Below are 51,457 nucleotides of genomic sequence, written 5' to 3' on the forward strand. Positions count from 1 at the left end.
TGACATTTTATTTTTGAAGTACAAAGGTTTTTTTTCAATTTTTACTTCCCCTCCCCAATTCAGCGGTTTCTAGTATCTTCACAAGGCTGTGAAACCATCACATCACCTCTTCTATGTTTAACCTTTTGAGGAGCCACCAAACTGTTTTCCAAAGTGGCTGCACCATTTGACATTCCTACCAGCGGTGTGTGAGGGTTCTAATTTCTCCACAGTCTCGCCAACACTTGTTATTTTCCAATTTTGATTATAACCATCCTGGTGTATTGAAATGGTATCTCATTGTGGTTTTGATTTTGATTCTCCTGATGACTGATGAGGTTCAGCAGCTTTTCATGTGCTTATTGGCCACTTGTATATCTTTTGTGGAGAAATGTCTCTTCAAATTCTTTGCCCATTTTTAATTATCTGTCATTTTATTGTTGACTTATATAGCACCAAACTTTTGACACCATGAGTTCTGATTTCACTCATAACTCTGTACTGAATTCTAAACCTTCCCAGGGTTAGAGACATTTATCCCCTATGTAAGTTAATTATATCTTCCCAAGTAATTTGGTAACTTCCCCCTGGAGGTTGGCCCACACAGCATCCACCTTATTCCCCTTCTGGTATGCCTTGTCGAACTGGAAAACTAAAAACTACATTTTCCAGACTCCTTTGTAGCTAGATTCACGTATGGCTGCGTTCTGCTAAATTGATTTTGCACCCCTGCGAAACTTAGAAGGTGGAACTGAGATGGTAGTTGTGGGGACAGAGATGAGCCCCGATGGCAAGTTTGGTGGTGGGGATGTTTGTGTTTCTAAAGCAGTGAGAGAAGCACTGGCAGCAGAGGTTTCTCTAGATCAATCTTCTGGCTTTGTAGCATTGAGGCTCGTTCCCTAGTCCTACTTAAAATTCTGTAGGTGGGTTCTGTTGCCTCCAATCAGGATCCCTGAAAGCCGCAATTTATGGTAGCAGAGGTGGTGTGATGCAAGCAGCAGAACTTAACATGTGAAATTAGTCAAATGGAAATAGAGGAGAGGCAGATATGAAGGACTCAGATATTGCAGAGTGGGAAACTGGCGACCCTTGTTATGTGGTGACAAAAATATTTAATCAAACTGTCACCTGCTGTAGGAGGAAAGGCAGATCATGAGCTGGTCCAGGCTGCAGCGTAAGGAAAAATGGTAGAGACACTTGACAATGATGAGATGTCGTCGCTCCTTCCACTCTTGGAAAAGTCCTCGGCAGAGGACTAGAGCCTGTGAAAAGAAACAGAAGGAATTAATAGATCTTTCCTAAGCAGGGGGTTCTCTCGCTGCACACTGCAAACTGGAATGGCCTGAGGGTCCTGTAACTTGCAGCCTTGAAGTGTTGAGAAAGTAAACTACTTCTACTCTCCAAACTGGAGCAGGTACTGCGATTCTTCTCTCGAGTCTTTTGGTTCCCAGAATGAGATGAAGGAGAATGTAGACAGTAAGGGATTCCTGTTCACGTATTTCCCTGGATAACTGGGGAGTGGGCAGGAGATAAGATGGTGGCAGTGAGCCTGTTTCAAATCCCTTAGCAGATAAGGACTGGGAGACCACAGCAAAAGCCAGATGAAGAGGGTTGCCTTCCACTGGAACCGATTATCTCAAATGGTCTCAAGGTAAGCACCAATAATTTCATGATCAGGAAGGATCAGCAGGTCATGGAGACCAGTAAAGAAAAAAACAAGACCATTCAGATCTATAAACTATTTCTAAGCAAGCTCATTGTGGAATCGTCTGGAAGCCTACTACGCTTTTGCAAGATGTGAACTACCAAAAATACCTCAAGTCTGGATGTCAATCCTTAAAAGCAAATTGTATTACCCTTTTGCAATCCCAGTCCAAGAATGGATTCAGGCAGCTCAAATCACTGGGTGAAAGATGATAAAAGACATAGTTTCAAAGTGGCATCCACAGATTCCTCACCAACTGCAAATGGGAAAAGGTACCTTTAAATGGAGAAATCTGGTGGTCGAGACCTTAACCCAACAATGAAAATTATCACAAAGAGTGACACAACCTGACATCATGTGCATCCTGATGTGAACGTAACCACGAGGACACAACCAGAAATTGGGACATTCTACATAACTACTGCTCTGGAGTTGTTTTTAAAAAATCAGTTTCATATAAACCAAAAAGGGTAAAGGACTGTTCCAGACGCAAAGACAATGACAAGACAACCAACCAAAACTTATTAACCTTTATTGGCTCCTGAATAAGTGATGACGGCCATGATATCGGTTCCCTTATGTTAAACCCAGCATATACGGGGTTAAAACCAAAAGCACTCATCTCCTTTCCCTGCTTCTCTAAGTTACACTCATATGTAAATATAGATTTTTTTAACCTTTGTATCCCTGAATTTCACAAGGCAAATGGAAGTAACAAATTGTTAAAGCGCATGTGGCCTCACACTGGGGCTCACACTGAAGTTCCGCTAGTTATGGGTCCTTTGAAGTTTTGTTACAGGGAAACTGATATCCAGAGAATATCAAGCTTCCCCAACTCCTTGGCTTCCTGATGCCGACATCCACCATTCATCACGGAGGCAGACAACTAAGGACACCCCCCCTACAATTCCCTTATCTCAGCCAAACGCAGGCTGGTGGGCGGGCACCGACCTACAAAGCCACAGCTCTCCCTTCCCTATTTAAAACCTTGTAAACTTTGTAATTATTAATTGGCAGCGGTTTCCTTCCTCTCCCCAGGGCCCACTTTCAGGTGGTGAGGGAAGATTGATCAATGGAGCCCTGGACCTCTTGCTGTAAATATTGATAACAGCTGGCCCCGTGCCAGAATGTCTGGGGCCCTTACAATATTACCGCCACCAAATGGTTACAGTCACATAGACAACACATTCTTTCCCATAGATTTTCCTTTAAAAACCCCAACTTCTAATGCTTCAGGAGGACAGTGGGCTTTGAGAGGCTGGTCTCTCACGTCCTCATTTGGCTAGCAAAATTAAAAATTACTCTTTCTTTTCCTCAACTCCTTGTCATTGTGTTCCCTGATACAGCTACAGTAACAAGGTCCTGGTTTTTTCGCAACATAAGGAGGTAAAAAAACATGGCTATATAAAATATTTTGGGCACCCAGCAATTCTACTTCTAGGTTTACAATAAAGAAAAATGAAAATGTGTTCATACAAAAAAATTGTACAGAGAATATACAGAGCAGTATTATTCATAATCGCCATGGGGTGGAAACAACCCAAATATCCATCAACTGATGAATGAATAAACAAAATGTATATTTGTACAATAGAATATTAATCAGCCATAAAAAGGAATGAAGTGCTGATCCATGCTACAACATGGAGAACCTTGAAAACATTATGCAAACATTATGCTAAGTGAAAGAAAAGGTCACATATTGTATGATTCCATTTATATGCAATGGCTAGAACAGGCAAATCCATGGAGACAGAAGTGGATTAAAGGTTTCCAGGGACTGGGGAGAGAATGAGGAGTGATTATTTATGGGTACAGGCTTTCTTTTCAGGGTGGTAAAAATGTTAAAATTACATAGTGGTGATGGTTGCAAAACATGATGAACATACCAAAACGTGCTGAATTGTACACTTTAAAAGAGTGTATTAATGGTATAAGAATAATATCTCAATGAGCTGTTATTAAAATGATGTTAATTTTGATGCATTAAGTATATGTAATGTTTTAAAGCACTCTGGCATATTAAAATAGCTAAATGAATAGCCTGGTGATTCCAACTTAAAGTATATAGTAATTGAGTAATGATTTAGACTTATGAATTTAATTTAAAAATATGATTCCTATTACATTAAAAACACTAGTGGAACATTTAAAAGTACTTAAGACTCACTATATTTTTATGTCACTTAAACATTTTGAAACAATTGCAAATTTACAGATTAGTAGCAAATATGGCACTTTGTAAGTTGTCAATAGGAAGCCCCATCACCCCTGACCACTCTGATAAGCATTTTCTGTAAATGGGGACACTGTCCGTATCAGGAATTCCACACTCAGCCCTCACTGCCATCTGATCTTCAGACGCCATCCGAGTTCCACCTGTTGTCCCATATTGTCCCCTGGGACAAAGGATCCAGTTCAGAGCCAGGTGATGGTTTGGTTGTCATGTCATCTTGGTTTCTGTCTCCTTCAGTCTGGAATGGCCCCTGAGTCTTCCTTTGTCTTTCAAAACCTTGACACCTTGGAAGGTCACGGGTTGATGTCTCCTTGTACTAGATTCAGGTTGTGCACTTCGGGGAGGAGATCTGCAGAAGTGACCCTGTGTGCACCCTACCCAGCTGCCCACGCCCTCCACGTGTCCCGATGCTGGAGATGCTGACTTGCATCACGTGATCAGTGGTTCCCTGCCAGGCTTCTCCACCACAAAGTTACCCTTTTGTCCCTTGTCATTCATAAGCATTTTGTGGGGAAGTGCTTGGAAATTATGCAAATATCCTGTTCTTCATCAAACCTTTATCATTTCATTATTCACAGCTGCTATAGACTGAATATTTGTGCCCCGCCCCAATGCCCATGTTGAAACCTAATCCCCAGTGGATTAGGAGGTGGGGCCTTTGGGAGGAGATGAGGTCATGAAGGTGGAGCCCTCATGAGTGGGGTGAGTGCTCTTATAAAGGGACCCCAAAGAGCTCCAGTGCCCCTTCAGCCACGTGGGGACATGATGAGAAGAGGGCCGTCTATGAACCAGGAATCGGGTTCTCACCAGACTCCTAATGTTCCAGCCCCTTGATCTTGGACTTCCCGGCCTCCAGAAGCATGAGAAATAAATTTCTATGGTTTATGAGCCAGCCAGTTGATGGCATCTTTGTTACAGCAGCCCTAACAGAGTAAGACTCATACCTTCCTATTTCATTCCTGGCGCTGTCATGGGGGACCCCACTTCCCAGATTCCCTGTGGGAGTCCTTCAGGCGAGCTCACCTAGCAGCCGTCCACCACGCCCAGCACCTTGTGAACACTCCCTTCTTCTCTGACACAGTAAGTTCTGCCCCGTCTTCTACTTTCCCAGTCCGAGCCTTGGAAACAGCCATTTCCACAAGAGTTCTTTAGCCCAGAGAGGTACAGTCCTAGGAACCAAGATCTGGGCACAGGGGTGCCCATTGCTATTCAGGTGTCTTTGCTCCCTGGCCCTCTCAGGGATGGAGGTAGGGGACACATGAGTACAGACGTGTCTATACATTGTAGGGCAGGCAAAATGCTACCACCACCCTCCCAGGATTTTTCAGCTGAGCCTGAGAGTGAAACTGATGTATCAAACAGACAGATTAATGGGAGAAATGCACACACATTTATATCAGTTTTACGTGGCACTGGAACCACCATAAGGAAATGAAGACTCAAAGCAATGGCTGACCCTACATGCTTTTATTCAGTTGAACGATAGAAGCAATTGTGGAAAAGTAACTAAACTAATATGTAGGAAGGCTAAAGGAAAATAAGAATTATTTTAACAAGGCCTCTTGGTACAGAATTCTCTAGGTCTCCACCCGATGATAAGAATGTTACTTTCCCTCTGGTACCGGGAAGGCATCGTTCACATGGAGATTTTATCTCCTGTTTTCAGGAAGAAAAGGGAGACGAGAACGTCCTTCACGCATCTGCTGTTTTGCAAGTGCCTTTAGCGCAAAATAATCCTTATGCCAAGGATTTTGGGGTGGCATGTTTGTCATCTACCAACATACAGACACACGGATTTACATCTATATTTATTTCTTTTATATGTATATAAAACTCATGTCTCATAGAAGGGCAAATACTGTATGATTCCATTCTTACAGGACCTGGAGTAGACAAACTGATAGGGACAGAAAGTGGAATGGTGGTGGCCAGGGGCTGGGGATGGGGGAATGAGGAGCTAGCGTTTAATAGGGACAGAGTTTCAGTTGGGGAAGGTGGAAAGTTCTGGAGAGGGATGGCGGCCATGGATGCACAACAATGAATGCACTTAGTGTCTGAACTGTACACTTAAAAAATGGTTAAAATGGTAAATACTATGTTATTTACCATTTTAACACAAAAACTTTTTTTTTAAAAAGAGACATCTGCTCCCCTGCAAATAAAACAACAAGAAACCCAGCTCAGGAAACCATTAGTTCACGCGGATGCCTCCAATTCCAACCCAACCTCACAGGGTCCACGGTCCTTTTCCCCTTTTCCGTATCTACACCTTCCTCCTATGAGAGTGAGAGGGGCTTCGTCCTCCATCGCTGACACCCACGCCCACTTCCGCCCCTGGACGTCCTCCCCGCCCCGCGGGCTCAGCACCTCTCAGGGGGCCCCACCCCTGCACAGACACCTCCTCCTGCTGGGGGCGGGGCTCCCCCGTGTCCTGCACCCTCCTGACCCCGGGGCCCTGAGGACCAGCCTCTGCTGAGCGCCCTCCTCACCTGCTCACTCTGTCCCCTGCTGGACTCAGCCACCCCCACCCCCGGGCAGAGCGGCGCCCCTCCACCCACTCAGACCCCCGTGGCCCCACCACCCCCAAAAGGGGCGCTTGCTCATCCGCCTGATGGCTGGAGGACCCCCTGGCTCAGCAAAGGAGGGGAAGGAGGGGAGAGGGGGAGGAGGAGAAAGAGCCAGGCCGTGTCTTTACAATTCAAGCACGGAAACGCACAAGGATGACTTACGGCTCAGAGTTTACTGGAAAATGGGAATACTTACAACTTAATACACGCTGACATCTCACATGCAGCTTAAAATATTGGGAAGAGGGTTTAATGCTCCCAGTTCATCAATGGAACCAAATATGACAGAAAATGCTGCCCCTTTGCAATGACTGGATTGGCACCATCTCCTATATTTATACATACAGCTGTAAGGTTCCAATGGACTTCACAGCCTACAAAAAAAGTCAGATTTTTAAACATGTCATTTTCCTCCTTGGAATGCTCGTTTACAAAACCAAGGGGCCTCCGAATTATCTTCACTCTGCACAGAATACAACCCAAAGTCACCAAGAAGCTGGCATTGACCAAGCCTGAGATTTCAGTTCCTACAACCACGGTGGGCGCAATTAGTTGCTTTTCAGTTGAATTATTTCCTGAAGGAAGACAAAAATCAGCCAACTCAGCCTGCCGGCCATCCCTCTTCTTGATTTTCATGGCAAATGAACTTTGTGGCTCTGAAATGCTGGGGGATGACTGGTTTCCTGGGGCAGGTGGAGGAGGGCTGGCTGTGTCCGGGGCTCGAGGAGACTTGATGGGGGTGGTGAGTGCACAGCTGTGTGTGTTTGTCAAAACTCATCCAAGTAGCCTGTTAAAATCTGCACAATTTATGAATGTGAAATGTGGCTCGAAAACAAGAAGAATAATGGGAAATAAATACGTTCACTAATTAGTAGGAAATGTAAGAAAAATGCTCCTGAAAAAATTATTCCAGGACTGATAAAAGGATAATCACCACAAATGAATAAGGATCCATCAAGGGTGAGCATGTGTGGGTGAAATGAACCTATAATTAAACTGGTAATAGACTGAATGCGAACATTTGGCCAAACACCAAAGTCGAGTGTGGACTTGCAGGTTGGCAGCACGTGAAGAAATATCCAGCCACAGTGAAGAAATCAGGGAAAGATGAGTCATGGGGATGCAGCAGTGATCCACAGAATGAGGCCTGAAGCAGTGACAGCCTTCTCTGTGAGAGGAACGGAGGCCATCATCCTAGGAAACTCCCCACCCCCCGGGGCTCTCGGTGTTATAACCTCAGACTCACTGTCCTCTCTATTTCAAGTCCCAACGACGACGAGCCCTTGGCACTCAGACCCGACCTCCAGCCCAGGCCCTGGCCCCTTCCTTGCTGTGTGGCTTTGGCTGAGAAGCTGCCCCTCCCTGAGCCTCAGTTTTCTCCTCTGCAATATGGGCATGTTTGCATCCCCCACCTCAATGCAGCTGCCCGGCCTCCCTCTCCGAGGCCCTTGCTCCCTGAACTGCGTCACCGCCAGGGGAGCCTCATGTGTGGGGGATGTGGAGAGAGTCTGGGAGGCCCCGGGGGTGGTGGGGCGGTAGATCAGGTTCTGAGTCTGGTGTTTCCGTCCAAACTTTCCATTCCCAACCAGCCCCTGCCCCAGGCCTCTGCCCTCTGTGGGGTGGGCAGAAATAGGGGTGTGGGAGGCAGGAGGGGGAAGTGGGGAGCAGGGCGGTGAGGCTGCTAGGAGGGGATTCTGTTCAGACCCCCCACCCTCCCACCTCCCTGCCTTCCAGAACCATCTTTCAGCATGCTCCCTCTGACCCCACCCTTCCTGGCCTGGACTTGTCTTCTGGAGTCTTGGGCTCTGGGCGCTGGAAATGGGCCTGGGAGGAGGATTCCCCTTTGTTCTCTTCCTCAGTCTGGGTGGGGGGTGGTCCTAGGACACCCTCTACTCCACCCCCGTGTCCTGAACACCAGGTGGGAGAGGAGCAGTTCTAGGAGGTGGGACGAGAGAGAAACAGGAACACGTGATGGACAGAGTCAGAGACAGGGGGAGATGGAGACAGAGGGAGAGACTAGGGCATTCACAGAGAGGGGATAAACAGAGAGAAACTTCCAGAGATGAAGAGAGAGAGAGTCACAGTCTCCAGGCTATTGCACAGCTGTGCGCTTTGGGAAAGTTGCTTCCCCTTTCTGAGCCTTGGTTTCCCCGTCTGTAAAATGGGGGTGCTAGATGCCCCTCCCTCACGGCCCGTATGGAGCATATGTGATCTCTGGCATATCCTAGGCAGACCCAGAGGCTCCATAACCGGCGGCTGTTGCTATTTCCTATCCTTCTCTCGCCCGTATTTCCTGAGCGCTAACCATGTGCAGGCGCTGCTCTCAGCGCCAGGAGACGGCGGGGACAGCAGGCACAAATCCTGCCCCTTGGAGGCCCCTTCTCTGTTATGACTGCTGTTGCCGTGGTTATTCTATGACAGAAGCATAAACCGGAATTTCTGGGGAGACACCTCCTCAGCTCCAGGCAGCAGGGCCACACCTGGGAGGGGGTCCGGAGCTGCAGCCCCCAGCGTGGCCTCTCAGACCCACGTTTTCCAGGATCAAATGGGCACAAGAGTCTATTCTCTCTGCCGGGCAGCGGGAAGGAGGGCTGGTGCAGGGGGCTCAGCGAGCCTCCTCTGCTGCTGCTGTTGTTGTTGTTATTATTATTATTATTATTATTATTTTTGCTGGGAAAGATTCGCTCTGAGCTAACATCTGTTGCCAATCTTCCTCTCTCTCTCTTTTTTTTTTTTATCTCCCCAAAGCCCCAGGACATAGTTGTATATTTTAGTTGTAAGTTCTTCTAGTTTTTCTGTGTGAGCCACTGCCACAGCATGGCTACTGACGGACGGGTGGTGTGGTTCCGCGCCTGGGACTCAAACCCGGGCTGCTGAAGCATAGCACGCCAAACTTTAACCACTAGGCCATCAGGGCTGGCTCTGTCATTATTAGCATTAACTGTCCCCATCATTTTTAGGTCAAAGGATCAGGCAGTCTGCCTGGGAGCCCTCAGTGAGGGGCAGGGGTCAGAGGCCCCAGAAAGAGGCTGCGGGGCCAGCCTGGCCCCCGGGGTGGGGTCTGTGCCAGGTGTGGGCGGTGGGTGTGGACGGGGGGAGGTGAGTCAGCAGGGCCAGCCACACCCTGCTTTTACTTAAGGCCCCAGCAGCCATACTGCCACCACGTTGCCTGTGCCACTGTCCCAGCCATGGCAGGGAGCTCTGTGAGTGCCTCGGGGACTGGTGCCTAGGGGGTCTTGGGCCCCAGGCTGCACCCGAATGGGGGAGGGGCTGGGGCCTGCTGAGGTCTCCTGTCTCAAGGGAGAAAGGGGTGCTGGGTGTGCTGTGAAGTGCGGGTGGTGGCTTCTGGGTTGTGCAGACCCGTCCCCAGGCTCCCATCTCCTCTTGGTGCCTTCCTCTGGGTTCCCCTCTGGAGAATTTTCTGTGGATTCTTTGTGTCTCTCTCTGCAGCTCTCTCCCTGTCTCGAGCTCTCTCTCCTCGCTGTGCCCTTCTCCCTGATTCTGCTGCTCTGGGTCCTGTTCGTGGCCCCCTGGGGCTGACCCATCAGTCTCCCTCCTCTGTCTCCCTGTTCGATGCACCCCCGGCCCCTTCCCCGCAGGACGTGCACCACAAGACCCCGCTGCCCGAGGGCATCCGAGTCGGCACCGTGATGAGGATTCGTGGTGTTGTCCCCAACAACGCCAACCGGTGAGACGCCGGGTCCCAGTAGGAAGGGGTGGGTGGTCTCCAGGCTCAGGTGACCCCAAGTCCAGAGGTCAGGGCCCTGGAGCGACCTTTGCCCACCAGGGTCTTAGAATCCCCAGGCCATTTCTGGCCTTCTGGAATCTGATGTCTTCCCTTTTTGCTCCCCGACTGTGGAGCTGGGGTCCCGACGTCTCCTGACGAGTCTGGGGCTCCAGGGCCATCTCAGGGCCCCTAGTCCTACGGCTTCCAGTCTGCGTCCCAGGAACTCTGGAGGCACGCCCTGCGACCTGGAGGGGCCCTGGCATCTGGGAGGCCTGGGCCATCAACCCTGTGACTTCCTGGGTCCGGGAACTCCAGGCTTCCTGGGAATCTGGGGGTCTGGAAATATTGGGTCCCTGGTATTGTTCCTAGCCCCCTGGGAACTGGGGGTGCCCTGGGAATCGGGGCACCCTGGCCATCGGCACCACGAGTCCATGGCAACTCCCAGACTCCAGAAATGAGGGGACCCAGGCCATAGCATCGTGGTCCCCTTGCAGGCCCCCAACAAGATTTTGGACGCCCTGGTATCAGGGCTCCCTGGCCACCAGTCCCCAAGCCCTCTGGTGGTGTGTGACATTCTCAGGCCCCTGTAAATCTGGGTGTGCTCTGGCAATGGCGAGTCCTGTCCACTGGCCGCTGATGTCCATCCAACACCCCCTCTACCCCCACCACCTACCAGGTTCTTTGTGAACCTGCTGTGCAGCGAGGGGCAGGATGCTGAGTACGCCCTGCATTTCAACCCCCGGCTGAACGAGTCCACAGTGGTCTTCAACACCCTGGAGCGGGGTGCCTGGGGCCCAGAGGAGCGGGGCAGTGGCATTCCCTTCCAGCGTGGGCAGCCCTTCGAGGTGCTCCTCATCGCCACGGAAGACGGATTCAAGGTGTGTCTCTCCCTCAGGGGTGGGCGCCAAGACCCAGGTTCCTCTGCAGTTGGAGGAAGGTCCTTGATGGAGGTGGCCAAGGCTGGGCAGGTGTCCCCAGGCCCTCTCCCTCCCCTGGCACAAACCCACTAGTGTCAGAGGGCAGGTGTGTGGCAGGAGCGGGACCAGCGAGCAAGAGCCAAGTGCCCAGAGGGTGGGTGTCCCGGCAGGGAGGCGTGGCCCACACTTCTATCCCGACCCCACTCCCTGTGGTTGGTGCTGAGCTCAGGGCTCTGCGGCGGGGGCGAGGCTGGGCTGGGAGACGGGCCCAGACACAAGTCCCTGCGAGGGCTGGTCGCCGCAGACCCTCCACCACCAGGCCGTTCCCTACTTGCAATCTGCGCGTCAGGGGTGGGGCCGTGGACGCCGTAATCGGGGACTCACAGCCCCGCCGACCCTTCAAATGCCCCCTGTGCAACAGTAAGCTCACTTATCCTCCGACACGGTTAGACTGGACACCAGCCCCCTCTTCCCATGGGGCCTGGGCCCCGGCGGGCTCCGAGTGGCCCAGGTGACACAGCGTGGCGCGGGGTCGGGACTGAGCCGCAGTGCCTCCGATCCTGAAGCCCCGATCCCCCCGCAGGCGGTGGTCGGGGACTCGGAATACCACCACTTCCGCTACCGCATCCCGCCGGCGCGCGCGCGCCTGCTGGAGGTGGGCGGGGACCTGCAGCTGGAGTCGGTGAAGATCTTCTGAGCGCCCGGGGCGGGGGCGGGGGGGGATGCGGTCCCGGGGCCTCGGGTGGCAAATAAAGTCTGAGCCCCTTCCTCTGTCTGCGTCTCCTTCACTTGACGAGGAAAGCAGGTTCAGAGAGGTGAAGACACTGACTAAGGGGCACACAGCGACCCCGTGGCCGAGGCGGGATCCGGAACTGGATCTCCGAGGGCCATTTCTGTCCGCGAGGCCTTAGGAGGGTCGCGAAATGGTAGGGGTGGGACTTTGGCTCGTCTTCACGCCGCAGTTTGCACAGCAGGCTGGGGCCATGCCGCAGGGGTGATGTGATGGGGTCTGCAGGCGGCTCACGCCCTCCCTTGGTGGCCCCTCCGCGGATCTGTGGACCTCGGTTCCCCTGCAAACAGGGGAACGAGTGCGCCCCCGCCCGGTCCCGTGGAGACCCCCTCCCCGCGGCGATGGTGCCGGAACCGTCTCGGGCTCCTGCGCCCCTGCCCCCTTCTCCCCTCTCCCCCTCCCCCGGCCTCTCGGCGGGAGGCGGCCGCGCGGGGAGGCGCTGGGAAGCGGGTGGGGCGTCGCCGGCCTCCCCGCCCGCCCCCGAGTCGGGACAGGTCCCCGCTGGTTCGCGCCCCGGGGCAGACGCGCACCGGAGCCGCAGCTGGCCCGCGGAGGGGACGGGGACGCGAGGGGCCGGGCTCCCGGGTCCCACACTCTGCCACCTCCGCTCCCCCGACGGCCGAGCCCCCGCCCACCGGAGATTCTGGAGCGGGCGCGCACACCCAGAGGCCCAGTTCACACCTCACTGCCAGGCAGTGATTTTCTGGTCGGGGGGCAGTAGGGTCGCAGGGTCGCCACTTCATTGCGGTCGGCTGGGCGGAGCCGGGACCACGCGCGCCTCCCCAAGCCCCGCACCCTCCGCGAGGGGCCTGCAGAGGCCTCATTTCTCCGCTGTGGGATGGAGCCACGGCAGGGGTCAGCGATCCAACCCCGCACGGTGTGTTCGGGTCCCGGTCTCGGGAAAGTTCGGGGCCTCGCCCCTGGCGGGACATGCCCATGCCCCTCCTCTGGGCCGCTGCAGACTTTGCATCTGCACAAAGGGAGGCGCAGTGAGCTCGGGCCGGGTCCCCACTTAACCTAAGCAGAATCCAGGGCGGTGGGAAGACCGGGCCCTGTCGGGAGACTGAGCCTTTTCAGGACCCATTTTTCTGTCCCTTGAGACTCTTGGGCTGAAGCCACCCCACCTCGTGCCCTACCCTTGAGAGTGTATCTCTGGGTGGGCCGTGGAATGAGGGGTCCCCTCTCCCAGTAGAGGACCCCGGAAAGTCTGAATTCCCCTGGTCCCCAGCACTCATTTTTGCATTACTTAGTTTTCATCTTTATTTGCCTGTGTCAAGTACCATAAATATTTTTTTAAACTTTTTTACAAGATAGCATATACATAGGGTACAAATTTCAAAAGTATACAGTGCAAAGTACAGTCACGGGCACAGCTGGTGTAGGTGGTTGGGGTCGTCGGGTTAGGCGGTAATGATCCCTCCATCTTCATTTCCTGATTTTCACTGTGGCCGTACAGCGGACATGCAAGAGACTGTTCTCATTCGAGAAAATACGCAATAAAGTATTTGAAGGTCGTGGGGAACCATGTTGACAACTTTTTCTCAGGTGGGTGTAGGAAAAACTGTTTGTACTGTACTTGTAACTTTTTGTATGTCTGCCATTTCAAAATAAAAAAATGTACATACTTATATATGCAAAAGAAAGTCCTCCCTTATGAGAGTAAACTGCTGTTACCCGTGTCTTCATTTCTTGTCTATCTTTCCAAAAATCTCTATGCAGTTCTAAACACAGGCATATGCGGGGTTTTCCCCCTCCTTGCATAAACGGTAACATCCTCCACCCACCAACCTCGTTTTGTCACCTACCAGTATATATGTGTCCAGGTTCATTCACTTCACTGGCTGCCCAGTGCCCCACGGTAAGAAGTAACACAACGAACGTCACTTGAGCCCTCCTTGGTGTCTGTTGGTGTCACATCATCCACTACATCCAAACAATGCTGCCCGAGTGTCCTTGGACCCACGTCAGCCAAGAGCTTTTCATAATCTCCGTTCTGATTATAAAATGTAAGCATGCTTATTCCAGAATTTTTTTTTTTTCTTTGCTGAGGAAGATTCGCCCCTAGCTAACATCTGTGCCAATCTTCCTCTATTTTGTATGTGGGTCGCTGCCACAGCATGGCTGACGGGTGATGTAGGTCCACACCCAGGGCCCAAACTCAGGTCTGAAGCAGAGCACTCCGAATTTAGCAACTAGGTCATGGGGCCGGCCCCCCCAGAATTTTGAATAACAAATTTAAAATCACCCACAATTTCATGATCCAGATAATAATCACTGTTAGTATTTTCCTTTCTAACCTCTTTTCTATAATAGTTTGCACACACTACACATTTGGGGCAAAACTAGAGTATATATATACGTATATTTGGATATATATATATTTTTTGAAATATAAATATTTCCAAATATTGTAAAATTGGAATATATATGTATACCCATATATATATCTCAATAGCTAATATTTCCTGAGTCCCCACTAGGTGTTGGTCACTGTGCTAACCATTCTTTCAATCCTTAACAAGACCCTCTGGGGTAGATCCTCTTATTATTCCTACTTTGCAAATGAGGCATCTGATGCTCAAGAAGGTTCAGTGACCTGTTCAAGGTCACACATCATATAGATGGTAGAGCAGGGACCAGAGCCAGGTGAATGTGATCTAAAGCATTGGGAAATCATGTTTTGTTTTGTTTTTTAATATCAACTTTATTGAGGTTGTTTTTAATATCAACTTTATTTATATACATAGAATAAAATCCACCCTTTCTAGGTGCACAGTTCCATGGATTGTGACAAATCCACACAGTTGTGTGACCAGCACCACAGTCCAGGTCCAGGACGTTTCCATCGCACCTTTCCAAGCACACTCCTCGCACCTGGCAGCCACTGATCTGCTCTCTGTCATCATATTGTAGTTTTTCCTGCTCTAAAACTTGGTATAACAGTACAGGAATGCTCTTTTGTGTCTGGCTACCTTCATTCAGCATAATGGTTTTCAGGTTCATTCATGCATTTGCATGTCGTAGTAATTCCTTCCTTTTTGTCTGAGTAGTATTGCATTGTATGAGCAAACCACAGTTTGTTTATCCACTCACCTGTTGAGAGACACTTGAGTTGTTTCCGTTGTTGGTGATTATGGATTAGAGGGGTATGAACAAGTCTTTATGAAATGAGTCTTTAAGAAATGAGTGTGGACTAATTTCTTATTACATGATTTTATTTTCTGATATTAAACCAACCTTGCATTCCTGGGATAAATCCCACTTGGTTATGACGTATAATCATTTTTGTATGTAGCGTAGATTCAGTTTCCAAATATTTTGTTCAGAATTTTTGCATCTATGTTCATGAAAGATGTTGGTCTGTAGTTTTCTTTTCTTGTGATATCGTTGCCTGACTTTTGTATCAGGGTAATAATCATCTCATAAAATAATTATGGAATTGTTCCCTCTGCCTCGATTTTTCTGGAAGAGTTTGTATAGGATTGGTATTACTTTAATATTTAATAGTATAGACTGGTTAAACTGTCTGGGCACGGGTTTTTCTGTAGGAATATTTTTAAATTACTCAATTTCTATACCAGCTATAGGTCTATTAACATTTTCTAATTCTTCTCTAGTCAGTTTAGATGATTTCTGACTTTCTAGGAATTTGTTCTTTTCATCTAAGTTGCCTAACTGGTTGGCCTAAACTTGTTTATAATATTCTTTTGTATTCTATTCTATTTTCTGTAGAGTCATGAGTGGTGTTCCCTCCTTCATTCTTGATTTTGTGTCTTTTCTCTTTTATTTCTTGGTGAGTCTAGCTAAAGCTTATTAATTTTGTTGATCTTTTCAAAAAGCCATCTTTTCGTCTCATTGATTTTCCCTATTGTGTTTTTTTTATAATTTTATTTTATTTATTTTTTCCCCCAAAGCCCCAGTAGATAGTTGTATGTCATAGTTGCACATCCTTCTAGTTGCTGTATGTGGGACGCAGCCTCAGCATGGCCAGAGAAGTGGTGCATCGGTGCGCGCCCGGGATCCAAACCCAGGCCGCCAGCAGTGGAGCGCGCGCACTTAACCGCTAAGCCATGGGGCTGGCCCGTCCCTATTGTTTTTATATTTTCTATTTCATTGATTTCGACTCTGCTCTTTATTATTTTCTTCTTTCTATTCACTTTGAGTTTAATTTACTCTTCTTTTTCTAGTTCTTGAGGTAGAAACTTAGATTATTGATTTTAGGTCTTTTTTCCTATCTAGTACACACATAAAGCTACAAATTTCTCTCTAAACACTGCTGGAGCTGCATCCTGTACCTTTTGTTATGTTGTATTTTTTGTTTTTATTCAACTCAAGGTACTTTCTAAATTCTCTTTTGATTTCTTCTTTGACACATGGGTTATCTAGAAGTGTGTTGTTTAATTTCCACATATTTAGAGATCTCCTAAATTTCTTTTTGTGGTTAGTTTCTAATTTAATTCCATTATTATTGGAGAACATACTTTGCATGATTTCAATTTGTGTAAAGTTATTAAGACCTATTTATTGCCTAGCAATGGTCTACTCTGGAGAATTTTCCAAGTGTGTTTGAAAATAGTGTATATTCTGCTTTTATTAGGTGGAGTGTTAGTTACTAGGTCAAACTGGTTGATAGTGTCTATGTTTTCTATATCCTTACTCATTTCTGTCTGGTTGTTCTATCAATTACTGAAAGAGGTGTATTGAAATTTATAATTATAATTGTTAAATGGTCTATTTGTCCTTTCAATTCTGACATATATTTTGGGATCTGTTGTTAGTATACACTTTTACTTGATATATATATTTAATAGACATATATATATCTGACATATTGACCCTTTTATCACTAAGAAATGTCCATCTTTGTCTCTAGTATAATTTCTTTTAACATCTATTGTGTCTGATATTAATTTTGTCCTGCTTACATTCTTCTGGTTACTGTTTGCATGTATATCTTTTCTCATCCCTTTACTTTCAACTTATTTGTGTCTTAGATCTCAAGTGTGTCTTCTGTAGAGACAGCTTGGATCTTGCTTTCTTATCTAGTCTGACAATGTATTAGTTATCTATTGTTTCATAACAAATTACCCCATAACTTAGCACTGTAAAATAATGAATATTTATTATATTACACAGTTACTGGAGTTAGGAATCCAGGAGTGCTTACCTAGACGGTTGTGGCTCTGATTTTTCATGAAGTTACAGTTAAACTGTCAGTGGAGTTGCAGTCATCTAAAAGAAAGTTTGGCAAACTATGGCTATGGGCCAAATCCATCCATTGTCTATTTTAGTATGGCTCACAAGCGAAGAATGGTTTTTACATTTTCTAAATAGCTAAAAAAATAAAAAGAGGAAGACTATTTCATAACACTTAAAACTGCATGGAATTCAAATTTCAGTGTCCATAAAGTTCTGTTGGAACACAGCTGCACGCTTTCATTTACGTATTGCCTATTGGCTGCCTTTCTGCTTCATCAGTGGAGTTCAGCAGTTGTGGCAGAGACTGGATCACCCACGGTGCCTAACACATTTACCATGTGGCCACTATAGAAAAAGTCTACAACCCCTGTTCTAAAGGCTTGACTGAGCCTGGAGGAGCATCTTCCAAGAAGGCTCACACACACGGCCCTTGGCAGGAGTTTCCAGTTTCTCATCACATGGATCCTTATGTAGACTGTTCCAGAAGTTACTGACTCCTCCCAGAGTGATCCAGGAGTGAGAAAGCAAGAGAGCAAGCCCAAGACAGAAGCTGCAGAGTCTCCCATAACCTAGTCTGGGAAGTGGCACACCATCACTTCTGCCACAGTCTCTCAGCCATGCATTACCAGCCCTGGGACAGTTTGGGAAGGAACTACACAAAGGTGTGAATATCATTGGAGGCCACTTTGGAGGCTGACTACCACCAACAATCTCTGACTTTTGATTGGAATGTTTATTTCATTCACATTTGATGTAATTATTGATATAGTTGGTTTTATGGCTTCCATTTTGCTATTTGCTTTTACTATCTGTTACTCCTTCACCTACCTTCTTTTGTGTTAAACAAACAATTTTTAGTGTACCATTTAAATTCCAACTTTATTTTTTCAATTGTGTCTTTTGCAAGCTGGTTTTTAAGTGGCCACTTATGGATTACAATATGCAGCTTGTCATAGCCAACTTTAGGTTAATACAGATTTAATTCCAGTAAAATATAGCAGCTTTGCTCCAATATATCTCCATTTCCTACCGTTTTTTGTGCTATCGTTGTATATATATATCACATCCATGTATGTTATACACTCTGCAATATAGTGTTATAATTTTCACTTTGTACAATCATATTTCTAAATAAATTAAAAGAAGAAAAATATATTTATACAATTTAAAAAATATGTATCCACATTTTATAATTTCTGGGGCTCTTCATTTCTTCTTGTGGATTTGAGTTTCTGTTTGATGTCATTTTCTTTCAGTGTGAAGGACTTCCTTTAGTACTCCCTATAGAGCAGGTCTGCTAGCAATGAATTCAGCTTTTATCTGGGAATGTCTTTCTTTTGCCTTCAGTTTTGAAATATAGTTTTACTGAATATAGAAATATTGGTTGACAGTTTTATTTTTCTTTTAGCACTTTGAATAAATCATTCAAATGCCTTCTGGCCTCCATTGTTTCTACGAAAAGTTAGCTGTTAATTGTGCTGCTGTTTGCCTGTACATGCAGACTTGTTTTTCACTTGCTGCTTTCAATGTTTTCTCTTTGTCTTTTTCTCTTCCAGCAGTTTGACTATAATGGGTCTAGACATAGATCTCTGTATTTATCCTAACTAGTTCATTGGGCTTCTTGGATCTATAAATTAATGTCTTTCATGAAATTTGGTAAGTTTTCAGCCATTATTTCTTCAAACATTTTGCATCAGCACTAGAAAACTAAACATGATCTCTCCAGCTCTTCCAGGGCCTCGACCTCTGAGAGGAGCTCTAGTCTCAGCCCCTCTCTCTGAACGCTTTCAGGCTCTGTGATTGATGTGTCTCCCCTCTGCTGTTCCTGGGATGCACCACCCTGGTCTTCAAGTGTCTGGTGAGGGAGGGGGTGAAGAGGAGAAGGAGTCTCCCCTCCCATGTGTCCCAGAAGGAGGAAAAGAACACCTCAGACTGGAGGCTGCCCAGGTCAGCCCTCCGCCCTTCCTGACCTCCTAAGGATCCATCCTGGGTCTCAGGGCCCTCAGAACATCTTTGATTGGTGTTTGCCAAACCTGTAGAATCATCTGGAGAGTTTAATAAAAATATTGATGCCCAGGACCCACTACCAACTTACTCAGCTAGAACATATGAAATTGTTGATATTTTATCACTTTTAACCTACAAAAATGGCATTTTTATATGGTTCAACTTGATAATGGTCTGAGTTGGGGTCAGGTATCGATATTTTTTAAAAGATCCCAGGTAATTGCAATGTACAGCCAAGTTTGAGAACTAAACTAGATGAATGAATGCAATAATAAACAGAATGAATGAATGAACAAATGAACAGACATTGACAAATGACTGAATAATGGATATGTGAACAAGTGAGTGAGTGATGAAGTGTAAATAAGTGAACAAATGGTTAAATCAACCCAAGAGTAACTTGATAAAAGGATGGTTGGCTGGATGGCAGATGATTAGTGGACAGACAGAAAGATGGAGAGATAAATGAATGGATGAATAGTTGGAAACGGATGGAGGAGTGGAACATGAAGAGATAAATGGATGACTGGATAGAAACAGAATGGAGAAATGGATAGATGGCTGAATAGAGGGATAAATTATCATACGGAGGACAAATGGACGGATGGATGTGATGGAAGGCAGAGAATTGCATGGACAAATGGAGAGATGAAGAGATGAATGGATGAATGGAAGTTGGATGTAAGGATGGCTGAATGGATAGACAGATGGACTAGTAAATAAATAAATGGTTAGATGTTTGAATGGATGGATGGTCAGATGGATGGGTGAAGGGTTGGATGATAAAAGGATGGACAAAACAGCTGGATAAATGGAGAGCTAGATAGACTGGTGAGTGGATGAATGGTTGGATGTTTAGATGGATAGATGAACACAAGCTTGGATGGGCGCTTGGAGAGACTGATGGATGATGAGATGGATGGGCCGAGAGATAAATGGATGGGTGGCTGGATAAAGGGTTGGATGAAAGGATGGCTGGATAAACAGATGGATAGATGAATTGATGAGTGGCTAGATGGCTGGATGTTTGCTGAATAGATGGATGGACTTTTGGTTGGATGGATGCATGGAAAGATTGATGGATGGTGAGATGGATGAGTGGAGAGGTAGATGCATGAATGGATGGAAGAACAGGCTGTACAGTGGTTAAGTGTGTGGCCATGGGAGCCAGACCACTTCAGGATTTGAATCCTGGTTCTTCTGTTTATGGGCTGTGTGACCTTGGGCAATTTGCTTTATTTTTCTTTGCCTGTTTCCTCATCTTTTACAGAGGGATGATAATAATAGTTCCTACCTCTTGGTGTTTTTGTGAGGAATGAATGAGTTGATACACATAAAGCCCTAAGATCAGAGTCTGGAGCATACCTAGATTTATTATGATGGGAGGATGGATGGACTGATGATTGAATGGCTGAATGGGCATTGCATGGTTGAACCAAAGAAGGAAGGAACAGTGAGGGAGGTGAATGGAGTTACGAACACTCATGAGACACCCTCAGGCATTTTATTAGGGGCTTAGAAGGAATCTTACAGGATCTTTCTTTCTGCTTTCCCAAGGAGTATAGCCCCAGGAATAGATCAGACCTGGACGTAGGACAACGTGACATCACCCTGGATCTCCAGCACATCCACCCTCTGGAAGTCGGGAAAGCGATGGGAGAAGTCAAAGAGGTGCTGGCCGTTGACATAAACCTTGAAGCGATCCGTGCCACAGCGAATGGACAGCTGCAAGGAGAAGGGCGGGCATGAGGCCAGGCCCAGGACAGAGGCTTTAGAGGGAAGTGGCGAAAGAGACCTCAGACTCACATCAAAAAACTGTCCAGCACCAAACGGGTTGTGGGAGAGCTTCCTCTCCTCGGATCCCCAGGAGCCGTTCAGAAAGCTGTTCCGAACCACAACGCCCTCGGCCAGGCGGGGGTTAATGTGCAGAGCCACATCCCCTGAAGATCCCGCCTTGAAATTGATGACAAATCTGGGGGCAGAGAGGGAGAGAGGTCAGAGGTGGCTGGGAGCCAGCACCTGGTTCTCCAAGGAAGGAGGAGATGGGGGCCTAGATTCCTGGGTCCCTAATGGAGGAAGAGGCTGAGGGCCCAGACTCCAGGGTGTGAGGGAGAAGGGGAGCTGAGGATTCCCACCCCCACCTAGATTGTGTACCTCCTGCTTGTGGGGGGTACAAAGCCCTTGATTATGATGGTTCTTCGGGGTGTAAGCCCCCCTTGCAGTCTCCTCATAAATGGCACAGGCTGTGGGAAGAGAGCATGGGGTCCCACCATCTCTCAGATCACCAGAAGCCAAATGCAGGGACAAATTCTCAGAGAGGGGAACCCACTCATCCTAGGAAATGTCCCCAACCCCCATCCCCTTCCCACTCTGACCACTCCTCCACCCTCTCCCCACCTCCCACCCCAAACACCTTCTGCCCACTCCATTTCCTACCCTCTCAGGGCTCCCCATGGATCAGGGCCCCCTACCCACCACTGGCTCCTGCTTCCCCACAAATCGCCCACCACAGGGCCCTGAACTCTCGCAGGAGGCCTTACCGGGTTGAAGGCCGGGGGGCCCTCCATGGTCTGTGAAGTGAGGAAGAAGAGAGATTATTCTACAATACTGGACAAACATTTCCAGCACACCTACTACATGCAGGTGTATCTCTGGGTGCTGGATTAGCGCAACCTCTCTGACCACCCCCACCCCCCCCCCGCTGCAATTCTCGCCACCCCCCCCCAATGGCCACAAAACCCTTGCACTTACAGGCAGGACGTTCTGATGGTGGTGGCCATGTCCGGGGGGACCCTACATGGACAGAAGGAAGGCAGGAATGGTGAGAGGAGCCAAGGATCCTTCTGCTGTCCAGAGACCTCCTCCCCAGCCCCCAAACCCCCACCCTAAGGGGAAAGCCGTCGCCCATGAGCAGGTACTTACTGGGTGTGGCGGAAAACCCCTAGGTTGCTGTGGGCACAGAGGGAGAAGGAGGTGATGAGGGGGACATCAAACTAGGGCCTGGAGGGTGTCAAGGATGCCTGCCCCGGGGCAGCCCACCACCACCACCTGAGAGAACTCTGCGGTCAAAGATGGCTCATTGATGAAGACGGACTTCCTGTGTTTAGGGATCTCCAGGGCACAGTGAATCTCACTCCTTCCCTTTAGGACAAGCCTGGTACATTCTATTCTCGGACCCTCCCCTATCATGGTTTCTTGCTGTCTCAGGATCCTCATGTGCCCCCTCCTCCCCCCTCAACCCAGAAACTGCGTGATAAAGTGTACACTCCTCAGAACATCCTTCCAGGCCCCCACGATACCCCTGCTCACCTTATCTCTAACTACGATTTGCCCCTCACTCCACGTGCCCACCACTGGGGCAACTAGGAGTCCTTGGACCCAGCCGAGATCCTATCCCTCCCTGTCTGTCTCAGGCTCTCTTAGTCTGTGTGTGAGTCTCTCTCTCTGTTTCTCAGTCTCTGTCTCTCCCTGTCTCTGTCTCTGACTCTGTTTCTCTCTCATCCACACCTTCTCACAGGTACTTCCCTCTGCCAGGAACACCCTTCCCTTCCTTAGATAACTTATATTCACTCTCCTTCTCTCTGTCTCCTCCTCTTCCTAATGAACTCCTTTCTGCCTCAACTTCCATGTTAAGTCAGCTATTCTGAAGGCCCTTTGAAAATAGCTTTATTGGGGCTGGCCCGGTGGCATAATGGTTAAGTTCACGCACTCTGCTTCAGCGGCCCTGGGTTTTGCGAGTTGGGATCCCGGGTGTGGACCTACACACTGCTCATCAAGCCACGCTGTGGCAGCGTCCCACATACAAAATAGAGGAAGATGGGCACAGATGTTAGCTCAGGGCCAATCTTCCTCAGAAAAAAAAAAAAGTATTGATGAAGCACGATAGGAAAACGAACACCCGTAGGCTCGTGGCCGCCTCACGGATGAAGACATTCCCGATGTTTCCCATGCCTGCGTTTGATCAGCTCTGTGACCTTGGGCAGGTTACATAAGCTCTCTGTGTCTCAGTTTCCACATCTGTAAAAGGAGGCTGCTGATTGTCAGGGACTTTCCCTGTGGAGGCATGGGGGGCTTACAAGTTGGGCGTGTGGAGCCCTCTGCTAAAGGACGTGTCAGGAGTCTGGGGTTTGGGCTTCTCCAAATAGCGCTGTTCTGGGTACCTAGTGTGTGTATTTTGGTGCCCATTCATTCACTGTGGACCTGGGAGTGGGGTGTGTAGGGTGCCGGGCGCATGTCTGTTCAGTTTTCACAGACGCTGCCCAGTCATCTCCCACAGGATGGGAGTGTCAGCCAGGCCACAGTCCCACCACCCATTGGCACTGTGTGCCTTCTCGTTGGAGCTCTGCTGGCGGGTGTGTGGCTGTGGCATCACATCACCGTGATGTGATGAGTTTCCCAGGGGACTAACAATGTTGGGTAACTTCTCTTGAACTTTACTATTCCTGTGTTTTTTCGATTCTCCTTATCTTTACTTCCTGACTCAGCTTACACACCTCCTCCTCCTCCAGGAAGCCCTCCTCCCCCAACCTCCCACATGTCCCCCAGCCTGGCCCTGACTGCTTGTGGCCAACACCATCTAGTGACATGTCTGTCTTGCCAGTGGACTGTCTTGGTTGCCTCTGGGTCCACGGCCTTACCCAGCAAAGGGACTGGCACAGAGCAGGAGCTCAGGAACTAAATGACTACGGGAATGCACTAAGGAAGGGGGCAAGCCAAGAAGAGAGGGAGACCCCACATACCTGGTGTGGCGGGGGCTGGCCTCCGATGAAGTTGATTGATTGAAGCTGCACATCCCCATCCACTTGCAGGTGGGTGACCATCTGGAGGGGAAGCCGGTGCCTGAACTCATAGAAGGGACTTCCATTTACCACCACCTGGAGGGCAGGCAGGGGTGAGGTCAGAGTCGGCACTCACAGCCTTGGGAAAGCAGAAACAGGAAGCAGGGAACAGGGATCTTTTTAACATGGGGTCAAAAGTCTTGGGGGCGAGCTTGGATGACCTCAGACTCAGGAACCTTGGAGACCACAGGTCAGAAGTCAAGCCGGGGTCAAAAGTCAGCTCCCAGAACCGTGGATGGGAGATGATAGAGAATTTCATCTGGGGTTGGAGATCAGAAGAGAATCGAGTCTGAGTCCAGGTCTGGGCATCAAATGAGTTGGGTCTGAGGTCTAGCTCTGACATGTCTTGGCTGTGCGACCTCAGGGAAGTCACATCACCTCTCTGAGCCTTTGTTTCCTCATCTGTAAAATGCGGGCTCGCTCTGGGGTTGTTGGGAAGATGAAAACCCAGCAAGGCGTATCAGAGGCATTGTGGAAAGCCTGGGGATAGCCCTGCCTTGGGATCACAGCTCAGAGGACTTGAGGTCATCACGGTTCTAGTTAGAGTGGACACGGGGCTGAGAACCAGATCCGCAGGACTGAGTGCTCCCCATGTGCTAGTACTTTCCATGGTAAGACCAACGTGGTGATTCTCTCAGCAGCTCCATGAGGCAGGACAAAGGATTGTCCCTGCAGTTCAAGAAAGTGGAGGCTCCAGGCGGTAGAGTGACCAGCTCAAGGTCACACATGGGGGCGTGGCAAAGCCCAGATTCGATGTCCAACCTCAAACCATGATGTCAACCTCAGTGATGAGCTTAGAAACGTGGTGCCCACATGAGGGCGAGTCAAGTCCAGGGAGGTCCCCCAGCCCTGCAGCCCGCTCTAGGACGCCCCTCCAGTGGGGCATGTGGGCACAAATGTGCACCAGGACACCCCCTGCAGTGTCACTTATCAGAGCCAGATGCTGGGACGGAGTGACCTCAGAGCAGGGACGAGGAGGCCTGCAGAGCCATCAGCGGGCGCAGACCAGGTGTGATAATGGCATCGTGACTGTGTTTTTATAAGCAGAAACATTTCTGAAGGAAATGATCTGGTATCTGGGATTTGCTTTTAAACACTCTGGGAGGGGAGGAGTGAGATAGAGAGGAAAGCAGGGTGACCGCGAGCTGACGGCTAGTGCCACTGGCCCAGGAGACGGCTCACTGTCCCGGTGCGTGCATCCTCTGCGTGAGCTCAGAGTTCTCTACGAGAAACTGCAAGACTAAACACTCTAGAGAGCACAGAGGGACAGGATGATGGACATTCAACGTACAAGAAGGCTCTCCGGGGCCGGCCCCATGGCTTAGCGGTTAAGTGCCCGCGCTCCACTACTGGCGGCCTGGGTTCGGATTCCGGGCGCACACCAACGCACCGCTTCTCCGGCCATGCTGAGGCCGCGTCCCACATACAGCAACTAGAAGGATGTGCAGCTATGACGTACAACTATCTGCTGGGGCTTTGCGGGGGGGTGGGGGGGAAAAGGAGGAGGATTGGCAATAGATGTTAGCTCAGAGCTGGTCTTCCTCAGCAAAAAGAGGAGGATTAGCATGGATGTTAGCTCAGGGCTGATCTCCCTCACACACACACAGAAAAAACACAGTTAAAAAAAAAAAAAGAAAGACGGCTCTCCGAGGTGGAGGAAGGGGAGTGGGAAAAAGGATGAGGGAATTTTGTCATAGGCAGGAAAGAGGGATAAGAAAAGAAAAGTGAGGTAGGAAGGGAGGGGGGAGGGGGAAGAGAGAGGAAAAAAGAAGGAAGGGAGGGAGAGAGAGGAGGAAGGAAGGGGGGGGGGGTGGCAGCGCCCAGGGGCTCCGACCTTGTAGTGCTCCGCCTGGACCATGAACACCAGCTCGAAGTGGGCGCCCTTGTGGAAGGGCATTTCCCTTTTCTTCTCCTCTCTGCCCCACTGGCCGCCCTGTTTCGCGTTGAAGACCACCTTGTCCAAGCCATCAAAGCGGGGGTTGAAGTGGAAGGCGACGTCCGACTCCGGGGACTGCCCCACCATGAAGTTCACGAAGAACCTGGCGGGACAGGGAAGAGCTGGTCTCCGGCCCCACCTGCCAGCACAAGGGGCCCTCCTCCAGGAAGCCCTGTCTGTCCCACCCTGCTCCAGGTTCCAGATAGAGGGCGACCTTAGCACAGCCAGGGGGACCCTGTGAACACCCAACTCAGCACGCACATTCCACATCTCTCCTCACGCCAGCATCCCCAGAGTTATCTTAATGGGGCAGGCACACATCTGTCACAGGGCATTTGCACTGCCTGTTCTTTCTGCCTGGAATGCCCTTCCCTCAGATACACCCCAGGCTCCATCCCTCACTTCCTTCAGGTCTTTGCTGAAATGTTCCCTTCCCAGGGAGGCCTTCCCCAGCCACCCTGTTTAAAGGGACAATGCCACACCTCCTCCCCACATCTACTCCCCGTCTCCCTCCTTATTTGTTTCCATAGCACTTATCACCATCCGACATATTATAGACTTGACTTGTTTATTTTTGATCTCTCCCCTCTACCAGGATGTCAGCTCCACGAGGACAGGGATCTTTGTATGTCCTGTTGACTGCTCTGCCCTGAGTGCCTAGGCACAGAGCGGGCACTCAACGAGCAAAGAAACAATGAATGAATAAACAAAAATCCTATGAGGTCAGTTCAATATGTATCACCATTTTAAGGCAATAAAAAGGCTAAGACTTATTACAGCACTTACTTTATGGTCCTACATCTTATACACGTGGAATCCTCAAAACAGTCCCATTTTACAGACGGGAAACTAAAGCACAGAGAGGTCCAGCAGCTTTCCTAGTCACACAGCTGGTAAGTGACGAGCCGGGATGTGAACTCAGGGGGACCTGCTCTAGCCTGTGATCTTAATTCATGCTATCACACCCATCAATTCCAATCCAAAGTCCCAACTCTGGGGCCACCTCTCATGGTGAGCGTACCTGACCCCTCCCAGCCCCCAGGGTCCCCCTCCTGATCTGATCACCAAGCCCTGGACTCCCCAGACCAGGGCCGCTCTTTGGCCATTGGGGGCCGTGACATAGAGCCCCTCCCCAACCAGGGTGGAGGAAGGGAAGACGGCCTTCTGCACCTGGGCCAGAAGCCCCGGGTTCGTAGCCCCCTCCTAGCCTGGCCTGTCATGGGGGAGAGTCTTACCTCCTCATGTGCTCGCTAGGCACTCCTTGGATGTAAACGGACATTCCGACGCTGAGACCGCCTGGGATGGGCTGGTTGTAGGGCAGCGTCTGCAGAAGGGGCCGGGTGAGGGGCCTCCAAGGCCATTCGCCTACTGCAGCCTTTACCCCTCATGGCAAGCCCCCCACTCCTTTAAGCAAGGGAGCGGGAGTAAGGGGTGAGGGATCCATGTGGGGATGACGAGGGTTAGGGATGACATGCATGGCCCGAGTGTTAGGGCGGGATCAGTACTGGGAAAATCAGCCCAAGGGTTGGGTGGGTGACTCCAAGGATCAGGCTGAGGGTAAATTGCGTAGGGGTCGGGGTGGAGCAAAGCCAGGGCCTGGGGTTAGGGCCTGGGCTGGCATCTCACCGGGTTGTAGGTGGGCTGGTAGCCTGGCGCAGGGACAAAGGCCATCCTGAGAGGCTGGGCTGGTGGCTCGTCCTGTGAGAAGAGCGGCAGGAGTGGGGAATGGTGGCAGATGACAGTGGTGGGTGGCTCTTATACCTGTAGGTAAGGGAGTGGCTGACAGGGCAGGGTCCACGGGATCCCTTTTCTAGGCATCCCAGGCTCACATCTTTACCTAGGGCATCCTCTACACTCCCTTCTCTTACCAGCCTCGCTGATAACTAGCCAGAACCCAGGTCATCTGGGCCAGGCCTGGGGGCCTGAGCCCAGGGCCCCCTCCTCTAGGCCTTTCTGCAGAGGAGGTGGTGGTGAACTTCGGCCCTGCCACGGCCTTATCAGAGCCCATAAAACCCTGCCCGGAACTTTGTTAGCAGAGGGAGGGTGAGGTTGGGCGGGCTGGGCAGGGCAGGGCTACAGGAGTGGCCCAGGACAGATGGGCAATGGAAGCGAGAGAAAGCAGGGCAGAACCGGGTGCTCTGGACACTCCCAAAAACTGTGAAAGGGCCTAAATTTATTGCGCGCCCACTACATGCCTTTACCATGTACATTAATTATATACATGGTGGTTCAGATCATTGACTTCTGCAGCCAGAGGTTCTGGGTTCAAATCCTGCCTCTGCCACTTGCTGGCTGTGTGATCTTGGGTCAGTGCCTTAACCTCAATTTACACGTTTGCCCATCTATAAAATGGGGATATTAATAGTCTCAACCTCATAGGGTCCTTGAAACGAATCACTAAGTTAATAAATGCTCAGAACAGGACTTGGCATACAGAAGGCCCTAAATTAAGGCGTGGTCTCTTGCACTCATCCCAAACATAAATTCAGGAGGTTGGGATTATATGTGGATAAGAATACCCGAAGCTTAAAAAAAATGAGGCAGCGGGCCCAAGATTGGGTAGCAATGGAACTCTAGCCAGCCCCCTGCGCCGGATCCCACTCTGCTGAGCAGTGATAAGGCGCCAGGCACGGTGCACACGGCCCTCGAGCCCGGAGCAGGCAGACCGTCCATAGCCTTTCGGTCCAGAGGGAGCCCTGTGACTTTGGCTCCATCCCTGCCCAACTTTCTATTGGTCCTCGCCGGCCCACGGCCAGCTCCGAATGGTCGTCACCTGCGTGGCTCCCACTCTCATTGGTCAAATCTCTATCCCCGACCTTCAGTGCAACTGAGGTCGTTGGGGCTCCCGGGCGCATCTTGGCCCCTTTCCGCCTCTCCTGTCTCCAATAAGGGCACCAGGTTCTTTACATTGCTTTATTGTTCGTAAGGCAAAGATAAGATGAGGAAATCAGTGTCATAAAGTTATAAACGGGGAGGGTGGCTGAGAAGGCGGCGAGGCGACCATCTTCACCAGGCCTTCCTCTGTGGATGAGGAAACACAGGCACGAGGTGGATCAAGGCCAGACCCGGGGTTAGGGCCGGCGACGCGGGGGGTCTCAGAGCTTGGAGAAGGTGACGCTCTTCAGTTCCTTCTTCTCCATCGTGGCCTGGAAGGACTTAACGATGTCCTCGGTTTGCAGCATGCTCATGTTCCAGGACGCCTGCATAGAGGGCGGTGCGGCATGCAAGACAGGGGACGATTGGAGTTGGACCAATGAAAAACGGGAGGGAGACAGCAGCGCACCAATCAGAGGGCAAGGCCTGCAGAGGGCCGCTGAGCCCTGATTGGTCGCTCTGGGATCAGAGAAGGGCAGGGATTGGCTGGGCGGAGAGCCTCACCATGTAGTTGAGGCCTTCGGCCACCGAATGGTCACGGGAGTAGAGCAGGTGGATTTTGGTGCCCTGCACCGCCACCGGGCTCTTGCTGGAAATCTCGGCCGCCAGGGCGAAGGCGGCATCAAGCATGGCCTCCTTGTCTGGGAACAGCCGGCTGCGGACGGAGGGAATCAGGTTCTCTCCCCTCCCGCCCACGGATGAAGAAGTGGCCAATCACAGGAGACAGCGGGAAGCAGCCCCCCCCGCCCCCCGAAATGGACCAATCAGTGCAGGGCACTAGACTCCAGCATAAAAAGCTGACCACCCAGAGAGAGGAAGCCACTTGGATCCGTGAGTGAGGAGGCACCGAGACCCAGAGAGGCCCACCCCCCAGGCCTGGCCGCCCTGAGCTCTTGACCAGCACGGGCCTTGGCCCCTACCTGACCAGCCCACTGCCCAGGGCCTCGTCAGCCATCATCTTGCGGGCGGTGAAGGCCAGCTCGTTGACCAGGCTGCAAGAGGGCGGGGCGTGTCAGGGGACGGCAGTCATCCCCGGTCCAGGAGGCGCCTGCGGCCCCCTCCCCTGGGCTCCCCACCCACCTCTGGTTCCCAATGACTCTGGGCAGGCGCTGCAGGGTTCCCACATCGGCCGCCAAACCTATGTCCACCTCCTGCGGGGAGCAGTCATATCAGTGCTTGGTTTCTGCCGAATATTGTCCTCCGTGCAACATCAGTGCCGATGAAATTCGGCAGAGGTCCCACTCCACCCCCACCTCAAGACTCCCCCCAAACACCCCATTTCATTCCCATCCACATCCTTTCGCCCCTGTAGGTTCCTTCAGTCTAGAATAGAGCCCACCCCACCCAATTCCTCTGCCCTCCCAATTCTTCGGGGTCAGCCACGTCTATCTTCAGAGGGAAGCCCTCCAACCCTGCCCATCCGACCCCCTTCCTGCATCCCTGGACTCCATCCTACCTCCCGCCCTCTCAGCACTGACCCCCTCCCCATCCCCCGCATCATCCCTGCTGCCATGCCTTTACTCACTCCTGACCTCGCCTGGACTGCATGACCTACCCTTGACTTCCTCCACGGCCAAGTCTTACTTTTTAACGTTCATTTCTGAGTAACTCTTCCATGAAGCCCTCCGGGCTTACTCCAGGACCTCCCTCCCCACCCCCACCCCTTAGCCTGCCCTGTCTCTGCTTCGCCCCCGCTCTGCTGCTCATCGCCCAGCTATAAGCAGGTCCGGAGGAAGCAGAGCTCGGGAGGATGGCTCACCTTCACCTGGAAGAAAGCATCCTGGGCACAGTAGCGGATGTCACAGGCAGTGATGAGGTCCACGCCTGGCAGGTAGAGGCCAGGGACACTAAACAACCACAAGGACCAACCCCTCCTCCCAGGTGCTGGGGAGGCACCTTGGGACAAACTCTAACTAGCAACAGATCTGAGGCTGGAGGCCATTGGCTGAGCAGGAAGGGCAGCAGCCAATAGGCGCCAGCCAGTGAGCATCCGGAAGGGCAGCAGCCAATAGGCACCCAGCCGGAGTGGGCATCCGGAAGGGCAGCAGCCAATAGGCGCCCAGCCAAAGTGGGCGCCCGGATGGGTGATGGGTGGCTGCAGACTCACCTGCGCCAATGCAGCCCCCGTGGATGGCTGCGATCACCGGTTTGGGGCACTGGAAGGGAACAGGAGGGGCGGGTCAGGGCTGGCCCAGGAGAGGTGGGCAGGGGGAATGCCCTGCCAGCCCCCCGGAGTCACCTTCTCGATGACGCTGAAGGTCTCTTGGTATCCGGCGATGAGCCTGCGGAGGTGCCAGCTGATGCGGGCCGCATCTTCTCCCTGGGGCTGAAGGAGGTCCGAAGCGAAGTCCATGAGGTCGATACCTGGTGGGGAGGCGTGAGGAGGCACCTAGTCTCCCAGGCCCCACTCTTTGCCTCCACGAGAGGTCAGAACCCAGGTTCCACTGATTGGAACCCCCAAACCACCATAGTGAGAAAGCAACTCACACGGGACTTAGCGAGGGATTGCATATAGGCTGCGAAAGAAATACCAGCTAACGTTTATTGAGTCGTTACTCACTTAATCCTCACAACCACCCTAGGAGGTGGGTCCTGTTATCTATCTCCATTTTATCGGGGGGTAAACTGAGGCACGGGGAGCTTAAGTCACTTGCCCAAGGTCACACCGGCTTGTGAGAAGTGGAACTGGCATTTCGAACCCAGAACCAAGCAGCTGGCTCCAGGGGCCATGCTTTGCACTATTAGGAGTCAAGGTTTTGGACACAAGCAATTGAGTCGATGGTGGTCCTGTTTCCTGAGGTGGGAGGATGGGATGGAGCAATTTTTGTGGATCCAACTGCAAGAGAATCCCAAATCTGATCTTTCTCCCACCAATCATTCTCCACGACCCTGGCTACCATGGCTTCCCCTGGTCTCCCCGCTCCCACCCCTGCCCCTGTCCCAAGACCTTGCCAGCCCTGCACCAGCCTCATTTCCAACCCATTCCTGTGGGCACATGGCCTCCAGCAGTCGTCCTGACAACACAGACATTCCCTTCCCAGAGCCTTTGTGCCCACTGCTCCCTCTGCGAGAGCACTCCTTCCCCCTGCGATGGTGAAGCCTGACTCTCACTCTTTAGGCCACAGCTCAAAGGTCACCTCCTCACAGAGGCCCACTCTGGCCGCCCTGGCTAAATAGTGGCCCCATCACCCTCTATCTCCTTTCTCTGCCTTATCTCGGCTGCTCTCTTGTTATCACATAATTATGTGCTTATCTCGTTTAGTGCCTGTCTCCCTTTCTAGGATGTGAGCTCCATGAGCGGAGGAGGTTTTGTCTTTTTGTCCACCACTGTATCCCCAGTGCCTAAACAGGGCCTAGTATACAGTAGGCGCTCAATAAGTGAGCAATACGGACAACAATCCCTGCCCTCTTGGTGCTGCCCTTCTATAGGGGAGACGAATGAATAAGAAAATACATTCTGTCAGGTGGTGACAAGTGCTGAAAGAAAATTAAAAGAGAGAAGTGGAAGTGGAATGGAGTGTGCGTGTGTGTGTCCGTGTGTGTGTGTGTGTGTGTGCACGCATGCAGTGAGGGCCGCTGCAGGATTAAATGGGGGTGGTCAGGGACCCTCTCACTGAAAAAGTGACATGTGAATGAAGATCTGAAGGAGGAGGGGGAGGGAGCTATGGGGATATCCGGGATGAGAGTGGCAAATGTCAGGAAGAGCTGGTGCAAAGGCCCTGTGGTTGAAATGCACCCAGTCTGTGTGAGGACCAGCAAGGAGGCCGGCACAGCCGGAGTGGAGTGAGGGAGGCAGCGAGTGGGAAAAGCCCAGGTGGGAGACGTGACGAGGGCAGATCGTGTGGGGCCTCGTGGGCCAATAGGAGGACTTGGGCTTTTACTCCGAGTCGGTTCTGAGCAGAATCATCCTTCACTTTCTTCCTCCTGGGGTTAATCATTCCCATCCTTTTGCCTGTCCTCTGAACAACGCCTGAAAAGTCATTCCCACAGTTGACCACACCCCAACTCTCTGAGGCTTCCTGGCCTTCACGGCTTGTTTAAATAAGCGAGACCACAGGAGTGTTGGCTCAGGGTAGAGCTGAATTTGTGCAGGTTAAATACTTGTAAGACGCGACCCTGGCCGGGCCACTTTGTCCTCTGGGCCTTGGGTTTCTTCTCTGTAAAAAGAGAGCCGATGGGGCTGCACGGATTCACGGAGACAGCCCCAGAGGCCCCGGCGCAGCGCCGGGCGTGGGGGGGCGTCGCGACAGTTACTGTTGTTATATGCTCCACTTCAGCGAGGCCGGACCGGCCTGGGGCAGCCCGCAGGCGTCTGCTGGCTCCACACCACGAGCCACGCCCACTCCAGGACACGCCCAGCTTGGCGCCCGGCCCCCTACGACTGCCTTTTCTGGTCTGCCTGCCCGACCTAGACCTGGGGACACCGGCGTCTGAACCCCTTGAAATAAAGGGCCCCCGACCAGGGTACAAGGTGCCCCCTCCCGATGTTGCAGAAAAGTCCCCCACCTTGTTCCCCTGCGAACCTCGAAATGTTTCAGGCATCATTCAGAATCATAACTAAGTTATTTGTAATCATAAATAACATCTACATCAATAAAAGTTTTACACAGATTAACGTTTCACACGTATTAACTCATTTAATCCTCACGGCCACCTGATGAGGCAGGTCAAGTTGATACTATCTCCATTTTCTTCGGATGGGAACCGCAGCACAGAGAGGTGAAGGGGCGTGCGCAGGTGGCAGAGGTGGGAGGTGGGTGGCTGCCCAGGTCAGAGGCCCTGCTCTGATCTGGGTCACGGTTCAGGACAAAGACTGCAGCCGGGCAGCCTGAGTTTAAAATCCCACCTCTGCCTCCTACCAGCTGTGAGAGCTACGAGCTACGCAAGTTTCTACCTCTCTCTGGGCCTCGGTTTCCTCACCTGAAAAACGGGGATGATCCTTGACCCCATCTCGTAGGGCTGTGGTGAGAACTAATTAATACGTGTAAAGCGCTGAGACACTCCTCGAATGCTAAATTTCAATGTGGGCTATTTTTTTTTTTTTTTAATTAGTAGTTCCATTCTATCATTGAAACTACTAATTAAATTGTGTTTCTTCTTTCTGGCTTCAGGGTCTCACTGTTGAAAAGGAGACGAGACAGCCACAGTGAGCTGGGAGCCAAAAGATGAGGGTCCCAGGCCTGGCCCAGCCACAGAGGAGCCTCATCTTTCACTTCTCAGGCATGAGTCCCATGAGGGCAAGGGTCAGACGCAGGGGCTGCTTCCTGTGTCTAGGTCCCTGGCACCCAGGAAGAGGGCTGGCACTGGAGTGCCCTCGATGAATGTTTGTTGAATGAATGAAAGGAAAACAGAGAGAGGTGTAGAAAGAAAACATGTGAAGATGTGAAGAGAGGAAACAGAAAGAAATAGATTGCTTATGTCTGTCGTCCCCACTGAGTTGGGAACTCCATGAGGGCAGGGCCCCAGGCTGTCCCAGGCAGCTCTCAGTCCCCAGCACTGGCCTGGGCCCTGCGCAGAAATCAGCGTATGTGACACTTCCCTTCTGGTATGGACCCTCCCACAGATGACAACTCCGTGCTCTGGTCGGACAAGACACAGCGACCCGATGGCACGGGGCAGATTCTGGAGGGAGTAATCATTTAGAAGAAAGGACTGGCACCAAGTGAGTTGCCTATTTTTTTTTTTTTTTTTGCGAGGAAGATTCGCCCTGAGCTAACATCTGTCCAATCCTCCTCTATTTTGTATGTGGGACGCCACCACAGCACGACTTGATGAGTGGTGTAGGTCTGTGCCTGGGATCCGAATCCATGAACCCTGGGCCGCTGAAGCAGAGCGCCCGAACTTAACCACTACACCACCAAGCCAGCCCCTAGTTACCTATTTTTAAAGCTTTTAGCCTGAGGCCAGCTGAAGTTGTGCTTGAAGAACCACAGCATAGAGTCCAGGGTGACCCTAGCTGCTGGAAAGTGAGGGGGGAGATTCCAGAAAGGAGAAAGCCAGAGGGGAAGCCCCAAATTCTGAGTATAAACTCTGCCCAAATCTCTTGCTGGCCCATGAACCATGCGTGCAGCCCAGCAAGAGACTGAAAAACTGATTCCAACTAAGTTGCTAAGACAGGAAACTCAACACTCTTTGGAGTTGCATAACAGGATCCAGAGTTTCCACATCATCTTCCCACATCCCAGTATCCAGGACACAATACAAACTTATTCCAAATACAAAGAAACAGCAAAATAAGACCCATCTTTTCAAGAGATGATAAACAGAGATTGACCCCAAGGTGACCCAGATGTTAGTATTAGGAGACAAGCATTTTAAAGCGGCCATTACAACTATGCTCGATTGCGCAAAGAAAAATATGCTCGTGATAAATAAAAAGACATGAAACTTCAGCAGAGAAATGGGAAATAGAAAAAAGAATCAAATGTAGATTTGAGAACTGAAAACTACAATATCTGAAATTTTAAAATGGTTAACAGCAGAATAGAGATGACAAAGGAGTCGGTGAGTCTGGTCACTGGAAATTATTCAGGCTGAAGGACAGACCTGTGGGGCAATCAAAAAATCTAACAGACATGTAATTGGAAATCAGGTCACATGTGTTGAGTAATTGCACAAAAGCCTGTTCTTATTATAACACACTTTACCAACGCATTAAAAAACAGACTCGGAGAGGTGAAGGGGCTCCATCAAGGCCACAGATCCGGGATGGAAACCCAGATTTCAGAGCCCATGATCCTGTCAAGTTCTGTTGGACTAATTTCTGTATTTGAATGTTTTAAGTTAAAAAAAAAAAATACGAAAAGTGGAAGTTAGAAGCTACTTAAAACCCTAATTAAGAAGCACTCCTCTCTTCCCAGAAGCAGGGGAGAGAGGGGGGTGGGTGTGGGGAGCCCCAGTACCTGCAGTGAAAGTTTTTCCTGAACCAGAGATCACCACAGCCCGACAGTCAGGATCTTGCGCTATCTTGTTGAAGCATTCCACCATCTCCCTGTGGAGGGGCAAGGAGGGAAGGGCCGTGGCTGGGGTGGGGATCCCCTGCCCACATGTGGATCTGTCTCCCACGCCCCACTCCTGCCTCAGCCCTCAGCCCCTGCCTCCTCCCGCAGGCAGGCCTCCGGGATCTGCAGGCGAGACCTCCAGAAGGCCTTGTTCATGGCATTCCGCTTCTCTGGCCGGTTTAGCTGCACGTGCAGAATGTGTTTCTGGGTAGCTGTCACTCGAAGGGACTCATAGCTGTGGTCTGGGGCTTCACTGGGTGCTGCTCTGGAGGACTTCTCTTGTGCAGAGGAGCCCAGAGGGCGAAGGCTGAGGTTGAGACCCAGGTGGGTGGGGGCTGTCAGTCCTGGGGAGACAAAGGAAGGAAGAGCTTTTGGTGACCCAGGTTGGAGACACAGTCCCTTCAAGAGCAGGGGGTACACATCTCAGTGACGTTAGACTAGGGACCACAGGCCCCTTTGAGACCTCCGTTTAGGGGGATACAGACTCTAAGATTAGGGGTGCATTTAGTGGCCTGAGTCTGAGGACCACTTCAGACCCTTGATCGTGAGATGACCCCAGGTTGGGGACTCTGAGCCGTCAGCGACCCGATTTTAAGACACAGGCCTAGAGAACTGGGGAGCCCTCTGAACGAGAGCACACGGATTCCTGAGTTTAAGGGGCTCGGACCCTGCGTGACCCGGGACAGGCCTCCCCGTCCTTCCGTCACTATGACAGCACGACAGTGCAACAGACCCCCAGAAGTCAAGAGGTGACTCACGCCGCATCAGTAGGTTGCGGAGTCTGAGAGAAGCCGCCATCGCCGCCGCCATTGGGACAGAATCTCCCAGTCGCCGGACAGGAGACAGCCAAGGGGGCGGGCACAATAGGCCGCCATGTTGAGCGAGGGCATCAACGCTGCAGCTTGACCGCGGTGACGCCGGTCTTTCCGCCATCTTTACTAAGGGCAACCGGAAATCAACTTCTTGGTTCGCCTCCTGCGTTATAGACGCCTCCAGCGTTATCGAGCGGCTTAGAAAGGACCCTCTGGCCCAGTGGGAACCCGGCCTAAGAAAATAATTCATACGGCTGCTGGACATGCCTGTAGAAAGTTCATCACAGCGCTGTTCTATAATTGGACGAATTGGAGACAGCTGACATGGCCAAGGACATGACGGCTGAATAACTCCAGCCCTGCAAGTTTGTAACCCTGCACTCTACCATATTAACTAGAAAGAAGAAGTTAGCTAGTACTGAGTTTGCTCACATAAGGGAATGAAAACATAAACGGGCCAACATGAAGTGCTGACTGTATAATCTGAACTCCCACACCACCACGAGGTCCTATTTTCCATTGTACACAGAGGAAACCGGCTGGGGAGGGCAAGTCACTAGTTCAAGGTCGCTGGGCTTCCTGAGTGCTGAAGAGGGGGATTTACATGGCTCTGAAGGCCATGTTCTTCACATTTCTTCAAAAAATGAAACCACTTTGGGAAAGGCCAGTTAACCAAAGAACATAAACAGTGTTGTAACACTTTTTAGTTATGCTCCTTAGGGAGACGTTCGCCAGCAGGTGAACAGATGTCTCTGGGCACGCAGGACTGCAGGCAGTACCTCGCCTTATAATGGACGGGTCATAGCCGGGTAGGCTCTTTCGGGAAACAGAACCAGTGACCATCCATCAACTGTTTGGTTATCTCTGCCATGGAAAACTGAAACCGCGATGCAGATCCCAAGATACGAGAGAAAAAATGTCAAGATGTACACTATTCAGTGTGACCAATTTGTATAAAAAGATGGTTACAGGTGGCTGTGTCCAGCCCACGGTATACACATGGAGTATCGCTAGGAGACTCAAAACTGTGATAACCCATGAACACTGGGCGCTGGGTGACAAAATGGGGAAATTTTTTTTTTACCCCCTTGATGGGCTTAGAAACAAATCCTAGTAGATTAAGAAGTTTATGGCTGCAAGGTGACTAGTTTCCCCTTCTCCAGAGGTTGTCTGCAATTTTCCCTGGTGAAGCAGTTTGTTCCTCTGATAAATGCCATGTGACTTAAGTAGATGCTAATTTGAGTTTAAAAACTTCCTCACAGTAAATTCCCAAAATGGGTTCTTTGTCAAGTGCACACACATGAATAAGGCCTTGTACTTTTTGACTTGCTTCTCTTTGCAGGCGGCCTCTTCCCTCCAGTATGAGCCAAGGTCCTGAAAGCAGGCTCCTTCCAGGCTATCACCCCCACAGCCAACCCCAACCATATGCAGAAGTTCCCGCCTACAGCTGGGGACTATCTGTCGTGCTGCGACTGTACGCATCCTGTAACTCAGCAAGTCCACTGCTAGGAACTCACCTCCAGATCACCATCAGGGAAGCTGGCTGTTTGTACAATGACATACATCATAGTACTGTTTGCAATAGCGAAGAATTGGAAATTACCAGCTAAAGTAAATTATGACACATCCACACGAGATACTCCGCAGGGGGGTTAAAGATAAGGAGGTTGCTCTGTGATATGACACAGAACATTGTACAGTATAAAACAGAGCCATTTGCTAAAAAAAAAAATATACATATCCACTTAGAAGTTTCCATACGGAAAAAAAAACACCAAAGACTTAAAGGGACTGGGAGGACAACTCACTTTTATCTGAGCTTTTATTTTCAACCCTGAAAGCAGGTTGTTTACTTTGCAGGATTAAAGCTTTTTTTTTCTCTCAAGTCTTTCATTTCTTCAACATCACTTACTTTTTAAAGTGACTCTCCAACTAGACTGAGCCTGCTTTAGGCAGGGCCCATGACCACCACCAGGTGTCCCCGATTTCCCCCAGACCCCTTCATTCCTAGCATCACCCAAGGTCTGCAGCCCTGGCCCCGCCTGCTCCTCTCAGGGCTGGGCCCATATTTCCCAGTGGCCCACAGCCGCGCCCCGGCCTGCCACACCTCTTCAGCAGACACACCCTGGAATCCCAGAAAGTGCTGTTTATTTTCCAAACAATTTTATTGAAATGTGCAGAGTACATGGGCAGCACAAATGTATGAACAGGAAAAAAAAAAAAATCACATGTACAATAATTTTTAAAAAGTGAAGGTTAATCCTGGGAGTATCAGTTTCCCTTCCCCTCCCCCTCCAGACTTCCAGCATTTTCATTATGGTTAAGCCTCTAATAACCTAGCATTAAAAAAAAGGAATACAGGAACTTTTGCCAAAAAAAATGCAAACAAACAGCATAAAGGAAAGAGAAATGTTTTCCTGCTCAGAAGAGACTCTTCTTAGGCACCGAATTAGGAGGCGTGCTGAGCGGTGGAGAAACACAACTTCAGGGTGTAAGGGTATGGACCATCTGCAAAGGAGAGAGAGAGAGGTTCGGCTGGGCCCCTTTCTAGAGGCTCCTTCCACCCAGTTCCCCTCATTTTGCACACATCTCTTGTTTTCTACAGTTCAGCTGCAGAGGCCTAACTGGTCACTGACCAATGTGAGACCTAAATACACGCCAAATACACAAGCTATTTCTTTCTCCTTTTCTTCCTTCAGTCCCACGGAGAATGCCACTCCTAGCTCCTCAACTGACCCCGGGCAACAGGCCCACCCCAGGAACTGGGGGTGGAGGGGGCAGATGTTCCCTGCTGGATAGTTTACCCCCTTTCCTGGTACTATCGAGCCAGCCCCTGCAACTGACACTGCTAGGCATTTACTGGCATCTTCTGACACAGAGAGAATGCCAGCTCCCTGGAGGATGAGCCTGAGCAACTCTCCAGCTGCCAGAGCGGGCGGCAGCAAGCAGCCGGGCTGGCGCTCCCACGGGGAACATCAGGCTGCTCTCCTGATGAGCAGCTGCCGCCTGCCTGTGTCAGCGGCGAGGAGAAAATCTCTGGAGCCCTACCTCCAGGGCAGGAAGGACGGCTCTGGCCTGAAGCCAGCCAACCCCTTAGGCCACAAGGGGAACAACTGCAGGACACACAGACACTCACTTGGGTTTTTCATCTGGTAATGGTTCAGGAAGCCCAAAGTCTCCAGGGCATCGCTCTTGGATTCCCACTCCAGCAGCCCAGAGGAGCTGCGCTCACCTGCTCGGAAAGCAAAGGCTGCAGGCTGACCCCAGCAAGACCCCGGAAGCCCCCACCTACACCCAAGGAGTGGGGGAGGAAGGCGGGGCAGCTACTCACTTTTGCCTGAGAACACTTTCACAGAAGATGGCCGCTTCACTCCTAGCTCGTCGCAGATCTGCAAGAGAGAGAATACAGACTCAGAAAGACACAGAGTCCACGTGGCAGAATTCAAGCAGATCACAACTGAGAGCTTGAGTTTTTCTGGAGAAAGTGTTTCTAAGCTTTTATCACACACTCTAGGTGTCCTTGTGACCCTAAGAAGGTTTAGAAACACCACTCAACTATTATGTTGCCAAGGATTGGGCAAGTGCTTTTTAAATTTCCCATCTTCACCTGCTGTTTGCGTGTGTGTTGGCACTGGGCAAGTGTTTGCTGAACTGAACAGCAACCTCTCAGGTGACAGCAAGGTCCAGAGTCCACCCTGCCACTCAGGCCTCCTCCCCTCCCCAGGTGCCCCACTTCCCTCCCTCTGCCCCCTGCCCGATGGGGCTCTCCCTGCTGATGTTATCTCGGCACCTGAGGCGCCGACTACCCCAGCGCTCTGAGATTGGACTCTGGTCCACCCCCGACAGGGAGGACTCTCCCAGCACATGAGCAGCCACCCTAGCTCACCAAAAGTAGAAACAGCACAGCAAACTCCACTGCTGCTAGAAGTTGAGTGCCATTCTCAGCCTGCCTGTCCTGGTTCCTGCTGTGTCCCCAGCACCCATCCCAGGGCCTGGCAGAGGAGCTCAACAGGCATTTACCAAAACACTAAAAGGAACGGCCTCCTCAGAGAGCTGTGGTGAGGGGCCGAGCCCCAGCACCCACCTCAAAGAAGTTCTCCTCGGTCACCTCCAGAGGAGCGTTGAAGAAGTGCAGCACGTTGCTCGGGTGCTGGATCCGGTTCTTGGCAGCCTGCTCCGGAGTGGAGAACCGATTGTTCCGTGATTCGCTGAAGTCTTTGTAACTGCAGGACCCGTCTTCAAGCCCATAGGACTGACCGGGCATGATGGCCGGTTGCTTGGAGACACTGCAGGAGGGAAGGCGAGCCCTCTGTCAGATCTCAAGTTGTCCCCCAAGCCCTCCACTGTGGCCTTGTGCCCGTCTGAGCACGCTGTGCCCTCAGGGGGCGCTGCTCCACAGCCGAGCGGGGCCAATGCTTTCTCCCACTGCTTCAGAGGAACATCTGGGAACATACCCCCCACACCCCACTCCAGCCTGGAGAAGCACCTCAGCCTCACGGTGCTCCCCTGCAGAGCCCTGTCCAGGGTGGGCCCTCTCCCCTCCCCAACGCTGCCCAGCCCAGGGAGACGGGGCACCTACCAGACTTTCAGCTTCTGCCCGAACATGAAGTTGTTGTTGAGGTGAGTGATGGCCCGGTCCACAGCATAGCCATCAGCCATCTCCACCATGGCGGCCCCCGGCTTGCTTTTCATGAATTTCACCTTGAGGACAGCAACCTCGATCAGCACCACTGCCCAGCTGTCCGGGACCCTTCTCCCGCCCCTTCCAAGTTAGTTAGAAGCAAGTAACTCCTGCTCTGGACCTAGGCTTCCATTTCCTCACTTGTGAAGGGGGAACAAGGAGAACAGAGAAGCAAGCCTAGCCCACAAGTGCTCAGCCCAACAGGCAGTGTTTTTCTAACGGCAGGACACGACCCATGAGTGCGTCACGTCTTGATGCACAACAAGAAAGATACAGTGGGCATAGTGCTTGTCCATTACACAGACACACGTATCCACGGATACTGGGTCACAACACCAAGTATTTCTGCATGTGGGTTACAGTATAAAAGCACTGAAAGAACAGTGCAGGCGCTGAAGCCAGGCTCTCTACCTCTGAGCCCTGCTTCCACGTGAAAGGACAGGAACCTGGGCAAGCTATTTGCCCTCTGCGCGTTTCCCCTACTTGTGTCATTAAACATTCTTGTGAAAATTAAACAAGTTATTACAAATAAAGCACTTTTAACAGTGCCTCATACATACGAAAAACACTCAACATGTATTAGCTACTACCACCATTAAAAATGAGCCAAGCCAGGGCTGCAAACTCAAAGACTCCTGAGACCCAGATGGGTTTGCTACAAGAAACCACCTGCTCTGAGGGGGACCGAGACCAGCCAGCCCCAGCCAACTATCCCAACAAGCGAGGCGGGAAGGCCTGGCGTGGCCAGATCATCTTGAGTTTCCCAGAGAACATCCGTGTAAAACGATCTTCAACCACAATGAGTAAATTTTATAACGCATAATATTCACGTAATGTTAAGCGTTAGTACTTAGTACTTTCCTGTGATAAACCCCTGATTTTTTATTTTTATTCTTTTTATTTTTTGTGAGGAAAACCAGCCCTGAGCTAACATCCATGCCAATCCTCCTCTTTTTGCTGAGGAAGACCGGCCCTGAACAAACATCCATTGCCAATCTTCCTCCCTTTTTTCCCCTTTTTTCTCCCCAAAGCCCCAGAAGACAGTTGTATGTCGCAGTTGCACATCCTTTTAGTTGCTGTATGTGGGATGCGGCCTCAGCATGGCTGGAGAAGCGGTGCGTTGGTACGCGCCCAGGATCCGAACCCGGGCCGCCAGTAGCGGAGTGCGCGCACTTAACCGCTAGGCCACGGGGCCAGGCCCAAGCCCTGGTTTTTAACACTGGAAATTACAAAGCCACCAAAATAACAGAACACCTACAGTGAGGACCAAACCAACCCTGTCTGCAGCCCATCGCGCGACTAATCAAGTTAGACCCCTGGACCAGCTTGCCTCCTAGCCAGGCTCCTCCCCCCTCCTCGCCAACTGGCAAGCCACGAGGCTCAGGGCCTCCCTGGGGCCCGCCAGGTCTAAAGAAAGCAGTGGATCCAGCAGCAACTCACCTTCTCCACATTGCCATACAAGCAGAAGACATTGAAGACTCGGTCACAGTTCATCTTAGACTGATCCAAGCCATAGACCATGAGCACAGGGCTGTCGGCGTGGGGGCCATACTCGGGTGGTGGGGGAGGGGGTGGGGGGTGCCCATACTGGGGGCCATAGCGACTTGGGCCCCGGCGGTGACCCCCCACTGGTGGGCCCATCCTTCTCCCTTCGTAGTGAGGTGGGGGGGGCCCGTAGCCCTCATCATGGTAATGGCTGTGGTACCCACCGTGGGGCCCTCCTGGGGGGTGGGAAGGAAAGAGAGGGAGGACGGGTGAGAATTTGCGCGGCGGGCAGCGGGCAGGGGCACATGAGCCACTGGAGTCCACGGAGGGGAACCCCCTGCCCTCACCATATTCTGCGGGGTGATCTCCCAGGAGAGGGGGCTGTCTCTGGCGTTTGTTAGGGTTGCTGCCAGGGTCACCTGCGGACAGAGAACACAGTTAGAGCCTAACTTGGGAAAAGGGGTGTCTCTCTTCTCTCTCCTGACTACAGAGGCTAATCCTGAAGGCCCTCAGCTCCCGCGAGCTGGATGCAAACCCTTCCTTCCTCACCAGAGCTGCCGGGGCCTCCTTCCTGTCGCCTGGCCCAGGGTGGGCATGAAGCCCAAGCCTCAAGGCTGGAGCCCGCATCCCCGCCCCCCCCCCCCCCCACACCAAGCAGGCTTGTTTCCTTGCTCTGTGAAGGGTGAAGCCGGGTTCTGGGCTCGCTCTCACCTGGTCTGGCCCTAGTGGGAAGCCCAGTTCTTGGGCCCTCTGGGGAACCTGCAGCTGCCGTGAAAGCTGATATGCTTGCTCCGGAGGCCAAGAACAGCTTTCTAAAATAACTCCCAATAAAGGGAGAGGAGCCAAGAGCAGGAAAATAACCCAGGGAAGGGCAGAAAAAAGCTATAATTTGGCCCGCAAAGCCCCCAGGTGCTAGGAGCCCTAAGCCCCCTCACTAGGCCTCTCTATCCCAGTCCCCGGCATCCCCCCACTCATCACATCCGACACGAGGGACTGTAGGAGAGGACAAGCAGGGCACCACCACGATCAGTTCCGATGAGCAGTTATGTACAGGCATCGACAGTCTCAGACCCCGACAATGGCGCAGATCCACCCCGACCCCAGCTGCCGTTCGTAATCGTTACCATTAATTTAGCGCTCGAGTGGCAGACACTGTGCTGAGCGCTTTACACACATCAGCGCTTCTTCAATTCCTCACAACAACCCTATGAGGTAGGCACTACTTCAGCCCCATTTTACAGATACGTGAGCAGTTAACTTTTAACTGAGCAGTTAAAAGACAATTTGGCCCAAGGTCACAAAGCAAGTTAGTGGCTGAGCCGGGATCTGAACCCAGGTCTGGCTGACTCCAAAACCCGGGGCTCGAGACCACTGCCCTTTCCTGCCACCCAGCCTGGGTTTCATTTTCAACAATCAGTCATTACAAAGATGGAAAAGGGCTACTTACAGCAGAAGTACAGAGTACAATGTCCATTTGTCACAAAAAACAAATCTGTCTTTGCTCTTACCATTGGACGCTTCAACAGTGAGTTAGCACAGTTCTGAAAGATGGCGTCCCATCAAACATACACTGCGACCCTGCATCACACGGTTGTACAGTCATAAATACAAGTTACGGCACACATCCGCTACAATCTTTTTTTTAAAAGTCAATCTTTTGATTAAATCACAAATGGCTCACAGATGTTCTGTCCTCAGAAGATACCAGAAAAGTGGACAATAAAGGTGTATGCAGTGGGTAGTGTCCCTCCGTGTTGTCACTCCTGTGTGCTCAGTGCGGTGGTGCGGTGCTTCTGGCTGTGTAGCGCTCCGTGTGCGTGTCTCCTGGTTATGAAGTGTGCCAGTGGCCCCACTATGCCCGCGCTTTTGGCCTTGGGAGCACGCCCGGTTACCCGCCAGCAGGTAACTGTGTACCTCTGAGCTGTTTGGCTGTCTGGTTTTAGGTCTGTTTTGGTTTTTTTGGTTGTGGTTTAAGTTTTTTTTTTTTTTGGTTTCTGATCTCCAGTTGGTGCAGATTATGTTGGCAGCCGGTGACTGCAGAAAAAATAAAAATATCACAACAGAAAAGAAAAAAAGGCCCTCCCCAAACCAAAGGACTTAAAAAAAACCAAAACCCATATGGCGAGGAATGGAGAGAGGATCCTATTGTCTTGGAGGCCCATGGAATCTACTTCAGTCTATGAACGTTCTCCGAAAAGAGCGCCGCTGGCTGGCTGGGAGAGCTCTGTTCTCTGTGTTTCCTACTTCTGTGTACATTCTCGGGTTCGAGTTTGCTTGGATTTTGACTTTTTTTTTTTTTTTTTTTTAATGTTTAATAAAAAGCAGTGTCTGCTGCCATGTTGCGTCTCTTTCTTTGTCTCTGTCTGCCTCTGTCTCTGTGCTTGTAGCTGTTCCTTGGAGCGCGGTGTGGTGTTCTTGATGTAGTGAGCTCAAGTCTGCGGCTGTTCTGGGGACGTGGTGCAGGCTGCATGTTCTGTCCTCTCCAGGAAGAGCTAGTGGTTGCTACCCTGTGTGTTGGTGAGCAATGTGCAGAGGCAGAGCCGCTGAAGTCTGGTTCCCGAGGGGGTGGCGAAGCACCGCCCTCACTCCAGGTCACCTCATCAGCTCTCGTTTTTGACCCCCGGCTTTGGGGCGGCCAAAGCTGAGAGGCATCAAACCAATGCACAGCCAGCCCCTGCCACTAGCCCCTGCCGGTCTGCACATCTTCTAGTTATGTCCCTTGGAGAAGAAATGGTTGGTTGGCATGTTTCTGTTAGCAGTCATGTAATGCCATTGCCCGCTCTGGTACATTCACTTGGTCACCAATTTGCCTCTGACCTCTGGAGGGGGCAGCCAAGCCCACAGCGCCCATTGTGAGGGTCCTGGGGAGAGTCTAGCCCACCCTGCCCACTGCTTCCCAGCTGCAAGGGCGAGCAAGACAGGCCTGCTTAGGAATGGGGGCCTCTGGCCTCCCACGGCCTGTGAGACGCCAGGCACCAGCCTCCTCCCTCAGCCCGCGGCCTGGTCCGACGTTATCAGACCAAGACAGACAGAGTTGGACGGTCTTGCTGAGAGAGTGCCGCTGATTTTCAAAGGTAATCCTCCACCTCTCCCTCCTATCCAAGGCAAATCATTCTTGACAGATTCTAGGAAGGGGTCTGTCCATTTGGGCCCCCGGCAGAGATGTTGAGTCCCCTCTACAGTTGAGGTGAGGCGTGTCCGCCCTGCTCCATTCCAGGGTGTCTCACCTCCACAAGGTCAGCTTGCTCAAAGGCTTTGCTGCGAGGGCCCGGGAGCCCACATCACCCCCCAATCTGTCCCCCACCACAAGCAGACTCTCTCAATAGTGGAGAGCAAGGGAACCACTCCTGGTCCAGTGAATGGAAAATCACTGACACTAAGCAGGCTCCCAGAAGGGAAGCAGCAGAATTCGTCTGGAAGCTGCTAGTGGTTTACAAGCCACCACCATGCCCTGTGCTCAGTGAGGCCCTGCTCCCCACCCCGTCCACACCTCTGCCTCGACTGCACCCTCAGCCACATCAGAGGGCCGCAAGCAGCAGCTAGGACCTACAGAGGCCCCTCATTCATCCTCTCCCACGGGAGTGTCTTTGCCAAGAGCTGACCCCAAGGCCCTCTCATGTCCACAGGGAGCCCAATGGCATTACATAACCCTGAGCCCGGGTCTATGAGATGAGCTAGTCGAGTGAAGGCAAGGTGGTGTGTGGAGAACAAAGTGGCCGCAGGATTACCTTGTCCACTGAGGTTGGGGTTTGTGTAGTCCCAAGTGTCCTGGTCGTTCCTGAACACGTTCAAGCGTGTGGGCTGCAGGGACAAGACAGAGCTCGCTATCAGCCAGGGCCCGCTCCCCTGCAAGCTGACAGGGGCAGCCACGCCCCAGACCTACCTTCGCGTATTCGATCTTCAGAGTGCAACAGCCCGAGTAGATGTCAGCCCCATTGAGTGAGGCCTTGGCCCGCTGAGCACTCTGCACAGAGTCAAATGTGAGGAAAGTTAAGGAAAGGCCCGTCACAGGAGCTCCCTGGGAAGGGCTCCAAGCCGTCCCAGCGAGGGATGAGGACAAGGTAGCCCCCGAGGACTGTGGTGCACGTGGGCTCTGGGGTTAGGTCACTGCCCACAGCCACCAGTCGCTCGTCCGGGGTGCTGCCCTGGGTGAGCAGTCACCTGAAAGAGATCCTTCGTCATCTGCACTCCCACCCCACCAGCCCAGCGGTGGCAGCCACCTCCTCTGCCACCACGCAGGCCAAGGCACCGTCCTGTTTAGCCCAGTCCTCTCCCTTTCATGCCGCGTGCTTTGACTAAGCCCGAACAATCTGCAAGTCAACCAGATCACGTTCCTGTCCCGGACCACCAGCGGCTCTCCAGCACACCCTGACCTGAGCTTCCCACCACTGTCCAGGCTGCCTTATTAACCTGTGCAACGTCCAGAGCGAGCCCACTCCCCTCGTCAGCTCCTCCTTGGTAGTCAGGTCGTTTGCCTTCTCCAGCACTCAGCTCCTGCCCTGGCAGAGGCTGGCTTCTCCGCCTTAAACACCAGCTCCTAGCTCCTCATGGAAATAGCTATCACGTCCTCGGATACCTCCCTGGATCCCCTTGTATCTTAAGCATCCTGTTCTCTCCCCGCACAGCACTTTAACTCCTGTACTCTCACCCTATACGTCTGATCACTTGTTCATCAGCAGTCCCTCCCATCAGACTGTGGGCTCTGTGAAGGCAGCTGACACATGACAGGCATGCAGTAGCACAAGCTGGTTGAGAGAGTGGACCCTGCTGCGCCCTGTGAGAGCCCCCGTCCCAAGGAACACTGGTCTCCCAGCAAAGGATATTCCACCATGGCCTGTACTCCATTCTTCCGGAAAATGACAATTCTCTGAACAGGGCCACAAGGGTTACAGATAGTGTACAGAACATCCTGTAAAACGAAAGACAGGCAAGATGACGGGCACTGGCAGGTCAGAGTGGTTCGGAGGAGATCTCACAGAAAAAAGCGCCTGCAGGAGTGCGTGCTGGCACGCACCGTGGTGATGGAGTAGATGGGGTTCAGGATGGTGAAGAGAAGCACGCTGTTGACGCTCCGGGAGTCATCCGAGTCCCCGGGGCGAGAGATCTTCTGGCTGGTAGAGTAGTTGACAAAAGCTGGGTGGCCGGCAATGTAGATTTGGTTGTCAGCTGCGTAGTTCACGGCGTTGCAAGCCCCCAACACATCTTCAAACTCCACCAATGCTTGTCTCTTTTTAGGCATTACCACCACATAGCTGGCAGAGAGAACACAGGTTTCAATCCTCTCACAGGGGTGGAGACAAGAGCAGAAGGACAGCCTTCAATTTTCTGTGAACTGACTCCTCCCCGCCCCAGACCCCTGTGTACCCTGTCACGGTGTCCCGACAGGAAGACCAACGGCCCTGAGTGGCACAACAGGCCGAAGAGGCGGAGCTTGGGCATCACCTCCTCTGGGAAGCTTTCCTCCGACTCCTCCTCACCTGAGTCAGATGCCTCCCACGGACACTTAGGCTTCCCCATCGCCATGCTGACCACCCCAGTTGGGCGACCATCTGGGAGACGTCCACTACTCTTCCCCAGGCCCTAGCATGTGCCAAATACTCAGGAAATACCTGCTCAAGGAAGCAACACTGACTAAAAACTACAAGGCAGAGGAAGGAAGGAAGGAGAAAGAACAAGGAACTTGTTGTAACCTGACCCCGAGGACAATGGCCAATCCCAAAAATAGACAAGCCCCAGGACCTAGCCAAAGGACACTGGACAAAATGGCCATGTCACTTCCAGTCAGAAACTGGTGATACACAGCACGCCAAGGCGTTGACTTCTCTGTACACCCAAGCCCTGGCCTCGAGCTGAGCACCTGATGGGTCCAAACTCCTGCAAGGCCTCCACAAGGTCAGCTTCTACCACGCCGTCAATCAGGCCCCGGATGTGGACAACTGGGGAGGCAGGGGTTTTGTGCGGGTCATCGTAGTTCTCCTGAGAAAGGAAACCAACACAAGACTTCATGTCCTGCTGTACGACATGGTGGCCCACTGGCCTCTGTGCTGCTGGAGACCCAGTCTAATAAGTCTGTTGAGTGTCACCCAAGAAAGACACACAGGGCAGACGACAAGGGCAGCAACTCAAGCCAATCACCCTGCAAGGATTCTGGGCCAGCAAAGCAGAGGCCCTGAGTGGGCGCCCACTTGCCTACCCGCTCCTGCTGTAGCTTCTGAGGGAGGCAGAACAGAAGAGCAAGCAAGTCCCATATCTTACATTCCTCCCTGGACCTGTCTCTTCCCACTTGTCAAGGAAATGGGAAAAAAGAGTGGCTTGGAAAGGGGACACCACTGACAGGAAGGGCTTGAACGATTCTCTGCAGCAGTCTGAATCACGACATCCGCCCCAGCTTCTGTGCCCCTTCCCTGGTGAAGCACGCTACCTTCATCACCCAGCCAAGCATTATCGTTCCCCACCACTCATCCCCAGGACCCACCAGGGTTAAAATAGCACACGCCTCAGAAGCTGTGGCAGCCAGACCAGTCTGGACCACTTCTAGTCTTTAATCACCCTCCCACCAAAATCTGCACTGGAAAATCCTGCCTAGGCCAGACTAAGGAAATACAGGGTAAGGAAGGTCTTTCAGAAACAGAAACTCCCACCCATACCACTAAAAGCCAATTCCCTCCCCAGAAGAACTCTCTCTCCACCCACAGACAGAAGCCTCTGGGACTTGGGGGAAAGTAACTTTCTCCACCTCTCCTGGGCTCTGGGCCCAGCCTCCTGTCTGAGAACCACCAGGCAGAAGCACATAGAACAGGGGCAGAATTGAATCCTATTTCAGGAATGAACCACACAAACCACACAGGAGGCACACCCAAATGATGGTTACCAGCTCCCCGGTTTAGAGTTCCACAGCCCTGAGTTCTAATTCCAGGCCCTCCCCTCCGGGCTACATGACCCAAAGGAATTTACCCCGACTCGGTGAATCCGGAGTAGGAAGACCATCCCCTATCTCGTAGTGTTAAAGGTTCATTAAGACACCCATAAAACGCGTGAAAGAAGGCCTATCACAGACTAAAATGCTAGTAAATCAGAACTACGGATTGCCACTAAACCCTGGAAAACTCTGCAAGTGGCTGCACGGCAGTTTATGAACTTGAAGGGAGGACGGACCCGGCTCCCAGCCAGGAGGAACAACTGGTGGTCTTCCCCCAGTAGAAGGCTAGAGGCTGAATCCCTTCCAAAACCGGAAAGGCCCACCCTCAGCGAACATTCTGGTTCATCTAACCCACTGCACCCAGTTAACCCTCTGAAACTGTAAGCAAACTTGCGATGGCGCCAAAGCCTGGCTCGACTCCCAAACAGCTAAAAAAAACTTTTCACGAGCCTTTCTTCCGGTTCTCAATGGCCACAAACACGGGGGACATATTCTGTTCTAGGTGAATATCCTCAAATAAATCAGTCTGTATCGAGACAAACCATGACGCCATCAACATTAAAGATCGGACAGAATTCCCCACTCAAAGCGCGAAAAACTGGGGCATTTACCGCCCACCCGTTCCCGCTCACGCGGTGCCCCCCCCACCGCCCACGAGGCCCGGGCGGGAGAAGTGCGCCTGCGCAAGACGCCAGAGGAGAAAACGATCAAGGGAAAAAAACCGGCCGGGCCGCGTGCCCAGCCCGCACACGCCAGCCCGCGGCGCCTGCGCACTGCGCCGCCCGCAGCGCGAGCTTCCTCCTCCACCCCACCAGCCCGCCGAGAAGAGCGCGCACGCGCAAGCGCTTGTCCTCGCGCAAACCCCGCCGTTTGCCTAACGCCTGCCCCTCCCCCACCCCGTCAACGGCGCGAGGGCCTAGGCGCGTGCGCAGAGCACACCCCCCACCCCCCACCCCCACCCCCGCCTCAAAATAAATACCCTCAAGATGGAACATTTTCCCTCCTTTCCCGGCCGTCCCCGGCCATTAGGGCTCTGGCCTCACCCCGCCACCGCCGCCCGCCGCCCCGGCTCCTCCACCGCCGCCGCCGCCGCCTCCGTGCTGGTCGCCGGCGTTGTCAGTCTTGAGCCGCTTAGGGGCCCGGCCGCCCTCACTGCCGCCACCGTAGTAGCGGCCACCGCCGCCTCCGCCGCCCGCCGCCGCCATCTTCACCATCGCTCCCGACCGCCGCCGCTGCTCGTCCGGCTGCTGCCTCTGCTCCAGCCGCCGACGCCGCTTCTCCGCCCGGGGCAGCAGCCTCCGCGACATGGCGGCGCAGAACCCGCCTCCCCCCGCCTCTCATTGGGGGAGGGACACGCCCGTCACCCGCCGCCCCCACCCGATAGGGGGAGCCACTGGTCCCGCCGCGGGGGGAGGGGAAGCCACCACATGTCTTGCACGCCTATTGGATCCAGCCCACGCCGTTCTGCAGGAGGGCCCGCCCTCGTTTGTCCAGGACACTCCTTATAGGCGATCGCTTTCTGCCAGTCATTTCGCCGACCCCGCCGCCTTAAAATAAACTCCAATTTGATAGGTCGGATTTCTGGCACTGCCTGGCCTGCCTAGGAGCACCTGATAGGAGCGGCGCTCCCAACTCTTCCGAAAAGTCCCGCCTCCTTCCCACTTTGATTGGTTTCCTCGCCAATCCATCAAACCGAAAGCCCTCAGTGTTCTAGTTACAATGAATACCGTCCCGCGCCACTCCGCGAGGAGAAGAGAAAGCCCCTCCCCTTTGCCTCTCTCCAG

General features: G+C 51.7%; 4 protein-coding genes across 5 annotated transcripts; 1 reads left to right on the plus strand and 3 right to left on the minus strand.

Annotated features, from left to right (window-relative positions):
* Window positions 1-9,664: 9,664 nt before the first annotated feature.
* LOC131397848 (galectin-7-like) lies at window positions 9,665-11,831 on the plus strand. The gene is made up of 4 exons (XM_058530955.1): window positions 9,665-9,690; window positions 10,087-10,175; window positions 10,891-11,092; window positions 11,715-11,831. The coding sequence occupies exons 1-4, from the start codon at window positions 9,676-9,678 to the stop codon at window positions 11,826-11,828; spliced, it is 420 nt and encodes a 139-aa protein (XP_058386938.1). The 5' UTR covers window positions 9,665-9,675; the 3' UTR covers window positions 11,829-11,831.
* An 8,786-nt stretch (window positions 11,832-20,617) lies between these two features.
* LGALS4 (galectin 4) lies at window positions 20,618-28,739 on the minus strand. Its single transcript, XM_058529263.1, has 10 exons — window positions 27,528-28,739; window positions 27,137-27,225; window positions 25,800-26,004; window positions 23,867-24,001; window positions 22,050-22,076; window positions 21,879-21,920; window positions 21,668-21,697; window positions 21,282-21,370; window positions 20,934-21,099; window positions 20,618-20,852 (listed from the first exon to the last, which is right to left on the minus strand). The coding sequence occupies exons 1-10, from the start codon at window positions 27,570-27,572 to the stop codon at window positions 20,706-20,708; spliced, it is 975 nt and encodes a 324-aa protein (XP_058385246.1). The 5' UTR covers window positions 27,573-28,739; the 3' UTR covers window positions 20,618-20,705.
* Window positions 28,740-28,800: 61 nt separating this feature from the next.
* Window positions 28,801-37,488, minus strand: ECH1 (enoyl-CoA hydratase 1). The gene is made up of 10 exons (XM_058529262.1): window positions 36,535-37,488; window positions 35,913-36,120; window positions 35,678-35,766; window positions 31,015-31,139; window positions 30,883-30,931; window positions 30,535-30,599; window positions 29,856-29,926; window positions 29,696-29,767; window positions 29,280-29,430; window positions 28,801-29,101 (listed from the first exon to the last, which is right to left on the minus strand). Exons 1-10 carry the CDS (start codon window positions 36,851-36,853, stop codon window positions 28,997-28,999), a joined length of 1,254 nt encoding a protein of 417 aa, XP_058385245.1. The 5' UTR covers window positions 36,854-37,488; the 3' UTR covers window positions 28,801-28,996.
* Window positions 37,489-38,719: 1,231 nt separating this feature from the next.
* On the minus strand, window positions 38,720-50,995 carry HNRNPL (heterogeneous nuclear ribonucleoprotein L). 2 transcript variants are annotated; one of them, XM_058529265.1, is made up of 13 exons: window positions 50,717-50,995; window positions 48,612-48,730; window positions 47,769-48,006; window positions 47,578-47,663; window positions 46,638-46,734; window positions 46,483-46,555; window positions 43,102-43,173; window positions 42,710-42,990; window positions 41,168-41,289; window positions 40,673-40,874; window positions 39,920-39,977; window positions 39,725-39,820; window positions 38,720-39,096 (listed from the first exon to the last, which is right to left on the minus strand). In XM_058529265.1, exons 1-13 carry the CDS (start codon window positions 50,978-50,980, stop codon window positions 39,038-39,040), a joined length of 1,767 nt encoding a protein of 588 aa, XP_058385248.1. In that variant the 5' UTR covers window positions 50,981-50,995; the 3' UTR covers window positions 38,720-39,037. The 2 variants fall into 2 exon arrangements, with proteins under 2 accessions (XP_058385248.1, XP_058385247.1); XM_058529264.1 differs by having other exon boundaries at window positions 42,710-43,173.
* Window positions 50,996-51,457: the final 462 nt, after the last annotated feature.

Source organism: Diceros bicornis, chromosome 34, assembly GCF_020826845.1.
Source record: "Diceros bicornis minor isolate mBicDic1 chromosome 34, mDicBic1.mat.cur, whole genome shotgun sequence".
Lineage (NCBI taxonomy): Eukaryota > Metazoa > Chordata > Mammalia > Perissodactyla > Rhinocerotidae > Diceros > Diceros bicornis.

What these genes read in the sequence shown, in the direction of transcription:
- LOC131397848 (XM_058530955.1), top strand. An exon ending in GTCCCCAACAACGCCAACCG is followed by an intron (nt 10,176 to 10,890) that starts GTGAGACGCCGG and finishes ACCACCTACCAG; the next exon opens with GTTCTTTGTGAACCTGCTGT. An exon ending in CCACGGAAGACGGATTCAAG is followed by an intron (nt 11,093 to 11,714) that starts GTGTGTCTCTCC and finishes ATCCCCCCGCAG; the next exon opens with GCGGTGGTCGGGGACTCGGA.
- ECH1 (XM_058529262.1), bottom strand. Translation starts at nt 36,853, where the DNA reads ATGTCCAGCAGCCGTATGAATTATTTTCTTAGGCCGGGTTCCCACTGG. An exon ending in AGAGTCATTGGGAACCAGAG is followed by an intron (nt 29,768 to 29,855) that starts GTGGGTGGGGAG and finishes GCCCTCTTGCAG; the next exon opens with CCTGGTCAACGAGCTGGCCT. An exon ending in CCGAAGGCCTCAACTACATG is followed by an intron (nt 29,102 to 29,279) that starts GTGAGGCTCTCC and finishes CCCTCTATGCAG; the next exon opens with GCGTCCTGGAACATGAGCAT.
- LGALS4 (XM_058529263.1), bottom strand. Translation starts at nt 27,572, where the DNA reads ATGGCCTTTGTCCCTGCGCCAGGCTACCAGCCCACCTACAACCCG. An exon ending in ACCATCAGAACGTCCTGCCT is followed by an intron (nt 21,698 to 21,878) that starts GTAAGTGCAAGG and finishes CTCACTTCACAG; the next exon opens with ACCATGGAGGGCCCCCCGGC. An exon ending in GTACCCCCCACAAGCAGGAG is followed by an intron (nt 21,100 to 21,281) that starts GTACACAATCTA and finishes CTCTGCCCCCAG; the next exon opens with ATTTGTCATCAATTTCAAGG.
- HNRNPL (XM_058529264.1), bottom strand. Translation starts at nt 50,980, where the DNA reads ATGTCGCGGAGGCTGCTGCCCCGGGCGGAGAAGCGGCGTCGGCGGCTG. An exon ending in CGGCGGGCGGCGGTGGCGGG is followed by an intron (nt 48,731 to 50,716) that starts GTGAGGCCAGAG and finishes TTCCTTTCTCAG; the next exon opens with GAGAACTACGATGACCCGCA. An exon ending in CCCCAACCTCAGTGGACAAG is followed by an intron (nt 43,174 to 46,482) that starts GTAATCCTGCGG and finishes CTCTGTCCGCAG; the next exon opens with GTGACCCTGGCAGCAACCCT.